The 72089-nt window shown below is 48.4% G+C and overlaps 1 protein-coding gene across 2 annotated transcripts; it reads right to left on the bottom strand.

Annotated features, from left to right (window-relative positions):
- Positions 1 to 15425: 15425 nt before the first annotated feature.
- Positions 15426 to 64881, bottom strand: DUT (deoxyuridine triphosphatase). 2 transcript variants are annotated; one of them, XM_075342751.1, is made up of 7 exons: positions 64773 to 64881; positions 64284 to 64392; positions 59063 to 59154; positions 56084 to 56128; positions 18052 to 18126; positions 15960 to 16030; positions 15426 to 15768 (listed from the first exon to the last, which is right to left on the bottom strand). In XM_075342751.1, exons 1-7 carry the CDS (start codon positions 64864 to 64866, stop codon positions 15712 to 15714), a joined length of 543 nt encoding a protein of 180 aa, XP_075198866.1. In that variant the 5' UTR covers positions 64867 to 64881; the 3' UTR covers positions 15426 to 15711. The 2 variants fall into 2 exon arrangements, with proteins under 2 accessions (XP_075198866.1, XP_075198865.1); XM_075342750.1 differs by lacking the exon at positions 64773 to 64881 and having other exon boundaries at positions 64284 to 64620.
- Positions 64882 to 72089: the final 7208 nt, after the last annotated feature.

Below are 72089 nucleotides of genomic sequence, written 5' to 3'. Positions count from 1 at the left end.
GGGCTTCCTCCTCATCTTGCGAGTCAGCTCTTGAGACAGAGCCGTGGGATGGGGAGGAAACCCTGCGCCTTCTCTTAGAAGGACGGGGTCTGGGATCAGATGATGAATCCTCCGTGAGCTCCGATGGACGGAGGTCAGAGGATATGAGTCCTCTGTCAAGAGTATTAGAGGCACCCTGTGAGGGGGGCTGATGCATATTCATCAAAGTCCTGGACAAAAGCCCCATGGACTCACCAAATGACTGGGATATGGACCTAGAAAAAGGACTCTACCCAGGCCGCGGGTTCAATCACAGGTGCAGCAGCAGCCTGAGAGACCACTGGGGGTGAGACTCCAGGCTGTGGCACCCCCAAGTTAGAGCAGACATCACAATGTGGATAGGTGCTCGGCTCAGGCAGCAGGAGCTTACATGCAGTGCATGCAGAATAAAGCTTTGGGGCCTTGCTCCTTGTGTGAGACATGCTGCTGGAGTGGGGGCTTTGCAGAGAATGAACCCCAGGGAGAATATACAGAGGTCCACAACCGGAGACCGGCTGTGGCTTACCAGACCGCTGAGCGCGGTGTTGTGTGCCCTCCAGATCCCGAAGCCCGGTCCCCCAGTCGCAGCACCTCAGCAGAGATGCAGAATGCAGGATGTCCCAGAGCAGAGTGAAGTCTGCCTGAGAAGAGGGCGTTCCTATAAAAGAGCGGGAACTGGAGGGCTATAGAGACCTGCAGGGAAGGAGGGACGCCCCAGCAGTGGGGAGTGTCCCTCCCCTGTGTAGAACGGCCGCCGGGAGGAGCCGAACCTGTCCCTCTGCATGAGTGACATGCGAGGGCAGGAAAATGAAACTAGGCCTCCGGCGAAGCCGGGGCCTAAATTTAAGCGGCGAGGCCGACAAGCAGGCACCATCGGCACAGTTCTCAGGCAAAGCTAGAGAACCCACCGGAAAAGAAGGGAATTTTGTTACTTACCGTAAATTCCTTTTCTTCTAGCTCCAATTGGGAGACCCAGACGATTGGGTGTATAGCTACTGCCTCCGGAGGCCACACAAAGTATTACACTAAAAAGTGTAAGGCCCCTCCCCTTCTGCGTATACACCCCCCGTGGGATCACGGGCTGCTTCAGTTTTAGTGCAAAAGCAAGAAGGAGGAAAGCCAATAACTGGTTAAACAAATTCAATCCGAAGGAACATCGGAGAACTGAAACCATTCAACATGAACAACATGTGTACCCGAACAACCAAAAAACCCGAAGGAACAGGGGCGGGTGCTGGGTCTCCCAATTGGAGCTAGAAGAAAAGGAATTTACGGTAAGTAACAAAATTCCCTTCTTCTTCGGCGCTCCATTGGGAGACCCAGACGATTGGGACGTCCAAAAGCAGTCCCTGGGTGGGTAAATTAATACCTCAAGTTTGGACTGTAAAAACAGCCCTTCCCTACATGGAGGCAACCGCCGCCTGCAGGACACTTCTACTTAGGCTGGCATCCGCCTAAGCGCAGGCATGCACCTGATAACGCTTGGTGAAGGCGTGCAGACTCGCCCAGGTAGCCGCCTGGCACACCTGCTGAGCCGTAGCCTGGTGCCGTAATGCCCAGGACGCACCCACGGCTCTGGTAGAATGGGCCTTCAGCCCTGATGGAACCGGAAGCCCAGCAGAACGGTAGGCTTCAAGAATTGGTTCCTTGATCCATCGAGCCAGGGTGGATTTGGAAGCCTGCGATCCTTTGCGCTTACCAGCGACAAGGACAAAGAGCGCATCCGAGCGGCGCAGGGGCGCCGTGCGGGAATGTAGATTCTGAGTGCTCTTCACCAGATCCAACAATGCAAATCCATTTCATATCGATGAAATGGATAAGAACAAAAGGAAGGTAAGGAGATATCCTGATTGTGATGAAAAGGGGATACCACCTTAGGGAGAAACTCCGGAATCGGGCGCAGCACTACCTTGTCTTGGTGAAGCACCAGGAAGGGAGCTTTGGATGACCGCGCTGCTAGCTCGGACACTCTCCGAAGAGACGTGACCGCTACCAGAAGGGCCACTTTCTGTGAAAGTGGAGAAAGTGAAACATCCCTCAGAGGCCCGCAGGGCGGCTTCTGGAGAGCAATTAGTACCCTGTTCAGATCCCATGGGTCTAACGGCCTCAGTACGGAGGGACAATGTGACAAACCCCCTGCAGGGACGTGCGTACCTGAGGAAGTCGTGCTAGGCGCTTCTGAAAGAATACAGACAGCGCTGGAACTTGTCCTTTAAGGGAACCGAGCAACAAACCTGTTTCCCAACCCGATTGCAGGAAGGAAGAAAAGTAGGCAATGCAAATGGCCAGGGAGACACTACCTGAGCAGAGCCCTAAGGTAAGAATATCTTCCACGTACAGTGGTAGATCTTGGCAGACGTCGGCTTCCTAGCCCGTCACATGGTGGCAATGACGTCATGAGATAATCCTGAAGACGCTAGGATCCAGGACTCAATGGCCACCCAGTCAGGTTCAGGGCCGTAGGATTCAGATAGAAAACGGCCCTTGGGACAGTAAGTTTGGCCGGTCTGGTAGTGCCCACGGCTGGCCGACTGTGATAATGCCACAGATCCGGGTACCACGACCTCCTCTGCCAGTCTGGGGCGACGAGGATGGCGCGGCGGCAATCGGAGCTGATCTTGCGTAGCACTCTGGGCAACAGTGCCAGAGGGGGAACACATAGGGTCGCTGGAACTGCGACCCATCCTGAACTAAGGCGCCTGCCGCCAGAGCTCGTTGATCGTAAGACCACACCATGAAACTCGTGACCTTGGTGTTGTGCCTAGACGCCATTAGGTCGACGTCCGGCCTCCCCCGAAGGCCCCAGATTTCCTGAAACCCGTCCGGGTGCAGAGACCATTCCCCTGCGTCCATACCCTGGCGACTGAGGAAGTCTGCTTCCCAGTTTTCTACGCCCGGGATGTGAACTGCGGATATGGTGGATGCTCTGTCTTCCACCCACATCAGAGTCCGCCGGACTTCTTGGGAGGCTTGCCAACTGCGTATTCTGCCTTGGTGGTTGATGTATGCTACCGCTGTGGAGTTGTCCGACTGAACTCGGATCTGTTTGCAGTCCAGCCGCTGCTGGAAGGCTTGCAGGGCAAGAGAACGTTGATCTGAAGGGTGGACTCCTGCTGAGTCCACGTACCCTGAGCCCTGTGGTGGAGAAAGACTATTCTCCACCCTGACAGACTCACGTCTGTCGTGACCACCGTCCAGGATGGGGGTAGGAAGGACCTTCCTTTTGACAATGAGGTGGGAAGAAGTCACCACTGAAGAGAGTCCTTGACCGTCTGAGAAAGGGAGACGTTACTGTCTAGGGACGTCGACTTCCCATCGCTTTGGCGGAGAATGTCCCATTGAAGTGGACGCAGATGAAACTGCGCGAAAGGGACTGCCTCCATTGCTGCTACCATCTTCGCTAGGAAGTGCATGAGGCGTCTTAAGGGGTGTGACTGGCCTTGAAGGAGAGACTGCACCCCCGTCTGTAGTGAACGCTGTTTGTCCAGCGGAAGCTTCACTATCGCTGAGAGAGTATAGAACTCTATGCCAAGATATGTCAGTGATTGGGTCGGTGTCAGATTTAACTTTGAAAAGTTGATGATCCACCCGAAACTCTGGAGAGTCTCCAGCGCAACGTTCAGGCTGCGTTGGCATGCCTCTTGAGAGGGTGCGTTGACAAGTAGATCGTCCAAGTAAGGGATCACAGAGTGACCCTGAGAGTGCAGGACTGCTACCACTGCAGCCATGACCTTGGTGAAAACCCGTGGGGCTGTCGCCAGACCTAAGGGCAGGTCTACGAACTGAAGATGCTCGTTTTCTATAACGAATCGCAGCAAACGCTGGTGCTCTGGAGCAATCGGCACGTGGAGATAAGCATTCTGACGTCTCTTGATGCTAGGAAATCTCCTTGAGACCTTGAGGCAATGACGGAGCGGAGGGATTCCATCCGGAACCGCCTGGTTTACACTGCTTTTTGAGCAGTTTTAGGTCTAGAACGGAACGGAAGAGCCGGCCTTTTTTGGCACCACAACCAGATTGGAGTAAAAACCGTGATCTTGTTCCTGAATAGGAACAGGGATTATCACTCCTTCTGCCTGCAGAAGAGCATCGGCTCGGTCGAGAGGTGGGGAAGTTCTGAAGAATCGAGCCGGAGGACGAGAAGAAAACTCTATCCTGTACACGTGAGACAAAATGTGTCTCACCCACCGGTCTTTGACCTGTGGCAGCTAAATGCCGCCAAGCGGAAGAGTCTGCCACCTACCGCGGATGCGGAGAGCGAGAAAGAGAGAGAGAGGGCTGAAAGTCATGAGGAGACCGCCTTGGTAGCGGTTCCTCCGGCTGCCTTCTTTGGTCGTGATTGAGCCCGCCAGGAGTCTGAGCCCCTCTGAGCCTTTTGAGTCCTTTTGGACTAGGAAAAATGGGACCAGCCCGAGCCTGGAAAGGACCGAAACGTCGACTGTCCTTCCTTGGGTTTTGTTTGATCTGGGCTGGTGTAAGGAAGAATCCTTACCCTTGGCCTGTTTAATGATTTCATCCAATCGCTCAGCCAACAGTCTGTCACCAGATAATGGCAAACTGGTTAAGCCCTTTTTGGAAGCAGGAGCTGCCTTCCATTCCCTTAACCCCAAGGGTCTGCGCAAAACCACGGAGTTGGCGTATGCCACCGGCGTACGGCTCGTAGAGTCCAGGACAGCATGAATAGCGTAAGTCGCAATGCATGCGAGGTTAAGGACGCCACCTGCGGCACAGATGTACGTGTGACAGTGTCTATCTGCGCAAGACCAGCTGAAATAGCTTGGAGTGCCCATACGGCTGCGAATGCCGGAGCAAACGACACGCCGATAGCTTCACAGACAGATTTCAACCAGAGGTCCATCTGTGTGTCAATGGCATCTTTAAGTGAAGTCCCATCTTCCACTGCAACTATGGAGGATGGCGCGGCGGAGAAAAACTTGTCTGGATAAGCGTAGCGTTTCTGGACTGCTCCTCTGAGTCAGAGAGGCCCAAAAAGTACTGAATTTACGCTTGGGATACCTGAAATGGAATTTCTCCTGCTGCAGCTGCCTCCTCCACTGGAGGGGCTGAGGGAGAAATATCCACCAGTGTATTAATGGGCGCTATGAGATCATTCACCATGGCGTCCCATTCCAGAATGAAAGCGGTCTCAGGATCAGAAACCTGACCAGCTACCTCATCATACAGAGAACCTCTCGCTGAGACCCTGACCAGCGTGAAGTCGAGGGTCTCTCCCAGCGAGCTCGCTTAGGCTGTCTGGGACTGTCGTCCGTGTCAGAGCCTTCAGTCTGGGATGTATGGGACCCCCCTTGGAGCACGGATTAGTTCCAACTGAGGGAGACCGGGGAGCCTTGATTCAACAATGCCCTTGGTCTGAGTCACCGCCTTGGACTGCAAAGTTGCTAGCATTTTGTTCATAGTCCAAGACATTTTATCAGCAAAAAAACTGCAAACTCTGTCCTCTGGACAGTTTCACAGGTGGCCCTCTCTGGGCCACCACTAGCAGAGACTCTACCCATTAGGGGTTAGTGGAACCTGCCGGTAAAAAGCCTCACGTGCGGTACAGACAGCATAGAAAGCCTGTGCCTTGGCCCCCTTGCTCTATGCTGACGACATGCTGTTGTCTCCTCAGAGCTATCTAGGGGTATATCGCCAAGAAGCGACCGTACAGCCACAAGTCTCAGCCGCGCCGCAGCCTCCAGCGCGGCAGTTTCCCACAGATAAACTCACTCAGCTAAGCTGCAGTGAGTATAGTCCAAGCGCGCAGCGCTGTTGTCCTCGGCGCACTAACACGCCCAGCAATGCTGGCGTGTGTCTGTGTATGGTCTTGCCAATATAAGCACAAGAATAAAGTACACAAAAGAACACTGTGGCAATAGTGGGGTCAGCACCAAGGTGCTGCTTACCGCCCGCATAAGCGGGTAAGTGGTCGCCAGAATCCCTTTGCTGGGTCTCCCAGAGCCTGTGTCCGTTCTCCAGCTTAGATTGCCTGCAGGAATGGCTGCCGGCATCCTGTGAAGAGGGGCGGGCCGTGGGCGTGCCCCAGACAAGAGCGGGAAACTGGCGTCCCCCTGTGCCCAGTGAGAGGGCTGGAGTATGTAAATAAGACTCCAGCCCTCGGCGCTGATCATTGTACAGCGTCTCGCCCCTTCCCTGACTGACAGGGTTGGGGGCGGGAACGAACGTAACTAGGCCGCAGAAGCCGGGGACTAGATTTATAAGCGCTGCCGTCGTAAAAGCGCGGCAGCGCGAAAGTCCCCGGCGCACCACAAGTCTCAGCCGCGCCGCAGCTCCAGCAGCGGCTGGCGCGGTAGTTCCCGACACAAACTCACTCAGCTAAGCTGCAGTGAGTAAAGCCCAAGCGCGCAGCGCTACTGTCCCCGGCGCACTAACACACCCAGCAACGCTGGAGTGTGTTTGTGCATAGACTGTACGGGGACACAGAGTACCTTAACGTTGCAGGGCCTGTCCCTGACGATACTCCGCTCCATTCCAGCAGGATCTCCGGGTCTGTGGATGGAGCCCGGCCTCAGAGCCTGGAGGCCGGTAAGATCCCACTTCACCCAGAGCCCCAAGGGGGATGGGGAAGGAAAACAGCATGTGGGCTCCAGCCTCCGTACCCGCAATGGGTACCTCAACCTTAACAAACACCCAACAAAAGTGGGGTGAGAAGGGAGCATGCTGGGGGCCCTAGTATGGGCCCTCTTTTCTTCCATCCGACATAGTCAGCAGCTGCTGCTGACTAAAACAGTGGAGCTATGCGTGGATGTCTGACCTCCTTCGCACAAAGCATAAAACTGAAGCAGCCCGTGATCCCACGGGGGGTGTATACGCAGAAGGGGAGGGGCCTTACACTTTTTAGTGTAATACTTTGTGTGGCCTCCGGAGGCAGTAGCTATACACCCAATCGTCTGGGTCTCCCAATGGAGCGCCGAAGAAATTAAAACTATCACATACAGCATACTCTCCCCTTACAATAAAGAACCGGGACCCCCCAACATAAACGTCTCAGGTACTTAGCTGCTGAGACGCAGGGCCATGTCCCTGGGGATGAGTGCTCCGGTCCAACAGAATCCTCAAGGGGCTGTGGATGGAGACCGGACTCCTGCCAGGCATGGAGACCGTGCTGGCTCCCACTTCAAGCCAGAGCCCAGAAGGGATGGTGAAGGAGCGTGGCATGTAAGGTTGCAGCCTTGTAAATCAACCTTAACAACACCGCCGACACAGTGGGGTGAGAAGGGACATGCCGGGAGTCCAGACATGGACCCGCTTTTCTTCAAACTCTTTCCAAAAGTCAAACAAAATCAGATGAGAATGCATGTGTGGATGTATGCCTCCTGACACAAAGCAATGAACTGGCTAGGACTGGCTACCAGAAGGTGTATAAGCTCAGAGGGAGGAGCTACACTTTTTAGTGTAGTACTTTGTGTGTCCTCCGGAGGCAGAAGCTAAACACCCATTGTCTGGGTCTCCCAAAGGAACGGTAAAGAAAAGAAGCATACATCCAATACGTTCCACCATTGGTAGCAGGAGCGCCGCAAGACTGGTAATTGCCTTTGGAACTTTTTTTTTTTACTAAAAAAAAAACACACACACACACACACACACACACACACACACACACACACACACACAGTGTGATTATACATGTATACACATACAGTCATATGAAAAAGTTTGGGCAGCCCTATTAATGTTAACCTTTTTTCTTTATAACAATTTGGGTTTTTGCAACAGCTATTTCAGTTTCATATATTCAACTGATGGATTGAGTAATATTTCTGAATTGAAATGAGGTTTATTGTATCAACAGAAAATGTGCAATCCGCATTTAAACAAAATTTGACCGGTTCAAAAGTATGGGCACCTCAACATAAAAGTGACATTAATATTTTGTAGATCCTCCTTTTGCAAAAATAACAGCCTCTAGCCGCTTCCTGTAGCTTTTAATGAGTTCCTGGATGAAGGTATATTTGACCATTCCTGTTTACAAAACAATTCCAGTTCAGTTAAGTTTGATGGTCGCCGAGCATGGACAGCACGCTTCAAATCATCCCACAGATTTTCAATGATATTCAGGTCTGGGGACTGGGCTGGCCATTCCAGAACATTGTAACTGTTCCTCTGCATGAATGCCTGAGTAGATTTGGAGCGATGTTTTGGATCATTGACTTGCTGAAATATCCATCCCCTGCGTAACTTCAACTTCGTCACTGATTCTTGCACATTATTGTCAAGAATCTGCTGATACTGAATTGAATCCATGCGACCCTCAACTTTAATAAGATTCCCAGTGCCGGCATTGGCCACACCGCCCCTAAGCATGATGAAACCTCGACCAAATTTTACTGTGGGTAGCAAGTGCTTTTCTTGGAATGCCGTGTTTTTTGCCTCCATGCATAACGCCTTTTTGTATGACCAAACAACTCAATCTTTGTTTCATCAGTCCACAGGACCTTCTTCCAAAATGTAACTGGCTTGTCCAAATGTGCTTTTGCATACCTCAGGCGACTGTTTGTGGCGTGCTTGCAGAAACGGCTTCTTTCGCATCACTCTCCCATACAGCTTCTCCTTGTGCAAAGTGCGCTGTATTGTTGACCGATGCACATTGACACCATCTGCAGCAAGATGATGCTGCAGGTCTTTGGAGGTCGTCTGTGGATTGTCCTTGACTGTTCTCACCATTCTTCTTCTCTGCCTTTCTGATATTTTTCTTGGCCTGCCACGTCTGGGCTTAACAAGAAATGTACCTGTGTTCCTCCATTTTCTTACTATGTTCCTCACAGTGGAAACTGACAGTTTAAATCTGAGACAATTTTTTGTATCCTGCCCCTGAACAACTATGTTGAATAATCTTTGTTTTCAGATCATTTGAGAGTTGTTTTGAGGAGCCCATGATGCCACTCTTCATAGGAAATTCAAATAGGAGAACAACTTGCAAGTGGCCACCTTAAATACCTTTTCTCATGATTGGATACACCTGCCTATGAAGTTCAAAGCTCAATGAGGTTACAAAAGTAGATTTTGGGTACTCACCGTAAAATCTCTTTCTCGGAGCCTTCATTGGGGGACACAGAAAACCATGGGTGTACGCTGCTGGCACTAGGAGGCTGACACTATGCAAATAAAGTTGGCTCCTCCCCAGTAGTATGCACCCACTGACCGGAGCTGAGGAGATCAGTTTGTGTAAAAGCAGTACGAGGAGAAGCTTGAAATCTAGAACAATCCGGATCCACTGAAGTCTTAGAAAAGGGCGGGTGCTGTGTCCCCCCAATGAAGGCTCCGAGAAAGATTTTACGGTGAGTACCCAAAATCTACTTTTCTCCATCGCTTCATTGGGGGACACAGGAAACCATGGGACGTCCTAAAGCAGTCCCCAAGGGTGGGGAGAGTAAGACCCGAAAACAGGGTAAGCAGAGACGAGATTCTGTGACCGGACCCTGGTCCTAGACACCGTAGGGAACCCCTACCCGGCCAGGAGCCGAAGTATAGGGGAAGAGAGTACTAGGGAGTACTAAGAACTAATGTAAAATGCGTGTGCGGGGGATTAGGATGATCAGGGAAAAACTGCATCCTCTGAGATCTGTACCTAAGAAAGCTAAGAATCTAAGGCGACTGACAGCAATAGGTCGGGCTAAAAGAAAAAAGCCCGACAGGCCATGGAACTACGTTTGAGAGTGGAAGAATGAGCAAAGAACTAGGGCACCTGGTAGAGGTAGGTGCCAGGTAAGCGGAGGCCAACGGAGCCTTGGCCCTTTACTGCCGCAGGATGACTAAGAGGGAAAACCAACTGCCTAAAAAGGTGCAGGGGAGTCGAGATACTCGAGAAGAGTGTAAGGGTACTCCGCCATAGGGGAACTTGACCTGTTGATTACACAGCCCCCGAGGGAAGTGATCCGACCCTAGTGGTTAAAACAGCCTGCAGGCGGGAAAATAATACGGTAGATAATTCCCCTGTGTATGGAAGGGGTCCAGAGAACTTGTGAAGTCCGGAGAAAAATTAGAAGGTTATGAGCCAAAGGAAATCAAATAACCAATTTCCACAATGACGTGACAGACAGGAGAAGGGAGTCCGGGCATCTACAATGGGGTGACTGGGAAAACTCGAACTCTGGAATCGGGTACTAGATGACCATTGCAGTGAACTACTGGAAGGAGAACCCCCTATGGGGGAGGGCTCCTGTGAATGAAAAAAAAAAAAAAGGCAGAAGACCTGGGATGTATGACCTGGAATAGGAGAAGGAAGAACCCTTTCAAGGGGGACTCAAGGAAGGGCTCGGACTATGTCACCGGCCTAAGCGCTAGCCGACCAGAGGAGTGACGCCTATCCCTGGAAGGTGGCAAGGAAAACGGAAGAGTGACGGAAGAATGAATAAAATATTATTATTATTATTATTATAATAATAAAACGCGTCATCACGTGACAACCAGAAGTGTCGACGAAGGGAAAGAAATGACCGAGAATATGCGAGTTTAAATGGTCTGGCAGGAACTCTGCTTGAAAAGTGCAGGAATGCACAAGCGTCTGAGACCAAGCGGTGGAGAGCGTTTGGTATGGCGGAGACTACGGAGAGATCTAGCATATCTCCAAGAGCCATCTAGAATGGCTACGAGAGAGGGAAAGGGAGGCAGACAGGGGAAATGAAGACCCCTCTTGGCCTGAAACTGAAGCAGGTCATGTCTAGGTGTTAGCGAAGATTGGCAGATCAGACGGGGACCACTCGCTGTAGTGTTGAGTGTTCGGGTGGAAACACCCAGTGGCCTGAGCATTAAGGGCTCCCTGAAGAATTCTGTTGTGGAAAGTGGACAGAAGACAATTTTTGAAACCTACAGCTTGTCCGGAAGAGTGAGCCCAATGACTGGGCCGTCAGGATACTAGAAGTCCCTTGGGGAAACTGGTCCTCCGTGGAATCGATACTGGTTAGACGATCCTGTGTCTGGTTCTTAACTTTATCTGTTGACTGTGAAGGGACTGAGGAAATCTGATCTCTATCTGAAAGAGAGAGAATGTAAGTAACGACCTATGGTTTTAAACATATACAGTACCTGGCCGGAACCCTAGTGGAGGGCGCAGCCAAGGCTGTTCTAGGCCAAATAAAAGGCGGATACCAAAAGTACTATGAACCACCCGAGGAAGGTGGCAGGAAGTAAAACGGACAACATACTGGTTAGCAGACAGAGCTGTACCTTGCTTACCTCATTTGAGAACCAAAATGACTGCTGCTTCAAGAAACGACGACGCCAACGTACGGTCAAGAGAGAAAAAGCCTTACCTCGTGGTTACCTTACATGAATGGTGCGAGGTAGGAGAAGGTCCCGGGCCACTGGGAAGCGACTAAATGAGAGCTGCTGCTGTGCTGTGTCATGGGGACCGTGTTTGCTGCAGGGAGTGAATCACACACCCCTCCAGTCAGATGGTCGCGTGTTACCTTACCTCGAGGTCACGCTAGACGTATGGATGCAGATCTCTGAGAAGTGAGTAAATAGCTGCTGCAGAAAGGGAAGACAATGAACTGGTCCAAAGGACCATGGCTTACCTCCTGTTCACCTGAATGAGTGGTTTGAAGTAGGAGAGAGCCCTGGGTCAATGGGAAGCAACTTAATGACAGTTGCTACCGTGCCGCATCATGGGGTCCATGCAGAACACAGTCCTCGCCTCAGTCGAAGATGAAGGAGATACATGACCCACTAGCTGAGGTAGTCTGTTCGACTCACTGGGTCATGAGCAGAGCAACACATACCTGTTACGGTATCCAGCTTCTGGTCTGGAGAAACGCTAGCCCATTGGATAGCGGGCAGGATCATCGATCTTGAATACTGGCACTGAATGTGACAGCTGCTGCCGTGCCGCGTCATGGGGCAGTGTTGGATGGAGCTCTCGCCTCGGTCGGAGTGGAGCGGAAAAGCTGAACAAAGCACTCAAGCCTGTTGCTGTATCCGGCTTCTGGTTCGGATAAGTGCTGGCCCATAGGATAGTGGGCAGGCTCATCAAATCACTGTCACGCTGTAGTATACAGGTGCATATAGAAATACTGGCACACAAGATAGAGGGCACATTCAAGAAACACTAGCACACCGGATGGTGGGTAGGAGCATAGAGACACACTGGATAGTGGATACTGGCACCCTGGAAGATGGACCAACATATAAAAGACACTGGCACACAAGCAAGTGGACAGGTCTGTGGAACTGTCAATCTGGATGGCGGACAGGATAGAAAAAATTTTTTCGCACGCAGAAACAGACAGCTGCGAGTAGAGACCTGACACCCTAAACAGTGGGTAGGTTCACACAACACTAACAGTGGTGTAAACAGGTGCATAAAGAAACACTGGCGCACTGAATAGTGAGCCGGCTTGAGAAAACATTGGTACACCAGAGTAAACAAATGCGCGTAGGAACGCCGGCCCACTGGATAGCGGGCAGGATCCCAAGGCACCTGGGTATTGGAGCAGACAGGCCTGACGCATACACTGGCACACTGGATAGTGGACAGGTACAGGGAAGCGCTGGCACGGAGGTGTAGGCCAGTGCGTAGAGACGCTGACACACTGGATAGTGGACAAGTAGGAGGAAAACGGTGACACACTGGTGTAAACTAGCACATAGAGAAAACATTGGCACACAGGTGTAGGCCAGTGCGCAGGGAAACGCAGGCACACTGGATAGTGGACAGGTACATGAAGACACTGGCACACAGGTGAAGACCACGGGCACACTGGTGTAGACCAGTGCAAGAGAAACACTGGCACACTGGGTAGTGGACAGGTACATGGGGACACTGGCACACTGTATAGTAGACAGGTACTTTGAGACACTGGCGCGCTGGTGTAGAGCAGTGCATAGAGAAAACACTGGTACACTGGATAGAGGACAGGTACGTGGAGACACTGGCACACTGGATAGTGGACAGGCTGAAGTTGAAAAAGTGGACAGGTCAAAAGAACACACCCTGTGGTAGATAGGTATATGACAGTAGATAGGAACATGAGGAACATTAACCCACAGATAGCGACCCTACGGTAGATAGGGGCATGATGAACACTGACACACTAGATAGTGGGTACAGGAGAGTAGGCAGGAGCACGAGACACACTGACAGTGGACAGGACCACAGAACACTGGAGTACTCCTAGAAATGGGCAGGTCGGGGACAGCACATTGGAGAAGGGTGACCTGCCAGAGGACCGGTGGCCCCTAGCATAGAGCGCGTGTAGCAGAGTGTTATCCCGCACTTGTAGAAGTGGGGGAGGGGGGGGGGCTGGCAAGCTGTAGTATGAGGTTGTTAATACTCCCGGGCTGAAGTAGTTCTATAGACATGTAATATGTGTTAGAGGGGAGACAGCTCACAGTAAGTGAGCGGCACTCCGGGATCAGGAGTAGATGCCTATGGTAGTAAATAGTGCTACCAATAAATAAGAGGAAAACCAGTTTAGAGGTATGCTTAAGGCTTTTTTTTTTTTTTTAAAAACATCAGACTTGCAGAGGCTGGGATCAAATAAGTGAGGCCCAGGAGAGGGGAGTGGTGCCCGGGCAGCCCGGAGCGGTGACTGCGGGGGAACTTGGCTGCAGGTAGTGCAGAGAATCCGTCTGCCTGCGAGGGCGCGCTGGGCCCTGAGTCGCACTGGCTGCCTGCGGGGGGCGCTGAAGCTGCGGCGGCAGCGTTACTTACCAAGCCGGGAGGCTGGAAGTGCGGGTAGAAATGACGTCCCCCGGGTGTCTCGGCGCCGGGAAGTGACGTCAGGCGCCAGGAAAGAGGGGGGTGGCGCTTGCACGAGGAGGCAGAAGGGCCGGATTGGGCGCTCGCGCGATAGACAGGGGGGAGGATGGGCCAGAGTTTGAAAAGCCCGCGCGGACAGAATTCCTGGCTGGGGGCGTGGCCTGGAAGGCGCGCAGACACTGAGAAGGCCGCAATGGAGCTGGGGGCTAAATTTTAAAGGTAGGCCGCCGGAGGGGACGCCGGTTAGTGGACGCCACGGCAGGGGGCCGATTGGGGGAGCGTAGGGAAGCCACGCTACAGGGGAAGCAAGCTACGGAGGGGCCTGCGGTGGATGGCTCTAAGGGAGATATAGGACCCCCTGACCCAAGTGGAGAAGGGGCTGTGGGGTTTATATAGACGGGATCCCTCCACCCATAACCCGGGACGGGGAAGAAGGAGGGGGGAAGTGCAGAGTACTTATCTTGAGGTCCCAGCTTGTCCTGAGGTGATCCTGGATTCATCCTGGAAGGCGAGCGAAGACATCTCGACGGTCGTCCCGGGCATAGTCGAAGGGAGACCGGAAGGGTACCTCTCCATCCCAGGTATGGTCTTCGTCCTCCTACCCCACAATCAGGCTCGGGAGCGAGAGAGTTTGGGGAGGGGGGCAGGACCCTCCGCCTTTATCAACAACGTCGCACTTTTCCTCACTGCGGATGCACCTCGAACACTCTTCTGTGTTGGAGAGGCCGGGTACACTGCCAGACAGACACGGAGGACAACAGTAGTGGCGGACGGACCCCACTCTGTGCGACCGGCCTCTATGTGGGAGAGCAGGGTGAGCGATTACACCCTGTCGCCCGATGAGCTGTGTCTGAAAAACAAAAGGGAAAACATTAATAAAACGCAACAATACAAACCTGAGCGGCTGAGAGCAGCCCCTGCGTGTCCAACCTCCTCAGACACTAAGCAAAAACTGATCTCCTCAGCTCCGGTCAGTGGGTGTATACTACTGGGGAGGAGCCAACTTTTTTTATTTGCATAGTGTCAGCCTCCTAGTGCCAGCAGCATACACCCATGGTTTCCTGTGTCCCCCAATGAAGCGATACTAAAACACTAAAATTGGTTTTCTCTAAGTCAGTAAAAAGTAGTTAGGCGTGTTCAAATCAAGAAATTGATAAGGGTGCCCATACTTTTGCACCGGCCAAATTTTGTTTAAATGCGGATTGCACATTTTCTGTTAGTGCAATAAACCTCATTTCAATTCAGAAATATTACTGAGTCCATCAGTTATTAGATATATGAAACTGAAATAGCTGTTGCAAAAACCCAAATTGTTATAAAGAAAAAAGGTTAACATTAATAGGGGTGCCCAAACTTTCTCATATGACTGTACAATATATATATATATATATCTATATATATCTATATATATCTATATATATATATATATATATATATATATCTATATATATATATATATATATATATATATAAGATTGATTTATTCTATATAGACATTTATAATATATCCAACTATCTATATTTTGCCTAAAATACAAAGGCAATGTGTGTTCTTTAACTCTATGCCTTTTAGATATTATTTAATCTTCTACTTGCTTAACTGTTTACAACAACATTAATTTTGACCAGGGGTATCCAAACCTTTGCATGCCACTGTATATCGCCTACAATAGATTGATAACACTTGTGATCAGTAGTTAAAATTCAATTTATTTCATCATTTTATCATAAAAACATTTGACCAGGAAACAACACAAACATTCAAGGGGACAAATAAAACCCGGACCCAATGTTTATACTTCTGGATCCAGAACATGACACATTTGGTATAGAATACTGGTTAATCACAAACCATACATTCTTTGATGTCTGATTTGGAAGAAAACTGCTCAAATTCAATCCCCTACATGGAGAAAAGGGGACGAACATCATAAAACAATGCACGCTCGTACAGTAACAGCACATTTCAACAAATCCTAGTTCTGACCAGTGGATCCAAAACCACCAGCACCTCGCTCTGTATCATCTAGGACCTGCAGAGGAAAAAAACAGACGTTAATAAACAAAAATAAATAAAACAGCAGTTATGTTGGAGCTCATTTCAGATTTCGTTAAACAATGTTCCGATCAGTAACAGCGATGAGGAAGATCTGACTGAGCCCTGACACAGCATTACAGTTTGATAATAAGGAGAAACCATGTATAACAAATACAAATTGCTCACCTTATGTTCCTCAAGATCAGGGTAGGCTATCCGCTCACATATCAACTGAGCCACTCGGTCACCTTTTTTAACTGAAGTATAAAGTTATACAAATTATGAACACTTTTTAGAATTATGGTAGTTATACATAGCTAAGAAAACAAAGCACATTTCACAAGTTAATTAAAAACGCAGCAAGACGCTCGTTTACAGGCCCACAAAATTATTATTTGCTGCATATTTGATGCTACATATTTACACTGTGAAAGGAACGCACGCAAGGAAAGAAAGGAAGGAACGCACGCAAGGTAAGAAAGGAAGGAACGCACGCAAGGAAAGAAAGGAAGGAACGCACGCAAGGAAAGAAAGGAAGGAACGCACGCAAGGAAACAAAGGAAGGAACGCAAGGAAAGTATGGAAGGAACGCACGCAAGGAAAGAAAGGAAGGAACGCACGCAAGGTAAGAAAGGAAGGAACGCAAGGAAAGTATGGAAGGAACGCACGCAAGGAAAGAAAGGAAGGAACGCACGCAAGGAAAGAAAGGAAGGAACGCACGCAAGGAAAGAAAGGAAGGAACGCACGCAAGGTAAGAAAGGAAGGAACGCAAACAAGGAAAGAAAGGAAGGAACGCACGCAAAGAAAGAAAGGAAGGAACGCACGCAAAGAAAGGAAGGAACGCACGCAAGGAAACAAAGGAAGGAACGCACGCAAGGAAACAAAGGAAGGAACGCACGCAAGGAAACAAAGGAAGGAACGCACGCAAGGAAACAAAGGAAGGAACGCACGCAAGGAAACAAAGGAAGGAACGCACGCAAGGAAACAAAGGAAGGAACGCACGCAAGGAAACAAAGGAAGGAACGCACGCAAGGAAAGAAAGGAAGGAACGCTCGCAAGGAAAGAAAGGAAGGAACGCACGCAAGGAAAGAAAGGAAGGAACGTACGCAAGGAAAGAAAGGAAGGAACGCACGCAAGGAAACAAAGGAAGGAACGCACGCAAGGAAACAAAGGAAGGAACGCAAGGAAAGTATGGATGGACCGCACGCAAGGAAAGGATGGATGGACGGACAGAAGTAGAGTATTATAGTTGCAGCAAACTATGTGATTTAAAAGACCTCTCATGCCCACTAAGCTTTAACACTGCAGAAAATTAACTTTTTTTTTTTCACTCAATGTATATGATGCAAAATGTGACAAATTTGATTAAATAAGGAATTGAGACTATGCAATCAGACGTTTCGACCCGCCTGGGTCTTAGTCAGGAGTCGCTGAATAGTGGGTGTCTGGAGGATGAAAGATGAGGTGAACTGTAGCACTAATGCATAGAAGGTGCCTTGAGGATTGTACACAGGGTTCACAGGCACAGTAGCGCTGTTGCTATTGACATAATGCTGCTGATTGCATAGTCGCAATTCCTTATTTAATAAAATTTGTCACATTTTGCATCATATACATCAAGTGCAGTGAATCCGTTTGGGATTTGATACTAGGGTCCTTGACCCAATTTTCACTTGCACCATCATCACTATAAGTCTAACTGCAGAGTAATTATATCTCCAAGTGCACGCACTGTACGCTGCAAGGATTCGCAGGTTTCTGAGTTGTGAATGGTGGTCACGTGCTGTATGCATGAGAACAGCCAGAACCTGACAAGTGTACAGAGCAAGGCAGCACCCACTAGACGGCTGTACCTACTAGTCGGACACGCCCACTTCACACCCACGAGTCGGGTTCTGGCCGGGAACATGCATAGCGCACAACTGTGGTCACGTGACCGCCGTACCCGGGTAAGAAAGAGACTAACACTGTGTGCTCCGGAAGCATTTCTAAGTCTCCAGTCACAGAGTCCCTGCAGACTTAATTTAGACAGGACAACCTCTTTAATAGTGTAATAAAACCTGGTGCAGATTTAACATTTTTCTTTGCGATATATTTTAATTGTAGGAAAAGCCATTTAAACGTTTTCATGATATTAAAAAATAAAAATCGCTATGTTTAATTAAGATTTAATGACTGCTCCCCAATGCAGAAATAGTCCGTCCTTCACCAAAAACCCTATTGAAAAAAGACAGACAGCGAGATACACCTTCACTTGTCTCAATACAATGGCACATACCTGCAAAGGGCTCTTTTCCAAAATTGAATAATACAACACCAACATTTCCTCTGTAGTCTTCATCAATAACACCCGCTAAAACAAACCAAAAAATGTGATAAAGCACTAAATAATAATATGTACATCCACATTTACAATGCAGCAACTTCAAATAGGGGGGGGGGGGGGAAACAAAAAAACATTTTTTAAAAGTAAGACAGTTATGTAGAAATTCCTTCACAGAACAGAGAAATATTCTGCATTGCGTAATGATGGAAAATACACTGCAGTCATCAGGGAAAAAATGCACATTGGTGCTGGCAGGTTAATGGGATGACCCTCAGATGCGAGCTCTGTGTCACGGCCTTGGCTCTAAAAGCTGCCTACGCCCTCCAGCTGTGGACCGAGTACAATGTTACATTGTGTTTGTATTTCTATAGGGTATTCAAAATGTTTGGAAATTAAGAATTGCAAAAAAATGAATAAAAATACATTTTTACTTACACTAGCCAGTAATGTAAAATTAGAGAGCCCATGACAGCGGGTCGGCCTCCTAGAACCTGTGGATGCAAAAGGCTGAGCCTCCCAACACTTGGTTTCCAAGAATGGTCGCCTATATATAGACACTTTTGTTTTTTTTTTTAAATATGCGACTCTTCAGTGGTAAGACCACTACCAACGTAAAGAGAGAAAAGAAGGGAGGGAATTAACTTGTGCTGTCATAGAGGCTCTGGAAAATCAAAATTACCGATGAAGTCATTTTTTTACCCTTCCCATGACAGCATAAGAGATCGCAGAGGAATCATCCCATAGGGTGGGACCAACTCTAGCAGAATTTTTATGCCCAAAAGAAAAGAAAATGTGTAATTTGTAATGTTTGGGAAATAAAAAAAAAAGTAGATGGAGAAGACCAAGTGTCTGCTATACAGTGCTGGCCAAAAGTATTGGCACCCCTGCAATTCTGTCAGATAATACTCAGTTTCTTCCTGAAAATTATTGCAATCACAGATTCTGTGGTATTATTATCTTCATTTAATTTGTCTTCAATGAAAAAAAAAAAAAATTTGTCAAAGCCAAATTGGATATAATTCCACACGAAACATAAAAAAAGGGATGGACAAAAGTATTGGCACGGTTTGAAAAATCATGTGATGCTTCTCTAATTTGTGTAATTAACGGCACCTGTAACTTACCTGTGGCACCTAACAGGTGTTGGAAATAACTAAATCACACTTGCAGACAGTTGACATGGATTGAAGTTGACTCAACCTCTGTCCTGTGTCCTTGTGTGTACCACATTGAGCATGGAGAAAAGAAAGAAGACCGAAGAACTGTCTGAGGAAGCATGAGCAATCTCAAGGCTACAAGTCCATCTCCAAAGACCTGAACGTTCCTGTGTCTACGGTGCGCAGTGTCATCAAGAAGTTTAAAGCCCATGGCACTGTGGCTAACCTCCCTAGATGTGGAAGGAAAAGAAAAATTGACGAGAGATTTCAACGCAAGATTGTGCGGATGGTGGATAAAGAACCTCGACTAACATCCAAACAAGTTCAAGCTACCCTGCAGTCCGAGGGTACAACAGTGTAAACCTGTACTATCCGTCGGCATCTGAATGGAAAGGGACTGTATGGTAGGATACCCAGGAAGACCCCACTTCTTACCCCGAGACATAAAATAGCCAGGCTGGAGTTTTCCAAAACTTACCTGAGAAAGCCTAAAACGTTGAAGAATGTTCTCTGGTCAGATGAGACAAAAGTAGAGCTTTTGGGAAAAGCCATCAACAGAGTTTACAGGAAAAAAAAAAAAAAAAAAAAAGAAGAGGCATTCAAAGAAGAAGGGAATTTTGTTTACTTACCGTAAATTCCTTTTCTTCTAGCTCCAATTGGGAGACCCAGACAATTGGGTGTATAGCTACTGCCTCCGGAGGCCGCACAAAGTACTACACTTAAAAGTGTAAGGCCCCTCCCCTTCTGGCTATACACCCCCCCGTGGGAGCACGGGTCCCTCAGTTTTAGTGCAAAAGCAAGAAGGAGGAAAGCCAATAACTGTTTCAAAAACAAATTCAATCCGATAAACAATATCGGAGAACGTAACTTATCAACATGAACAACATGTGCACCCGAAAAACAAATACCCTAAGAAAAAACAGGGCGGGTGCTGGGTCTCCCAATTGGAGCTAGAAGAAAAGGAATTTACGGTAAGTAAACAAAATTCCCTTCTTTTTCGCTCCTAATTGGGAGACCCAGACAATTGGGACGTCCAAAAGCAGTCCCTGGGTGGGTAAAAGAATACCTCGTGATCGGGCTGTCAGGCAGCCCTTTCTTACAGGTGGGCCACCGCCGCCTGCAGGACTTGTCTACCTAGGCTGGCATCCGCCGAAGCGTAGGTATGCACCTGATAATGCTTGGTAAAAGTGTGCAGACTCGACCAGGTAGCCGCCTGGCACACCTGCTGAGCCGTAGCCTGATGCCGTAATGCCCAGGACGCACCCACGGCTCTGGTAGAATGGGCCTTCAGTCCAGAAGGAGTCGGAAGCCCAGCAGAACGGTAGGCGTGAAGAATTGGTTCCTTGATCCACCGCGCAAGGGTGGATTTGGAAGCTTGCGACCCTTTACGCTGACCAGCGACCAGGATAAAGAGTGCATCCGAACGGCGCAGAGGCGCCGTGCGGGAAATGTAGATCCTGAGTGCTCTCACCAGGTCCAACAGATGCAAACCCTTTTCAAATTGGTGAACTGGATGCGGACACAAAGATGGTAAAGTGATATCCTGATTGAGATGAAAGGAAGATACCACCTTGGGAAGAAACTCTGGAATTGGACGCAGTACTACCTTGTCTTGGTGAAACACCAGGAAGGGAGATTTGCAAGATAACGCCGCCAGCTCTGACACTCTCCGAAGAGACGTGACCGCCACCAGAAAAGCCACTTTCTGTGAAAGCCGAGAAAAGGAAATCTCCTTCATAGGCTCGAAAGGTGGCTTCTGGAGAGCAATTAGAACCTTGTTCAGATCCCAGGGTTCCAATGGCAGCTTGTAAGGGGGAATGATATGACAAACCCCTTGCAGGAACGTGCGTACCTTAGGAAGTCGCGCCAGGCGCTTCTGAAAGAATACGGATAGCGCAGAGACTTGTCCTTTAAGGGAGCTAAGCGACAAACCTTTTTCCAACCCAGACTGCAGGAAGGAAAGAAAAATAGGCAATGCAAATGGCCAGGGAGAAACTCCCTGAGCAGAGCACCAAGATAAGAATATCTTCCACGTTCTGTGGTAGATCTTGGCGGAGGATGGTTTCCTAGCCTGTCTCATGGTGGCAACAACATCATGAGATAAACCTGAGGTCCCTAGGATCCAGGACTCAATGGCCACACAGTCAGGTTCAGGGCCGCAGAATTCAGATGGAAAAACGGCCCTTGAGACAGCAAGTCTGGACGGCCTGGTAGCGCCCACGGTTGTCCTACCGTGAGATGCCACAGATCCGGGTACCACGACCTCCTTGGCCAGTCTGGAGCGACGAGAATGGCGCAACGGCAGTCGGACCTGATTTTGCGGAGCACTCTGGGCAACAATGCCAGAGGTGGGAACACATAAGGTAGTCGGAACTGCGACCAATCCTGAACTAACGCGTCTGCCGCCAGAGCTCGGTGATCGTGAGACCGTGCCATGAAAACCGGGACCTTGTTGTTGTGCCGTGACGCCATCAGGTCGACGTCCGGCATCCCCCAGCGGCGACAGATCTCCTGAAACACGTCCGGGTGAAGGGACCATTCCCCTGCGTCCATGCCCTGGCGACTGAGAAAGTCTGCTTCCCAGTTTTCCACGCCTGGGATGTGAACTGCGGATATGGTGGATGCTGTGTTTTCCACCCACGTCAGAATCCGCCGGATTTCTTGAAAGGCTTGCCGACTGCGTGTTCCCCCTTGGTGGTTGATGTACGCCACCGCTGTGGAATTGTCCGACTGAATCCGGATCTGCTTGCCCTCCAGCCACTGTTGGAAGGCTCGCAGAGCAAGATAGACTGCTCTGATTTCCAGAACATTGATCTGAAGGGTGGACTCTCTCTGAGTCCACGTACCCTGAGCCCTGTGGTGAAGAAACACTGCTCCCCACCCTGATAGGCTCGCATCTGTCGTGACCACCGCCCAGGATGGGGGTAGGAACGACTTTCCTTTTGACAATGAGGTGGGAAGAAGCCACCATCGGAGAGAGTCCTTGGCTGCCTGAGAGAGGGAGACATCCCTGTCGAGGGACGTCGACTTCCTGTCCCATTGGCGGAGAATGTCCCATTGTAGAGGGCGCAGATGAAACTGCGCGAAAGGGACTGCTTCCATTGCTGCCACCATCTTCCCTAGGAAATGCATGAGGCGCCTCAAGGAGTGGGACTGGTTCTGCAGGAGAGATTGCACCCCTGTCTGCAGAGAGCACTGCTTGTCCAGTGGAAGCTTCACTATCGCTGAGAGAGTATGAAACTCCATGCCAAGATATGTTAGTGATTGGGTCGGGGTTAGATTTGACTTTGAAAAGTTGATAATCCACCCGAAACTCTGGAGAGTCTTCAGTGCCACGTCCAGACTGTGTTGGCATGCCTCTTGAGAGGGTGCCTTTATAAGTAGATCGTCCAAATACGGGATCACGGAGTGACCCTGCGAGTGCAGGACAGCTACTACTGCTGCCATGACCTTGGTGAAGACCCGAGGGGCTGTTGCCAGCCCGAAAGGTAACGCTACGAACTGCAGGTGTTCGCTTTCTATAACGAAGCGTAGAAAACGCTGATGCTCTGGCGCAATCGGCACGTGAAGATAAGCATCTTTGATGTCTATTGATGCTAAGAAATCTCCTTGAGACATTGAGGCTATGACGGAGCGTAGAGATTCCATCCGGAACCTCCTGGTTTTTACGTGTTTGTTGAGCAACTTTAGATCCAGGACGGGCCGAAAGGACCCGTCCTTCTTTGGCACCACAAACAGATTGGAGTAAAAACCGTGACCTTGTTCCTGAAGAGGAACGGAAGTCACCACTCCTTCCGCCTTTAGAGCGGCCACCGCCTGCAGCAGAGCATCGGCTCGGTCGGGCGGTGGGGAAGTTCTGAAGAAACGAGTTGGAGGACGAGAGCTGAACTCTATCCTGTACCCGTGAGACAGAATGTCCCTCACCCAACGGTCTTTGACCTGTGACAGCCAAATGTCACCAAAGCGGGAGAGCCTGCCACCGACCGAGGATGCGGAGAGAGGAGGCTGAAAGTCATGAGGAAGCCGTCTTGGTAACGGTTCTTCCTGCTGTCTTTTTTGGGCGTGACTGAGTCCGCCAAGAATCTGAGCCTCTCTGATCCTTTTGGACGAGGAGAATTGGGACCTGCCTGAGCCTCGAAAGGACCGAAAACCAGACTGACCCCTCCTTTGTTGGGGCTTGTTTTGTCTGTGTTGAGGTAAGGATGAGTCCTTACCCTTGGAGTGTTTAATGATTTCATCCAAACGCTCCCCAAACAATCGGTCACGAGAAAAAGGCAAACTGGTTAAGCACTTCTTGGAAGCAGAATCTGCCTTCCATTCTCTCAATCACAGGGCTCTGCGCAAAACCACGGAGTTGGCTGACGCCACCGCCGTACGGCTCGTAGAGTCCAGGACAGCATTAATCGCGTAAGACGCGAATGCAGACATTTGAGAGGTCAATGGTGCCACCTGCGGGGCAGATGTACGTGTGACAGAGTCGACTTGTATAAGCCCAGCTGAAATGGCTTGGAGTGCCCATACGGCTGCAAAAGCTGGCGCCAACGACGCTCCAATAGCTTCATAGATGGATTTCAGCCAGAGCTCCATCTGCCTGTCAGTGGCATCTTTAAGTGCCGCTCCATCTTCTACTGCAACTAAAGATCTGGCTGCAAGCCTGGAGATTGGAGGGTCCACCTTGGGACACTGGGTCCAACCCTTGACCACGTCAGGGGGAAAAGGATAGCGTGTATCTTTAAGCCGTTTAGAAAACCGCTTCTCAGGATAAGCGTGGTGTTTCTGGATTGCATCTCTAAAGTCAGAGTGGTCCAGAAAAGTGCTTAATTTACGCTTGGGATATCTGAAATGGAATTTCTCCTGCTGTGAAGCTGCCTCCTCCGCAGGAGGAGCTGGCGGGGAAATATCTAACATCCTATTGATGGACGCTATAAGATCATTCACTATGGCGTCACCATCCGGTGTATCCAGATTGAGAGCGGTCCCAGGATCAGAATCTTGATCAGTTACATCCGCCTCATCACCCATAGATTCGTCCCGCTGGGATCCTGACCAGTGAGACGAAGTTGAGGGCCCCTCATAACGAGCCCGCTTAGGTTGTCTGGGACTGTTGTCTGAGTCAGAATCGTCACCCTGGGGTGCATGTGACACCCCCGGAGCTTGGAAGTGTTCCAGCTGAGGGGGACCAGGGAGCAATGATGCCACAGTGTCCATGGTCTGAGTTACTGGTCTAGACTGCAATGTTTCAAGAATCCTTGACATGGTCATAGACAATCTGTCAGCAAAAGCTGCAAACTCCGTTCCTGTCACCTGGACAGCATTCACAGGTGGTACACTCTGGGTCACGTCCAGCAGAGGCCCCGGCTGTGCAAGTTGCACAGGGGCCGAGCACTGCACACAATGGGGGTCAGTGGAACCTGCCGGTAAAGCAGCCCCACATGCGGTACAGGCAGCATATAATGTCTGTGCCTTGGCACCCTTGCGTTTTGCGGACGACATGCTGTTGCCTCCTTGTAATCTAGGAGGGTATATAGCCGAGAATCACCAGCGACCGTACAGTACAAAGTATTTGCACACACAAAATACTCAGTATACAAACGGCACAAGTGGGGGTGAGCCCTTGAGGGCTGCTTACCGCCCGCTGAACAGCGGGTATGAGGCCGTAGAATCCCGTGTCTGGGTCTCCCCGTCTCCCCTCTGCAGCTCAGCGTGCAGGCAGGAATGGCTGCCGGCGTTCTGTGAAGAGGGGCGGACCGTGGGCGTGCCACAAACAAAGTGCGGGAAACTGCGTCCTACTGTGCCTGGTGTGAGGGCTGGAGTATGTAAAAAAGACTCCAGCCCTCAGCGCTGATGCTCTGTACAGCGTCCCGCCCTCCTCCTGACTGGCAGGTGCGGAGGCGGGAACGAACGAACCAGGCCGCAAAAGCCGGGGACTGTAGTAATAAGCGCGGCCGTGATATATGCACGGTCAGCGCGGATGTCCCCGGCGCACCACAAGTCCCAGCCGCGTCGCAGTCCCAGCGGCCGGCGCGACCGTTCTCCCTGAGTCTACCCACTCAGCTAAGCTGAAGTGAGGAAATGGCACAAGCGCAGCAGCGCTGTTGTCCCCGGCGCACTAACACACCCAGCAATGCTGCGGTGTGCGCGCGTATGCACGGGGACACAGAGTACCTTGACGGAGCAGGGCCATGTCCCTGACGATACTCAGCTCCATATCCAGCGGCTTCTCCAGGGGCTGCGGATGGAGCACGGTCTCCGTGCCTGGAGACCGGTAAAATCCCACTTCGCCCAGAGCCCTAATGGGGATGGGGAAGGAATCAGCATGTGGGCTCCAGCCTCCGTACCCGCAATGGGTACCTCAACCTTAACAAGCACCACCGACAGAAAGTGGGGTGAGAAGGGAGCATGCTGGGGGCCCTGTATGGGCCCTCTTTTCTTCCATCCGACATAGTCAGCAGCTGCTGCTGACTAAATAGTGGAGCTATGCGTGCGTGTCTGACCTCCTTCGCACAAAGCAAAAACTGAGGGACCCGTGCTCCCACGGGGGGGTGTATAGCCAGAAGGGGAGGGGCCTTACACTTTTAAGTGTAGTACTTTGTGCGGCCTCCGGAGGCAGTAGGTATACACCCAATTGTCTGGGTCTCCCAATTAGGAGCGAAAAAGAAAAGAACACTGTCCCTACAGTCAAACATGGCGGAGGTTCCCTAATGTTTTGGGGTTGCTTTGCTGCCTCTGGCACTGGACTGCTTGACCGCGTGCATAATTGTATATAGAAAGAAGGGAAAACGGGTTTAAGCCGCGCTAAAAAACCACTGATGCAGGATTAATAAAGAAGTTTCTTTTTTATCACAGCATTCCAACGCGTTTCAGAGACAAGGACCGTCTCCTTCCTCAGGGAAAAAAGAAATCATGCACAGGTCTACAGCCTAATGCTTTAAAGGAGGATACAAGCTGCCACGTTGACAGCCATGACGTCATCCACCCACTCGGTTGCAGGGCAATGACTCAGACACGTGGAGAACGTAAATGTTATTGTTAAGTTCAATACTTAAAATGGATCATAATATGTTCACACCAGCACCAATCACGTTGATGTGCCCACGTAGATCTTTATATATATTTATCAAATGTTCATGGATTTTTCGAGGAATTTTGCTCTTAAAGACTGATCTTTTTGAGTCACTGAATAACATCCCATCCCCATTTCCACCAAGTTCACCAGATGGATTTGGAGTAATGGTGTGGTGGTTAACCCCTTTGCATACTAGCATCTGCCCACAGGTTCGCATCTTTCCAATCTCTTTTTATCTCTTTTTATCCAAATTATGTCTACAACTCTATAAATTTTATATATGTCGATAATGAACCACAAAAAGATTTTTTTAACAATTTTTATTTGTATCTCATGTTGGTTGTTCGTGTTTCTACAATGTTTGATGTATCAAAATGTTATCTTTTTTTCTTTTTTTCCTTTGTACGTTCTCCACGTGTCTATGAGTCATTGCCCTGCAACCAAGTGGGTGGATGACGTCATGGCTGTCAACGTGGCAGCTTGTATCCTCCTTTAAAGCATTAGGCTGTAGACATGTGCATGATTTCTTTTTTCCCTGAGGAAGGAGACGGTCCTTGTCTCTGAAACGCGTTGGAATGCTGTAATAAAAAAGAAACTTCTTTATTAATCCTGCATCAGTGGTTTTTTAGCGCGGCTTAAACCCGTTTTCCCTTCTTTCTATATACAATTTTGCCTTTCACGGGGCCGATGCTTTAAACCACGCTGACACTCACATGCAATCTAAGGAGTTGTGACTGGCACAACCATATCAGGTGAGTGTACCTTTTCCTTTTTTATCATTCAAGTTATAATCGGGTAAGACCCTATTTGCGCCTTTTGTCTCCCCACCTCTAGCACCTATAAGTTGACCGCGTGCATGGCATTATGAAGTCTGAAGACTACCAACAAATTTTGCAGCATAATGTAGGGCCCAGTGTGAGAAAGCAGGGGCTTCCTCAGAGGTCATGGGTCTTCCAGCAGGACAATGACCCAAAACACACTTCAAAAAGCACTAAAACAATGGTTGGATAGAAAGCACTGGAGACTACTAAAGTGGCCAGCAATGAGTCCAGACCTGACACCCATAGAACACCTGTGGAGAGATCTCAAAATGGCAGTTTGGAGAAGGCACCCTTCAAATCTCAGGGACCTGGAGCAGTTTGCCAAAGAAGAATGGTCTAAAATTCCAGCAGAGCATTGTAAGAAACTCGTTGATGGTTACCGTAAGCGGTTGCTCGCAGTTATTTTGCCTAAAGGTTGTGCAACCAAGTATTAGGCTAAGGGTGCCAATACTTTTGTCTGGCCCATTTTTGGAGCTGTGTGTGAAATGATCAATGATTTGATTTTTGTTTTTCTCTTTTGTGTTTTTTTCATTGCAAGCAAAATAAATGAAGATAATAATACCAAAGAATTTGTGATTGCAATCATTTTCAAGAAGAAACTGAGCATTATCTGACAGAATTGCAGGGGTGCCAATACTTTTGGCCAGCACTGTACATATAGATTCCATAGAAATCACAGCCCAAGATGCGGACATGGCCCTAGTGGAACAGTGCCATAAGACCTAACTGGAACCAAAGTAGAAGACTCAAAAGGCCCATACAATCCCCTGCTTAATTTGTCTCTATATGTAGGTATGGTCCTTACTAGCCACCTTCCCCTCATTTGGTCCACCAAGCTGACCAAAAAAAAACAAAACAACAACTTGTTGAAATTTGTAACTTAGTTAACCCCTTCACTACCTTGCAATTCGGTTTTTCCCTCCTCTTCTTCCAAGAGCCATAACTACTATTTTTTGTCAAAGACATGAGGGCTTGTTTTTTTGTGGGACAAGTTGTACTTTTGAATGACCATTCATTCTGCCTTAGTATACTGGGAAAAAAAAATTCTAATTGTGGTAAAATAAAAAACAAAATGTGGAACTGCACTTTTCTGCCATTTTTATTTTGTTTAATAAATCCAAGTCCCCTGCCCCTGTCATATACTCTCCTTCCGGCAGCTACATCTATTAATGATACAGCTCTGGTACGGCAGCATCATCTTGTAACAGTAACTGATTGGCAGGAGTTGAAAAGTTACGTCACAAGTCTCACGAGGCTCTCATAACCTGGAAGGGATGGTTTCCAACAATTTAGGAGCGTGGAGATTACACTGCCAGAACTCTACTTAAAAACGTAAATCGCCATCCAAGAGCCAGGCAATTAATCTCAAGTTTTGTGAGATTTTTTATTTTTTTTTATTTTTACCTCCAGCTGACAAACGGGACCCTGAAATAGTAGGTCCAGAATTTGAGGAAGATGCTTGTAAGAGAAGAGCCGAAGAACATATATGCCTTCTTTACCTAGTCTGGAGCTATGAGAATAACAATGGCTCTGCCCTTATTTTCCTTAATACTCTGGGTATCAGATTGAAGGTATAACCAATGGAGAACTTCCATTGTTGACTGAAGGAATCAATGACTAGACTCCATGCACCTCATGTGCATGGAGTCTAGGGTTATACCTAGGAAGGTTTGACGTTTCAATGGAGCAGGAAAATTCTCACAAGGAATTCATAGTTCCCTGGTACGAGCATGGTCCTTGTGTGTGAAGATAAAACCCAAGATCTATAAAAGGGTGGGGTTGTTGTAAGAACTCATACACCTAAGGAAGGGGAAAAACCGTCCCTAAAATGTTTAGTGTGTCGAAATATATTGTCTCTTCTTCGGTCAGATTCTGTGTTATAGCGCCTGGTTTTCATCCGTCCTTTTTCTTCAATTTTCGGGCTTCTTTAGAGTTTGTCATATCAGTTCTATTTTCTCACAAAATCACTGCTCTGTTGGACAAGGAAGAATAAAAATCATCATCCAAGTACAGGATATAAAGGATACCCTCTTTCCTTATGAAGGCCTCTAATTTGGATACTATTTTTATGAAGATTTGAGGTGCCAGAGTTTGATGGGCAAACCTAGATATTGGAAATGGGACAATCATCCTTGAACAAACATTGAACAACGCTTAATATTTTCTGAGTCTCTCTGAATTGGTATGTTAGTAGGAGTCTAATGTCCAGTATCGCTAAGAAACAGTCCTGATTTAAAAGATCCATTATAATCCTTGTTGTCGCCATTTTGACATTTATTTAAACAAAGTTTAAAAATCTGTTTGGTTTCTTTACTAAGAGGAGAGCAAAATCCCGAACTTTCCTCCAGAGTGGAATAATGCAGCAATACACATTTTCAATAGAAAAAGAAATCTCTGGTTCTAGGGCAGTCTTTTTCCTTGAGCGACAGTAGAGAATTCACTTTTCTGGTGAAAAGAGAGGAACTCTAGTTTCAATCAGTTTTTCATTATCGCTAGGGTCCAGGGATTTGATGTAAACTTTTCCCATTTTCGATAGAACTGTTCTAGTCTCCTCCAGTCCCAGCCTGGCGTCAGTCAATATTTTTTCTTACTTGAGTCAGGGAATAAGTATCCAAAAGAGAAGAAGGGAATTTTGTTACTTACCGTAAATTCCTTTTCTTCTAGCTCTTATTGGGAGACCCAGACGATTGGGTGTATAGCACTGCCTCCGGAGGCCACACAAAGCAATTACACTAAAAAGTGTAAGGCCCCTCCCCTTCTGGCTATACACCCCCAGTGGGATCACTGGCTCACCAGTTTTAGTGCAAAAGCAAGAAGGAGGAAAGCCAATAACTGGTTTAAACAAATTCACTCAGAGTAACATCGGAGAACTGAAAACCGTTCAACATGAACAACATGTGTACCCGCAAACAAACCAAAAATCCCGAAGGACAACAGGGCGGGTGCTGGGTCTCCCAATAAGAGCTAGAAGAAAAGGAATTTACGGTAAGTAACAAAATTCCCTTCTTCTTCGGCGCTCTATTGGGAGACCCAGACGATTGGGACGTCCAAAAGCTGTCCCAGGGTGGGTAAAGAAATACCTCATGTTAGAGCTGCAAGACAGCCCTCCCCTACGGGGAGGCAACTGCCGCCTGCAGGACTCTTCTACCTAGGCTGGCGTCCGCCGAAGCATAGGTATGCACCTGATAATGTTTGGTGAAAGTGTGCAGACTCGACCAGGTAGCTGCCTGGCACACCTGTTGAGCCGTAGCCTGGTGTCGCAATGCCCAGGACGCACCCACGGCTCTGGTAGAATGGGCCTTTAGCCCTGATGGAACCTGAAGCCCCGCAGAACGGTAGGCTTCAAGAATTGGTTCTTTGATCCATCGAGCCAGGGTGGCCTTAGAAGCCTGTGACCCCTTGCGCTTACCAGCGACAAGGACAAAGAGTGCATCCGAACGGCGCAGGGGCGCTGTGCGGGAAATGTAGATTCTGAGTGCTCTCACCAGATCTAACAAATGTAAATCCTTCTCATACCGATGAACTGCATGAGGACAAAACGAAGGCAAAAAGATATCCTGATTAAGATGAAAAGAGGATACCACCTTCGGGAGAAACTCCTGAATGGGGCGCAGCACTACCTTGTCCTGGTGGAAGACCAGGAAGGGAGCCTTGGAAGACAACGCTGCTAGCTCAGACACTCTCCGAAGAGATGTGATCGCTACCAGAAAAGCCACTTTCTGTGATAGTCTAGAAAGTGAAACCTCCTTCAGAGGCTCGAAGGGCGGCTTCTGGAGGGCAACTAGTACCCTGTTCAGATCCCATGGATCTAACGGCCGCTTGTACGGGGGAACTATATGGCAAACCCCCTGCAGGAACGTGCGCACCTTAGGAAGTCGTGCTAGACGCTTCTGAAAAAAGACGGATAGCGCCGAGACTTGCCCTTTAAGGGAGCCGAGCGACAAACCTTTTTCTAACCCAGATTGGAGGAAAGAAAGAAGGGTAGGTAATGCAAATGGCCAGGGAGACACTCTCTGAGCAGAGCACCAGGATAAGAATATCCTCCACGTTCTGTGGTAGATCTTAGCAGACGTGGGCTTCCTAGCCTGTCTCATGGTGGCAACGACCCCTTGGGATAAGCCTGAAGACGCTAGGATCCAGGACTCAATGGCCACGCAGTCAGGTTGAGGGCCGCAGAATTCCGATGGAAAAACGGCCCTTGGGACAGTAAGTCTGGTCGGTCTGGTAGTGCCCACGGTTGGCCGACCGTGAGATGCCACAGATCCGGATACCACGCCCTCCTCGGCCAGTCTGGAGCGACGAGTATGACGCGGCTGCAGTCGGATCTGATCTTGCGTAGCACTCTGGGCAAGAGTGCCAGAGGTGGAAACACATAAGGGAGCCGGAACTGCGACCAATCTTGCACTAGGGCGTCTGCCGCCAGCGCTCTTTGATCGCGAGACCGTGCCATGAATGTTGGGACCTTGTTGTTGTGCCGGGACGCCATTAGATCGACGTCCGGCCTTCCCCATCGGCGACAGATTTCCTGAAACACGTCCGGGTGAAGGGACCATTCCCCTGCGTCCATGCCCTGGCGACTGAGGAAGTCTGCTTCCCAGTTTTCTACGCCGGGGATGTGAACTGCGGATATGGTGGAGGCCGTGGCTTCCACCCACATCATAATGCGCCGGACTTCCTGGAAGGCTTGCCGACTGCGAGTCCCTCCTTGGTGATTGATGTATGCCACCGCTGTGGAGTTGTCCGATTGAATTCGGATCTGCTTCCCTTCCAGCCACTGCTGGAAGGCTAGTAGGGCAAGAAACACTGCTCTGATTTCCAGAACATTGATCTGAAGGCTGGACTCCTGCTGAGTCCACGTACCCTGAGCCCTGTGGTGGAGAAACACTGCTCCCCACCCTGACAGACTCGCGTCTGTCGTGACCACCGCCCAGGACGGTGGTAGGAAGGATCTTCCCTGTGATAATGAGGTGGAAAGGAGCCACCACTGCAGAGAGTCCTTGGCCGTCTGGGAAAGGGAGACTTTCCTGTCCAGGGATGTCGACTTCCCGTCCCATTGGCGGAGAATGTCCCATTGAAGTGGACGCAGATGAAACTGCGCAAACGGAACCGCCTCTATTGCCGCCACCATCTTCCCGAGGAAGTGCATGAGGCGTCTTAAGGAGTGCGACTGACCTTGAAGGAGAGCCTGCACCCCTGTCTGTAGTGACCGCTGCTTGCTCAGCGGAAGCTTCACTATCGCTGAGAGAGTATGAAACTCCATGCCAAGATACGTTAGTGATTGGGTCGGTGACAGATTTGACTTTGGGAAGTTGATGATCCACCCGAACGCCTGGAGAGTCTCCAGTGCAAAATTCAGGCTGAGTTGGCATGCCTCCTGAGAGGGTGCCTTGACCAGTAGATCGTCCAAGTAAGGGATCACAGAGTGTCCGTGAGAGTGCAAGACTGCTACCACTGCTGCCATGATCTTGGTGAACACCCGGGGGGCTGTCGCCAGACCAAATGGCAGAGCCACGAACTGAAGATGTTCGTCTCCTATCACGAAGCGCAGAAAGCGTTGGTGCTCCGTAGCAATCGGCACGTGGAGATAAGCATCTTTGATGTCTATTGATGCTAGGAAATCTCCTTGGGACATTGAGGCAATGACTGAGCGGAGGGATTCCATCCGGAACCGCCTGGCGTTCACATGCTTGTTGAGCAGTTTTAGGTCCAGAACAGGACGGAAGGAGCCGTCCTTTTTTGGAACCACAAAGAGATTGGAGTAAAATCCTCGCCCCCGTTCCAGAGGGGGAACAGGGATCACGACTCCTTCTGCTCTTAGAGAGTCCACCGCCTGCAGCAGGGCATCTGCTCGGTTGGGGTGTGGGGAGGTTCTGAAGAACCGAAGTGGAGGCCGAGAACTGAACTCGATTCTGTACCCGCGAGACAAAATGTCTGTTACCCACCGGTCTTTGACCTGTGACAGCCAAATGTCGCAAAAGCGGGAGAGCCTGCCACCGACCGAGGATGCGGAGGGAGGAGGCCGAAAGTCATGAGGTAGCCGCCTTGGAAGCGGTTCCTCCATTTGCTTTCCTGGGGCGTGAGTGAGCCCGCCAGGAATCTGAGCTCCCTTGTCCTTTCTGAGTCCCTTTGGACGAGGAGAATTGGGGCTTGCCCGAGCCTCGAAAGGACCGAAACCTCGACTGCCACTTTTTCTGTTGAGGTTTACTTGCTCTGGGCTGTGGCAAGGAAGAGTCCTTACCCTTGGACTGTTTTATGATTTCAGCCAATGGCTCACCAAACAGTCTGTCCCTAGATAACGGCAAGCTGGTTAAGCATTTTTTGGAACCAGCATCTGCTTTCCAGTCCTTTAACCATAAGGCTCTGCGCAAAACCACAGAATTGGCGGCCGCCATAGAGGTACGGCTCGTAGATTCTAGGACAGCATTGATAGCATAGGTCGCAAACGCAGACATTTGCGAGGTTAGGGACGCCACCTGCGGCACTGCTGGATGCATGATAGCATCCACCTGTGCTAAACCAGCTGAAATAGCTTGTAGTGCCCACACGGCCGCGAATGCTGGAGCAAACGACGCGCCGATAGCTTCGTAGACAGATTTCAACCAAAGGTCCATCTGTCTGTCGTTGGCATCTTTAAGTGAAGCGCCATCCTCTACTGCGACTATGGATCTAGCCGCAAGCTTGGAAATTGGGGGATCCACCTTTGGGCACTGGGTCCAGCGTTTGGCCACTTCAGCGGGAAAAGGATAACGGGTATCCTTAGAACGCTTAGAGAAACGCTTGTCTGGATGAGCGTCGTGCTTCTGGATTGATTCTCTGAAGTCAGAGTGGTCCAAAAAAGCACTTAATTTACGCTTGGGATACAGGAAATGGAACTTCTCCTGCTGTGCAGCTGCCTCCTCTGCAGAAGGGGCTGGGGGAGAAATATCCAACAGCCTAATAATCGCCGATATAAGGTCATTAACCATGGCGTCACCATCAGGGGCATCCAGATTGAGAGGGGCCTCAGGATTAGAATCCTGATCACCGTCCTCAGTCTCATCACAGAGAGATTCTTCTCGCTGAGACCCTGAGCAGTGTGATGACGTCGAGGGTCTTTCCCAGCGAGCTCGCTTAGGCTGCCTGGGACTGTCATCTGAGTCAGAGACTTCAGCTTGTGATGCTTGAGACCCCCTTGAAGTACGGACTAGTTCCAACTGAGGGGGACCAGAGAGCATAGCCACAGCAGTGTCCATGGTCTGAGGAACTGGCCTGGCCTGCAAGGTCTCCAGGATTTTTGTCATAGCCTCAGACATTTTATCAGCAAACACTGCAAAGTCTGTCCCCGTCACCGGGGCAGGGTTCACAGGCGTCTCTGCCTGGGCTACCACCACCATAGGCTCTGGCTGACGAAGTGCCACTGGGACTGAACATTGCACACAATGTGGATCATTGGAGCCTGCCGGTAGATCAGCCCCACATGCAGTACAAACAGTGCACACAGCCCGTGCCTTGGCAGCCTTGCGTTTTGCGGATGACATGTTGCTGCCTCCTCAGAGCAGTACAGGGTGTCCAGCCAAGAAGCGACCTTACAGTGCAACTATATATATATATATGGTACCAAGAAAAAAGTACACTAATATATCACTGAGGCACTAGTGGGGCCAGCACTACTGTGCAGCTTACCGCCCGCTTAGGAGCGGTGTGTGGTCGCCAGAAATCCCTCTAGTCTGGGTCTCCCAGAGCCTGCTGCCTCTCCCCAGCCAGATCGCATTGTGTAATGGCTGCCGGCGTCCTTGTGGAGAGGGGGGGCGGGCCCTGGGCGTACACCGACGAAGAGCGGGAAGTCTGCTTCCCCTTGTGCCTAGTGAGAGGGCTGGAGCATGTAAATAAGGCTCCAGCCCTCGGCGCTGCCATTGAGCAGCGTCTCTCCCCTACCCTGATTGACAGGGTGGGGGCGGGAACGAAGCGGCGCTAGGCCGCAGAAGCCGGGGGCTAAAGTTAAAAGCGCCGCCGCCGTAAAAGCGCGGTCGGCGCAAAGCCCCCGGCGCACCACAAGTCGCAGCTGCGCCGCCGCTCCAGGAGCGGTCGGCGCAGTAGTTCCCAACGCACAACGTCACTCAGCAAAGCTGCAGTGACCTAACCCCCAGCGTACAGCGCCACTGTCCCCGGCGCACTACAACGCTCAGCAAGCCCTGAGAGTGTCCGTGCCTGCCGGGGACACAGAGTACCTGAAAGTTGCAGGGCCTTGTCCCTGAACGGCACTCCCGCTCCCAATCCAGCAGGTTCTATGGGTCTGTGGATGGAGCCCGGCCCCAGGGCTTGGGGGCCGGCAAGATCCCACTTCCACAGAGCCCTCCAGGGGATGTGGAAGGAAAACAGCATGTGGGCTCCAGCCTCTGTACCAGCAATAGGTACCTCAACCGTACAAGCACCAACCGCGGGTGAGAAGGGAGCATGCTGGGGGCCCTATATGGGCCCTCTTTTCTTCCATCCGACATAGTCAGCAGCTACTGCTGACTACAAACAGTGGAGCTATGCGTGGATGTCTGACCTCCTTCGCACAAAGCCGAAAACTGGTGAGCCAGTGATCCCACTGGGGGTGTATAGCCAGAAGGGGAGGGGCCTTACACTTTTTAGTGTAATTGCTTTGTGTGGCCTCCGGAGGCAGTGCTATACACCCAATCGTCTGGGTCTCCCAATAGAGCGCCGAAGAAAACCCTTGTTGTTGCCCGTTGAAAAGGTCTACAAAAAGGACCTACTGAGTCTCTTTAAGGCCTCTTTCACACCTCAGTGAAAAACAAATTTTTTACTGACGTGATAAAGATGCGCATGTCCCTCCATGTACTGTGATCACACGTGTGATCTGTGATAATACACAGAAATCAGGCACTTATACTCAACTGTCCACACCGCTGCTGTGGTGCTGACGTTTCACGCGATGCTGTGTCCGGCCGCCGCTGTCTCACCGCTGCAGCTACTTCCGGGTCGGCTGTGCAGTGAATATGCATGAGCATAATTAGCCGGTCTGGAAGCGGAGACAGGTGCGGTTGAAGACCGCGTCGCTGCAGATGGGAGAGTTTAAAAAGCTTATTTTAAAATGTACGTGTTTTTCTGGTACTTGTTCCACAGATCACACTACTGCGTGGTCCATGGGACATCAGTGAGGCAGAAAAAAACCCGGACATGTCTCCGTGCAGAGCACAGACATGCGTATATGCCGCACAGACACACGTCAGTGACAAATCACTGATTTGTGCGCAGACCCATTGATTTGAATGGGTCTGCATACGTCAGTGATTCTGGTACGTGTAAAAACTGCAACATACATACCAGAATCATTGACATGTGAAGGGGGCCTAGGGAGAAGGAAGGAATACCTCTTAAAAGTTGCCTAGGCCAAATTCTCATCCAGGAAGTAAACAAATACATATTCTATCTTACAGGGAATTAAACATTCCCAAACTTTTGAGGAATCACCCAATTTGTTTTTTTTTTAACAAAAAAAAAAAAAAAACGCTCCAAAAAGGGCCCAGTTAATAAGGGAGGTAGAAGAGGCAGCTAGTCTAACTATGACTGCCGAGAAACCTGCTACCTTTTGAATAATAAGTAAGCTAAAGTCAGTTCTCTGAGGGCCTTGCCCGTAAAGCCAAGCGGCAAGCTGCTCCAGCAATAAGATGAAACCTTGCTGTTAAACTCTTGTGCCTTCTTATCCATGGGTTCTCTAAGTAAACTTAAGTCAAACAGAAAAGATGTCTTCATTGAAATTATGGAAATAGAAACATCAATCTTTGGTTCCCTCTTATAGCAGAGTCTCTGTTTAAACATTTGGATAAAGCAGATACTCTTATTTTTTGGTTTCTAATCTGCCAATGTCTGGTACAGACCTAGATTCTTTAGGATCTTCGTTGATAGTGAACCCGATAATCTTCAGCAGGTGTTCTGTATCTTAAGGCAAATAATGGCTTTACCGTACTTTTCCCCCCATCAGAAGATGAGCCTGACCTATCCTAGTCAACTTCTCCCCTTTCAAAGTCCTCATCAGAAGTAAAAAAAAAAAACAACAAAACTTGGAGTATAGGTCCTTCCAAGAGAATGTACTGGGAGTGACACGCCCTGGACTAGTCAGGTCGTCCCAGGTCGTCCCATGCACACACACTCCCTCCCTAAAAAGGTGACAGCAGCCAAACCTCAAAACCATGTCACCACCCTCCAGGTTTGATGTCCACACCAGGGGGGGCGGAGCCAGGTGGTTGGCTTCGCCCACCGAGGAGTTCACAGGCCTGGAGGCAGGAAAAAAAAAGACAGAAGTTCTAGTCTAGAGTGGATGAGTTTTTACAGTGAAGGAGTGAGGTCGAGTTCAAGGGCAGACCTGTGACCAGGCCTGCCATAGTCTACTCAGGTGTCTGGGTCGGCACCCAGGCACCTCTGGCAAGGAGGCAGACGGTGGTGGCCGCCTGCAGGAGCTGGGATTACAGCCGGTGGAACCGTAGGGACCGGGGTTGGGCGGTGGCCCGCCGGTACCGAACCAGGGAACAGATTGGAAACCGGAGCACCAGGAGGGGTACTCAGACCCAGTACGAAGCCCCGAACCGACAGGGCCGAGTCAAATCAACTGATTGAGGACCGGACTTAAAGGACCTTTCCCGCACAAGACCCGACTGAAGACAACAGCCCAACCATTAGGGTAAAGCCACCGACAAGGCATAGAGACCCAAAAGCCCAGTGTCTGCGGGCAAACAGGGCTCTTCCGACACACAGCAAGCTGGGGAGCGGACTACCGTTGCTTAGGCATAGGAGTCAAACATTCACACAAAGAGGTGCAGGAGAAAGGCGGAAACCACCAACCTGTTAAGGGAGAAGCTGCAGCCGGCTGCGGGCCCAGTTTATCATCCCGTTTGGTTTACCAGAGACTCCAGTGTATTGTGTCATAGTGAATACACCAGTGCCTTTGGGCCATGCACGCACCTGTCCCCACGCCTCAGCACCTCCCTCAGGCCCCCGGGACCATCAGTCCCCTATCCATGGAGGGTCAACACCAAGCTGCGCAACACCGTCCCCGGGAGGCATAGTTAACGGCAGCGATGGTGTCCATCCATTCACCACAACCCATGGGTGGCGTCACGAACTTACATCCCTTACAAACCACCGCGGCCCCGGCCGTGGAACTCCCCACTGAAGGCCCTGCGTGTAGCGCCAACCCCCTTGCAGAGCAACGTGACCCCCGGGTCCGTGAGGAGCTCGAGCCACCCACCGTACAAACACGGATGCGAGTGGCTCGGCGGCAGCAGCCGAGCCCGCGGGGCGGTACAAGAGCACTCCATTTCTTTGAAGACTTCAACTTTTCTTTTTTTTGGGGGGTAATGCATATTTCTCCCTTAATTATCAGCCTAACAGATTTGAACATGGACGGGGTCTCCGCAGATATGGTCTGACCAATAATTTTGAGAAAGTTTAGTGTAAGAGGCACCCAATTTAGATTTACAAACCAGACACTAATTAACCTTGGTCTTAGTTTAGGGTTTCCTCAGTCTGTCTCCTGAAACGCATGAATATAAAACATTAGAAGTAGAAATAAAGTTTGTCTTGCAGCCATTCTTCCATAAATACCATCCCTTGGCACCGTAGTGGATGGGATAGCTGGATCATGGATCACTTCGCTTGGACTTCCCATTCTATCAGCCAAGGAGACCATGGCAAGAAAGTCTCCTCCCACCACCAGATCCATTTTATAAATAGAACTGAGGCGATCTTGGGTTAGCTGCCTACCTCCTTTTGTCCAGTGTGCAGCCACTGGAGGAACCCTGTCTGCTCCCATTTAAACTTCCACGTGTCTCTGCTATTTCAGGGCTTGCCCTGTAACAGCATGCAGGTTCAACCTCCCGGTGTTTAGCTCCCTAGTGGCGTGTGCTTTGGTTGGAATGTTCCCCACTCTGCTCCTTCAATCCCAGCCCTATGAGTTAGTCACATATATTACCCTATTTTTTTTTCCACACACACACACACGCCACTAAGCCCAACATTAGACTTCTGTTCTTTTCGAACATCAAGGAGAAACAATCATCTCTAATCCAGAAAGCTGTATGGAAGCCAAGTCTGGTTGAATGTCAAAATGGAGGGAGAGATGTGACAAATATCCTTGTTGGATCGTGTGTTATCTAATAAATATATAAAAGATTAGTCTTCTGGGGGAGGGGTGGGATCACTTGGACAGGCACAGCTCCTAGATCATCAATATCAGGTAACTGGTTGCAGCCTACACCACTGCGTCAGAGAGAAAGAACAGTTTTCTGCTGCTGTCAGAACAGTGAAGGCTCGTTTATGCCAGAAGACTGGAGGGGAACATGGGGCTGAGAGCAGAAAGTGCCATAGAAGAGGCAAGTTGTTTTTTTGTTTTTGTTTATTTTTGGTTAAGTCTTGCTAATGGACAATCCCTTTAAACCTAATGGTCAGTGTAAAAAAAAAAGCAAGTTTTATTTTACTTAATATATAGTGGTATGGAAAATTGGAAAAAAAAAAGAAAAAACAACAGTATCAGTGTAAAAAGCAAAAACAAAAACTGAAACAAACTTTATTTAAACAATAGATTTTCTAATGACATTCCTTTTAAAGGGCATCTGTCATCGCTTTGACCGTTTTAAACTGTAAATATGGACATACGGGTAATAGGATGCTGAAAAGTCTTACCTGTATATATTATATATATATATATATATATATATATATATATATATATATATATATATATATATATATATATATATATATATATATATATATATATATATATATATATATAATGTAAATAATCAACAGAAGCCTTGTTGTAGAAATAACATCTTATTGCATTATGCTAATGAGTTATTCCAGGCTACTAAGCATTTACTACCCGGAAGATAGCTCTGCGTCCGCTCTTTAATAATAATAACAATAAAAAAATAAAATAATATGTTTTATTTACATAGCACCAACATATTCCACAGCGCTTTACAATTCAGATGGGACTTGTACAGACAATACGAGACAAAACAAAATAACAAAATTCAGATTCCAAGATGAGTGAGGGCCCTGCTCGTAAGCTTACAATCTATGAGTAAATAAGGGGAGGCACAATCCGACTCACTTTTTCCGAAGTTAAATTCCGCGCCTGTGCAGTAATTCTCGGTAAGTCCTCAGCATGTTGACATCCGCTCTCCCACCCTCCGCAGGTCATGGGCCTCATTGATTGTACTGCATATGCGCTGGGACGTCACTACTTCCAGTTTAGCAATCCCCAGCAGCGCGCTGTGAAAAGATGTCGTCCCGACTTCCTTCCTCCTTGTATTGTATGTTCTCCTTGTATGCCTGCACAACTGCATTGGTAAGCGCTAAAAATTGGAATGTATGCTATAGTGTGTATGATTATATTATATATATTCTGTGTGTGCTCTGCCGATACTTGGCGTGAGAACGGTCGCTGGCTGTGAACAGAGTTGTATTCAGGACGTCACTTTCTGAAGCCGCTCACACACTATTGTGTGACCCATTGCTGTGACCTGGGGTAATCTTATGAGGACATCGCAGTTCACTGCCGAGATTCTCACAGTAGTGTGCCAATGGTAAACATTCATTAGCTGGGACAGCGAATCTTGGAATGTTGTGGAACCTCCTTTTAGTGTATTATGGCAGACCTTGATTAGGCATTTTACAGTCAAATAAGTTGGTGACTTGAGGGGTGTCTTTATTTAATTTTCTCTTTTTATATCTTTTCAGGTTTGCTTTTCTGGAACATTGTGGGACCTCACTATGGATTACGACAGGCCTTTTTTAAAATAAATAAAAAAAAATAAATTGAACAAGGGCTGTAGTCAGGGTATATATGTGTTCAAATTTTTTTTTTTCTACTTTCAACTACTGGATTAGTAATGAGAGTGTCTGGTAGACGCCCACCCATTACTAACACCAGGGCTTGATGCTAACTGGCAATTCACAGCAGACATCAACTTCATTTATTACCCTATTTGCCACATCATCAGGAAGAGCCGAGTACAGCATCAAAGAAGGGAATTTTGTTTACTTACCGTAAATTCCTTTTCTTCTAGCTCCTATTGGGAGACCCAGACAATTGGGTGTATAGCTTCTGCCTCCGGAAGCCACACAAAGTATTACACTTTAAAAAGTATAACCCCTCCCCTCTGCCTATACACCCTCCCGTGCATCACGGGCCCATCAGTTTTGGTGCCAAAGCAGGAAGGAGGAAACTTATAAATTGGTCTAAGGTAAATTCAATCCGAAGGATGTCGGAGAACTGAACCATGAACCAAAAGAACAATTCAACATGAACAACATGTGTACACAAAACAACAACAGCCCGAAGGGAACAGGGGCGGGTGCTGGGTCTCCCAATAGGAGCTAGAAGAAAAGGAATTTACGGTAAGTAAACAAAATTCCCTTCTTTGTCGCTCCATTGGGAGACCCAGACAATTGGGACGTCCAAAAGCAGTCCCTGGGTGGGTAAAAGAATACCTCGATAAAAAGAGCCGTAAAACGGCCCCTTCCTACAGGTGGGCAACCGCCGCCTGAAGGACTCGCCTACCTAGGCTGGCATCTGCCGAAGCATAGGTATGCACCTGATAGTGTTTCGTGAAAGTGTGCAGACTCGACCAGGTAGCCGCCTGACACACCTGCTGAGCCGTAGCCTGGTGCCGCAATGCCCAGGACGCCCCCACGGCTCTGGTAGAATGGGCTTTCAGCCCTGAAGGGACCGGAAGCCCAGAAAAACGGTAGGCTTCAAGAATCGGTTCCTTGATCCACCGAGCCAAGGTTGACTTGGAAGCCTGCGACCCTTTACGCTGGCCAGCGACAAGGACAAAGAGCGCATCAGAACGGCGCAGGGGCGCCGTACGAGAAATGTAGAGTGAGTGCTCTCACCAGATCTAACAAGTGCAAATCCTTTTCACATTGGTGAACTGGATTAGGACAAAAAGAAGGTAAGGAGATATCCTGATTGAGATGAAAAGCGGATACCACCTTAGGGAGAAATTCCGGGACCGGACGCAGAACCACCTTATCCTGGTGAAAAACCAGGAAGGGGGCTTTGCATGACAGCGCAGCTAGCTCAGACACTCTCCGAAGTGATGTGACTGCCACTAGGAAGACCACCTTCTGCGAAAGGCGTGAAAGAGAAACCTCCCTCATCGGCTCGAAAGGTGATTTCTGACGAGCCGTTAGCACCCTGTTAAGATCCCAGGGTTCTAGCGGACGCTTGTAAGGAGGGACTATGTGGCAAACCCCCTGCAGGAACGTGCGTACCTGCGGAAGCCTGGCTAGACGCTTTTGAAAAAACACGGAAAGCGCCGAGACTTGTCCCTTGAGAGAGCCGAGAGACAAACCCTTTTCCATTCCGGATTGAAGGAAGGACAGAAAAGTGGGCAAGGCAAACGGCCAGGGAGTAAAACCCTGATCAGAGCACCAAGATAAGAAGATCCTCCACGTCCTGTGGTAGATCTTGGCGGATGTCGGTTACCTGGCCTGTCTCATAGTGGCAATGACCTCTTGAGATAACACTGAAGACGCTAGGATCCAGGACTCAATGGCCACACAGTCAGGTTGAGGGCCGCAGAATTCAGATGGAAAAATGGCCCTTGAGACAGCAAGTCTGGTCGGTCTGGTAGTGCCCACGGTTGACCCACCGTGAGATGCCACAGATCCGGGTACCACGACCTCCTCGGCCAGTCTGGGGCGATGAGGATGGCGCGGCGGCAGTCGGACCTGATCTTGCGTAACACTCTGGGCAGCAGTGCCAGAGGAGGAAATACATAAGGCAGTCGAAACTGCGACCAATCCTGAACTAATGCGTCTGCCGCCAGCGCTCTGATCTGGAGACCGTGCCATGAATGCCGGGACCTTGTTGTTGTGCCGGGACGCCATTAAATCGACGTCCGGCGTTCCCCAGCGGCAACAGATCTCTTGAAATCACGTCCGGGTGAAGAGACCATTCCCCTGCGTCCATGCCCTGGTGACTGAGAAAGTCTGCTTCCCAGTTTTCTACGCCCGGGATGTGAACTGCGGAGATGGTGGAGCCTGTGGCTTCCACCCACAGCAGAATCCGCCGAACTTCTTGGAAGGCTTGACGACTGCGTGTGCCGCCTTGGTGGTTGATGTACGCCACCGCCGTGGCATTGTCCGACTGAATTCGGATATGCCTGCCTTCCAGCCACGGCTGGAACGCCTTTAGGGCTAGATACACTGCCCTTATCTCCAGAACATTGATCTGAAGGGAGGACTCTGGCTGAGTCCAGGTACCCTGAGCCCTGTGGTGGAGGAAGACTGCTCCCCACCCTGACAGACTCGCGTCCGTCGTGACCACAGCCCAGGATGGGGGCAGGAAGGATTTTCCTTTCGACAGAGAAGTGGAAAGAAGCCACCACTGAAGAGAGGCTTTGGCTGCCCGAGAGAGGGAGACGTTCCTGTCGAGGGACGTCGACCTCCTGTCCCATTTGCGGAGAATGTCCCATTGGAGTGGACGCAGATGGAACTGCGCAAATGGAACTGCCTCCATTGCTGCCACCATCTTCCCTAGGAAGTGCATGAGGCGCCTCAAGGGGTGTGACTGGGCTCGAAGGAGAGATTGCACCCCTGTCTGTAGTGAGCGCTGTTTGTCCAGCGGGAGCTTCACTATCGCTGAGAGAGTATGAAACTCCATCCCGAGGTAAGTTAGTGATTGGGTCGGTGTCAATTTTGACTTTGGGAAATTGATGATCCACCCGAACCTCTGGAGAGTCTCCAGAGCAGTGTTCAGGCTGTGTTGGCATGCCACCCGGGAGGGTGCCCTGACTAGAAGATTGTCTAAGTAAGGGATCACCGAGTGTCCCTGAGAGTGTAGGACTGCCACCACTGTTGCCATGACCTTGGTGAAGACCCGTGGGGCTGTCGCTAGGCCGAAAGGCAGTGCCACGAACTGAAGGTGTTCGTCTCCGATGGCGAAACGCAGGAAGCGCTGATGCTCTGGTGCAATCGGCACGTGGAGATAAGCATCCCTGATGTCGATTGATGCTAGGAAGTCTCCTTGGGACATCGAGGCGATGACAGAGCGGAGAGATTCCATCCGGAATCGTCTGGCTTTCACGTGTCTGTTGAGCAGTTTGAGGTCCAGAACGGGACGGAATGATCCGTCCTTTTTTGGCACCACAAACAAGTTGGAGTAAAAACCGCGACCCCATTCTTGGAGGGGAACAGGGATCACCACTCCTGCCTCAGAGTGCTCACCGCCTGAAAAAGAGCATCGGCTCGCTCGGGGGGCGGAGATGTTCTGAAGAAACGAGTCGGAGGACGAGAGCTGAGTTCTATCCTGTAACCGTGAGACAGAATGTCTCTCACCCATCGGTCTTGGACATGTGGCAACCAGGCGTCGCAAAAGCGGGAGAGCCTGCCACCGACCGAGGATGCGGTTTCGGGAGGCCGAAAGTCATGAGGAGGCCGCTTTGGGGGCGGTTCCTCCGGCGGTCTTTTTAGGACGTGACTTAGACCGCCATGAATCAGAGTTCCTCTGGCCCTTCTGTGGCCTGTTGGCCGTGGAGAATTGAGACCTGCCTGAGGGCCGAAAGGACCGAAACCTCGATTGTATCTTCCGTTGCTGAGGTCTGTTTGGTTTGGACTGGGGTAAGGACGAGTCCTTTCCCTTGGATTGTTTAATGATTTCATCCAATTGCTCGCCAAACAGACGGTCGCCAGAAAATGGCAAACCGGTTAAGAACTTCTTGGAAGCAGAGTCTGCCTTCCATTCGCGTAGCCACATGGCCCTGCGGACTGCCACTGAATTGGCGGATGCTCGCAGAGTCCACGACGGCGTTCATGGCGTAGGACGAAAAAGCCGACGCCTGAGAGGTTAAAGACACAACCTGCGGAGTAGAGGCACGTGTGACTGCATTAATCTCAGACAGACAAGCTGAGATAGCTTGGAGTGCCCATACGGCTGCGAATGCCGGAGCAAAAGACGCGCCTATGGCTTCATAGATGGATTTCATCAGGAGCTCTATTTGCCTGTCAGTGGCATCCTTGAGCGACGCACCATCTGCCACTGCTACTATGGATCTAGCCGCCAGTCTAGAGACTGGGGGATCCACCTTGGGAGACTGAGCCCAACCCTTAAAGGAGTTATCCGACATACACTCCAAAACAAATTGTAAGCTAATCTGTGCTGTATTGTCATATAAATCACCCCTACATTGTTATTTTCTGTTTTCTAACTTTTGTTTCTCTTGAATTCACACTTTATTCCCTGCAGCTCTTGTTTACATTTAGCTCCAACAAACATGACAATTTCCTGTATTCTTGGTTGACAAACCTCAGTCAGAGCTGTCACCTCCCAGCCTCAGTGTACAGGAACGCCCCCTGCCCGGCCTCAGTGTACAGGAACGCCCCCTGCCCGGCCTCAGTGTACAGGAACGCCCCCTGCCCGGCCTCAGTGTACAGGAACGCCCCCTGCCCGGCCTCAGTGTACAGGAACGCCCCCTGCCCTCCCTCTGCACATTCAATGGCTGTCAGTATTCTGCCCAGCACCTGACCTCTCAGCATGTGACAGAGCAGAGATCCAGCTTCTCTCATCTGTGACACAGCAATCAGCTCCCATCCACAATGGTAACAGAAAGATGTTCCTCACCCCTTATAGATAAATGAATACTGTGTAAGGCTGACTATATATAGCACCCAATGTGAGTCTATAGTAGATATATACGCCATGTATGTATGGTACATGTGTGTGTGTGTGCGTGGTTTGTGTCATATAGTTATGTGTATACACATATATATATATATATATTATATATATACACACACACAGATTCTCCAGGCTTATCCCTCTATGTGTCACTATATGAATTGACAAATTGGGCTCAGAATGTGGAGTGTGCAGCTTGCAAACGAGTGGTCACATGACCATTCATTCTGACTGTCGACAACTGTGTCTGCTGCATGTGATGTGAGGATTCACATATCTACACTGTGTAGCAGCAAGCAAGATATAGTGCCATAATAATAATAATAATCATCATCTACAATAAAATATAGTTACTGCAGATTTTTGTGAAAAATCTCGACCACTATTTTTTCCTTGGGCTACATGGTATTTTGGTCATGCTGTCATACATCACAGCATGCCTATGTCACTACTAGCATGATGCAGGTCTGTGAGGTGGCTTTCATTTCCGCACTGGTAATAGCCACCCGTCCCTCACAGCATCACTCTTTCAATGGCATCAACATTGTTTCTGTCTGTCTCGTTCACCGTCTGTCTCGTTCACCGTCTGTCTCGTTCACCGTCTGTCTCGTTCACCGTCTGTCTCGTTCACCGTCTGTCTCGTTCACCGTCTGTCTCGTTCACCGTCTGTCTCTGTCTGTCTCTAGCTTTCCGTCTCTTTTCTTTCCCTGTCTGTCTCTCTCTATCCGTCTCCCCACTGACATCTTATTACCTCTTATACTAACACTGTCCTTTGATACTATAGTAACCAATCACAGCTGAGATTAATAAACTGTAGTTCCAGGCTCCATTCACTTTAATGGAGTCATGTTTTTTGGAGAGTGACTGTAAAGCGCAGGGTTAAATTTTCATGTGAAACCGTAGTCTACTACGTTCCCTGGGTCACATGGGTCATCTGTGCAAAAAAACGTTATTGTAAATGAGAGCTTATTCCTTTAGCGGACATACACACACACATGGTGGATGCAGCGGTGGCCGCGGGTAACCTCAGTGACAGCTCAGCTGATCGCGATACTCACCTCATTTGCTGTGTGGAGCTGACAGGAGCGGCGGCTGAGTAGCGCGATCAGCTGGACTGTCACTGAGGTTACCCGCGGCCACCGCTGCATCCAGGTAACCTCAGTGACAGCTCAGCCGATCGCGCGGCTGTCTTCATTAGCTGCGTGGAGGTGACCGGAGCGGCTGTGTATTATGCAGCTCCTGTCACCTGCATGCAGCAGAGCTGGATGCGACGCTGGAGGAACGTGGATTACGCCGGACATGGAGGGCTTTGTTGTGGGTAATAAATTGGTAATGAGGGAATTTGTTAGTGTTTTTTATTTCTAATAAAGGATTTTTCGGGTGTGTGTGTTTAACTGTAATTTACAGATTAATCATGGAAGGTATCTCGGTCAGACGCCTGACATGATTAATCTAGGACTTATTGGCAGCTATGGGCTGCCAATAAGTCCTTATTACCCCGATTTGCCAATGCAACAGGGCAAATCGGGAAGAGCCGGGTACAGTCCCAGAACTGTCGCATCTAATGTATGCGGCAATTCTGAGCGGCGCTGGCTGATATTGTTAGGCTGGGGGGCTCCCCATAACGTGGGGCTACCCATCCTGAGAATACCAGCCTTCAGCCTTATGGCTTTATCTGGCTGGTATTAAAATAGGGGGGACCTCACGCCGGATTTTTTAATTATTTATTTATTTATTTTACTGCACAGTATAGACACGCCCACCGGCTGCTGTGATTGGGTGCAGTGAGACACCTGTCACTCAGCGTGGGGGCGTGTCTCACTGCAACCAATCATAGGCGCCTGTGGGCGGGGAAAAGCTGGGAATACGAGATTGTTTAATGAGTGGCCGGCTTTTTCAAAAAAGGAAAAGCCGCTGGAGCAGTGTGAATGCCGTGCAGAGCCGGGGATCGGGGATCGTTGAGTATGAGAGAGGGGGGGAAACTTCAGTCACTCGGGGGATTAGCGGTCACCGGTGAATCCTTCACAGGTGACCGCTAATCATGACGCTACACAGACAGAGCCGCGTGGTCGCTGTAAAGTCCCCTTTACACACTGAGACTTTGCTGCACAGCGGGAAACAAAAGGAACAAAGAATGGTCCTGAACGATTTCTAGCGATCACAACTTCACAGCAGAGGCCAGGTCGCTGATGTGTTTCACACACTGCAATGTCGCTGGGGAGGTCGCTGTAACGTCACAAAACCGGTGACGTTACAGCGATGTCGCAGTGTGTAAAGCCACCTTTAGTGCCTTTCATGTGGCACTAAGGGGTGCTTAGCCTTGTATTTAGCCAATAAATAAAGAATTAATAAAAAAAAAAAAAAAACGACGTGAGGTCCCCCTTATCTTTTGTAGCCAGCTAGGGTAAAGCAGACGGCTGCAGCCTGCAGACCACAGCTGGCAGCTTCACCTTGGCTGGTAATCCAAAACAGAGGGCACCCCACGCTGTTATTTAAAATTAAATAAATAATTAAAAACAAAAAACGTGGGGTCCCCCCCAAATTGGATCACCAGCAAAGGTAAAGCGGACAGCTGTGGTCTGTTATTCTCAGACTAGGGAGGTCCACCGTTATTGGACACTCCCCAGCCTAAAAATAGCAGGCTACAGCTGCCCCAGAAGTGGCGCATCCATTGGACGTGCCAATCCTGGCGCTTTGCCCCAGCTCATCCCGCGCCCTGGTGCGTTGGCAAACGGGTAATATATGGGGTTGATGCCAGATGTGTAATGTCACCTGACATCAAGCCCTGGGGTTGGTGAGGTCAGGCGTCTATCAGATACCCGACATCACCAACCCTGTCAGTAAGAAATAAAAAATAGACAACCAAAAAATTTTTATTTGAAAAAACACTCCCCACATTCCCTCTTTCAACAATTTATTGACAAGAACAATCAAATCCGGGTCCGGCGTAATCCAATAAGGGTGTCGCACGGCGATCCATACCATTAGTCAATGAGACTCCCAGTCAATGAAGAACAAAATGTTCCCCATTGGCTGGGAGAGCCGTGCAGTGACCTGAGCTAACATCAATAGGTCAGCCCAGGTCACTGCAGGGGATGCCGAGCGCTGCCGTCAGGAGGTTAGATGAGTTCATTACCTGCAGTAACGATCTCCTGCTCTCCTGACGTCAGCGCTGTCACTGACTTCTATGCCCGCCGCATTCTACGCAGTATCGCGAGAGCCCGTGACGTCACTGCTAGTGACAGTCTCGGGCCGCCCGCGAGACGGGCAGAGAAGGCAGTGACCGCGGTGACGTCAGGAGGCAGGAGATCGTTACTGCAGGTAATTATGTCATCTAATCTAACCTGCAGCTACATGTGCAGAGGGCAGGGAGCCGCGCACACTGGGCGCTGGCTCCCTGCTCTCCCAGCTACAGTACACATCGGGTTAATTAACCCGATGTGTACTGCAGCTACATGTGCACAGAGCAGGAGCCGGCGCTGGCAGCGAGAGCGGCGGAGGCTGGTAACTAAGGTAAATATCGGGTAACCACCTTGGTTACCCGATGTTTACCTTGGTTACAGCTTTCCGCAGCTGCCAGTGCCGGCTCCTGCTGGCTTCATTTCGTCGCTCTCTCGCTGTCACACACAGCGATCTGTGCGTCACAGCGGGAGAGCGTCAGTGTCCCGCTCCCTGCCAGCCCCCGCGGCGTGAGAAGCTGCAGATACTGCGGGCAGACACTGACATTGCAGTGCGGGCAGCTGCGGGGGCTGGCAGGGAGCGGGACACAGACTGCACGGGCAGTGAAGCAGCGCTCGTCATCCCCGTGGATGCACGCACTGCAGGCTGAGAATGAGAGGCAGCTTATACTGCAGAGGGGGGCAAACACTGACAGGGGGGGGGGGGCGGGGGTGGGTGAAATGGGGGGGGGGGGGGGGGAACAGTTCCCAGGGCATCAGGCAGTCCACATAATAAAGCGCTGGGGACACAGCGCTGGCAGTGTATCGGACAACAAGTGTTCCTTGCCTTATTGAACTGGACACTGACTCGGCTGCAATTCAGGGCGCACGTAGCTGGGCACAGGAGGCGGAGGAGGGAGACTACGGCGTGTGTGGGAGGTTGTGGGTGGAGTACGGGGTGCGGGGGAATGTGTGGGAGGGGGCAAGGAACGGGGGCGTTTACTCCAAACACTGTACAGCCCAGCAGGGAGGCGACATGCTGTCCCAGATTTGCATGTCAACATGGCCCTGCCCATGTAGACGTGCAAAGGCCGGAAGCAGCAAAATCGCGGCAGGAGGGGTCACATGACCGCTCTGAGCCGGGGGAGAGGGGCTGACAGCGGGGCAGGTAAGTTGTCTCCATCTACTTACCTGCCCCAATATAGCCCAATAGTGTAATAATGAAAAAAAGTCAAAAGAAGCCGGATAACCCCTTTAACTACGTCAGTGGGGAAGGGGTAGCGTGTGTCATTAAGGCGCTTAGTAAAGCGCTTGTCCGGAAAAGCTCGGTGTTTCTGGACTGTATCTCTGAAGTTGGAGTGGTCAAAAAACGCACTCCGTGTACGTTTGGGAAACCTAAATTGGAATTTCTCCTGCTGAGAAGCTGCCTCCTCAATCGGAGGAGCTGGAGGAGAAAATTCTAACACCTGATTGATGGACGCTATAAAGGTCATTTACTATGGCGTCCCCTTCAGGTGTATCAAGATTGAGAGCGACGTCAGGATCAGAGCCCTGATCTGCCACATCCGCTTCATCCTCCAGAGAGTCCTCATGCCGAGACCCTGAGCAGTGTGATGAAGTCGAGGGAAGCTCCCAGCGAGCCCGCTTAGCCGGTCTGGGACTGCGGTCCGTGTCGGAGTCCTCACCGTGGGACCTAGGAGTCCCCCCAGGAGCACTTTGCTGCGCCGACCGAGGGGGGCCTGGGGGCAATGATTCAACAGTGCCCGGGGCCTGTGTTACCGGTCTGGACTGCAAAGCTTCAAGTATTTTAGCAGACCATCTATCCATAGACTGAGCCATGGATTGAGAAAGTGACTCAGAAAGTTTCTCAGCCAACACTGCAAACTCTGTCCCTGCCACCTGGACAGTGTTAGCCGGTGGTTCTACCTGGGCCGAGGGTCCCACCAGTGGCTGAGGCTCCGGCTGAGTGAGTGTCACAGGGGCTGAGCATTGCACACAATGAGGGTAGGTGGAACCTGCAGGTAACATAGCCGCACAAGAGGTACAGGTTGCAAAATAAGCCTGTGCCTTGGCACCCTTGCTTTTTGCAGACGACATGCTGTTGTCTCCTCTTAGAGCAATCAGTGAGGGTATATAGCCAAAAGCAAATAGTGCGGCCGAACAGAGTAAATGTATACAATATAAGGATATAAATATACACTTCGGCACCCAGGGGGGCCAGCACCTAGTAACAGGTGCGGCTTACCGACCGCTCTCAGCGGTTGTGTGTCCACCAGATTCCCTGCCTGGGCCTCCCAGAGCTGTGGAGCTCGGTCTGAAGATCTCCACCGGTAAAAGTGCTGGTAGCAATGGCTGCCAGCGTTCTGAGAGGAGGAGGGAGCCGTGGGCGTGCCTCAGAAAGTGCGGGAATCTGGTGCCTCGCAATGCTCAGTGAGGGGGTAGGAGGATACCCAAGTATGCTCCAGCCCTCACTGCTGACGTCTAGTCAAGCGTCCCGCCCTTACCCCTGACTGGCAGGCCCGGGGGCGGGAGTATGCGGTACTAGGCCGCAAAAGCCGGGGACTAAAGTTATTAACGCGGCCGGCAAACAAGCGCGGTCGGCGCGGTAGTCCCGGCGACACAAAACACCCAGCAGCTGCTGCAGCGTCCGTTACACAGGCGCTCTATGCGCCGTCCCCAAGGGGACACAGAGTACCTCAGAGTAGCAGGGCCTGTCCCTGATGATACCCGGTCTCCTGTCCGTCAGATTCCCCCAGGGGCTGCGGAGGGAGCCCGGTCCCAGTGTATGGTGACCGGTTAGGATCCCACTTCACCCAGAGCCCCTAAGGGATGGGGAAGGAAAACAGCATGTGGGCTCCAGCCTCTGTACCCGCAATGGGTACCTCAACCTTAACAGCACCGCCGACCAGAGTGGGGTGAGAAGGGAGCATGCCGGGAGCCCTGTTAGGGGCCCTCTTTTCTTCCATCCGATAAAGTCAGCAGCTGCTGCTGACTAAAATGTGGAGCTTGCGTGAATGTGTCTGCCTCCTTCAACACAAAGCAAAAAACTGATGGGCCCGTGATGCACGGGAGGGTGTATAGGCAGAGGGGAGGGGGTTACACTTTTTAAAGTGTAATACTTTGTGTGGCCTCCGGAGGCAGAAGCTATACACCCAATTGTCTGGGTCTCCCAATGGAGCGACAAAGAAATTGACACATCTAATGGATGTGACACTTCTGGGGCAGCTGCAGGCTGCTATTTTTAGGCTGGGAAGTGCCAAATAACCATGCTTCATCCTTGGGTGCAATTTCCAGATACCTGAAGGTAACTCGTTCATCTGTACAAACAATTATACGCAAGTACAAACAAGATGGGAATGTCCTGCCATCTTACCGCTCAGGACGGAGACGGGCTCTGTGTACCAGTTATGAATGTGCATTGGTCAGACATATGCACATCAACCCAAGAACAAAAGCAAAAGACCTTGTGAAGACACTGGCGGAAGCTGGTGAGATTGTCTCATCATCCACAGTGACACAAGTATTATATGAACACTCTGCCAGGAAAAAGCCATTAATCCAATAGAAACACAAAAGAGCCAGATTAATCTTTACAAATTCACACAGGAACAAAATCCTTAAATTTTTGGAGACATGTCCTGTGGGCTGACAAAATTAAAATTGGCCATAATGACCATCGTTACCACTGGAGGAAAGAATGAAGCTTTGAAATCTAAGAACACCATTAAAACTGTAAAATACAGGTCTGGCAGCATCATGTTGTGGGGTTGTTTAGCTACAGGAGGAACTGGTGCATTTCACAGAATAGACTGCATCATGAGGAAAAAAGATTATGTGGCAATACTGAAGCAACATCTCAAGACATCAGCCAGGAACTTAAAAGATTGGAGGGAAATGGGTCTTCCCAATGGACAATGACCCGAAGCATACTGCCAAACTGGTTAGAAAAGTGGCTTAAGAATAACAAAGTCAATGTTTTGGAGTGGCCATCAAAATCTCAATCCTATTGAAAATTTATGGGCAAAGCTGAAAAGGCAGGTGCGAGCAAGGCGACCTACAAACATGGCTCAGTTATACCATTTCTGTCAGGAGGAATGGGCCCAAATTCCTGCCAACTATTGTGAGACCCTTGTAGAAGGTTATCCAAAACGTTTGACCCAAGTCATACAGTTTAAGGGCAATGGTAGCAAATACTAATGAAATGCATGGAAACATTTGACTTTGCAGAAATAAAATTGTCTTAAAACATTCTCGCTCTCATTCTTATTTCATGTCAGATGGTGAGAAAAACATGCATGTGTGTCTTTATAGATAGTCATAAACCGAAATAGACATCAAGGTAAACAACTTGTTCATAAATCAAAGAGCCCAAATTGCCTAAAAAACCATTTTATTCACATATATGCCACAAACAAAGTACACATATTAAAATTAATTAGTGATGAGAAGAAAGGTGGGAATCAATCTCCCCTAATCCTCACCCTTCCTGTCATACAGGGGTCGGCGTCCTAAAGTTTATTGACGACCCCGTTCCTCGTCGACTTGAGTCCTATACTGACCCTCCACTCACTCTAAGAGAAATACCATGTGTCTCAATTCAAAGTGGGTAAGGTGAAACACCCAAGATCAGAACCACAGAAATAGTATGTGACATCAAGTAATAAAGGTACTAAATTCTGTCAGTAGATGTCATGGAGTATCTATGGGAAAGGGTGTAACTCAGTCGACTGTCAATCAGAAAAACATAAAAACGTTTGCTGCATTCTGTCCAGGATACACCCTACGCGTTTCGCCCTCTTATTAAATCAGTAGGGCTCATCAGGGGTATAACAGCATAGATCCTTGACAAACAGCTACAACCATCAATATTAAGATGATACCAGGGAACTCATCTTGTCAAGATTGTTAAAAAGTTCCTCCACCAGGATCAGGACCAAGACATCAATTGTATCTGAACATTAATAGCGTACATATCCACACGCCTGAAGGCCTATCCAAATGTCCAAAAATCACACACGTGTGCATCTAATATAGATGAGCATATATACGGACTCAGGCTCATTCACATGTGTATCTCACACAGATGATAAGCTTCAGCACGTTTGAAGACTTAACCACCAGTCTAGGCTCATTCATGCGTGTATAGATGAAATCCATCCACAGGAGACAATACCCCTTAAAGAGATGAATACGTAGCCCCACAATAGGAATACCACTATGGTGAATCCTGATCCAGTGTGGCCAGTTAATGGTGGGACAAACACCTCTGAATCAGAGTATCCGGATAACGATGTGTATCCAGTGTGGGTGTCTGCTAGGTAATTTGGTCTCTTTATAGATAGTGTATGGCAACTTCTGGTTTCAACTGTATGAGGGAGTCTGAGTCGTGGAGTCAGAATCAGGGAAACGGATTCTGACTGAGTCGGGGGTTTGGATTTCAGACTCCACAGCCCCAATACACACACACAAATATATACACACACATGCAAGGCCCCACCCCCCCCTTTTTTTTTTTTAAAGAAAAAAACAAAAAAAAAACAGCCAAGGGACAGCAGGCAACTGGGAGCCGGTATCAGGGTGGGAAGGGCCATGGTTATTAGGCCCTTCACGGCCTAAAAATAGCAGCCCGCAGCTGCCTCAGAAGTGGCATATCCATTAGATGTGCTAACTCTAGGGCTGTACTCCGCTTTTCCCATTGCACTGGTGCAGTGGCAAAGGAGGTAATAAATTGTGTTTAGATCAGCTATGAATTTCCAGCTAGCATCAACCCCTGGTATTAGTGGTGGAGGGTATCTAGCTGAAAGAAAAAACCCAATATATTTATTTGAACAAAATAACCGCTACTACAGCCCTCGTTCACCCATTTATTTTTTTAAAAAATAAGGGCTGCCGTAATCTATAGTGAGGTCCCACGACGTTCCGTAAAAGCGAACCTGAAAAGACATAAAAAGAGAAAAATTAATAGAGACACCCTCCAGCCCCTCCAGTCACCAATTTAACTGCAAAATCCCTAATCAAGGTCTGCCATAATACAATAAAAAGAGGTCCCACGATATTTCAAGACTCACTGTCCCAGCTAATGAAGAACAGAATGTTCACCATTGGCAGGGACAGCAGCCACTACAGCCTCACACACTGTGCTGTGTGAGAACCTCCGCAGTGAACTGAGATGACCTCATGAGTTCATAGCAATGGGTCACACAATGTGTGAGCAGCTTCGAAAAGTAAACGTCCTGAGTTCAACTCTGTTCACTGCCAGTGGCTGTTCTCACGCCAAATATCTCGAGAGCACGCAACATAAAACACACAGATTTTTACAGCTTACCATTGCCAACATGCAGGAAGGACGTCGGGAGGACACCTTTTCAGAGCGCGTCACTGGGAATCGCTAAACTGGAAGTAGCAGTGACTCCCCGATGCATGTACAATCAATGAGGCCCATGACCTAGGGAGGGCGGAAGTCTAAGTCGAGGACTTACTGCGCAGGATTTAATATCGTGGAAAAAAAAAAAACCGTCACAGCCGTACTGTGGCGCTAATAGGAGAGATTGATACTAATGAAGAGTGGAGGCAGAGCCATCTTTCAGGCAGCAAATGCCCAGTAACCTGAAAGAGTTCATTAGCTTAACGTGAGACAAGATTATATTTCTGCAACAAGGCTTCTGCTATAAGACATACAGGTAAGACTATTTTCAGGATCCTATTACCTGTATGCCCATAGTAACAGTTTAAAATGGTCAAAGAGGTGACAGATTCCCTTGAAAGCCTTTATTTTTCCTATGGGAGCCTGCACCCACAGGAAAAATAGAGGCTCCGTTTACCCATAGTTAGCAATTAGTATAAGAGGGATCTATATAAATCACATGTAACGGACATATTTCTGGAGTAACAGGGGTCAAGGGAAACTGTTCTAAAAATTACGGTGGACATAAGCCTGTGCCACTCTGCTTTCTATGTAGGCAGTCACACAGTTCTATCACCAGATGCATTAGTAGGCTGTATGTGTCCCCCAGGGCAGCAGGTTGAGCACCCCTGCTCTAAAACTACAACAATGGGAACAGTAATGTATTATAGTTATCTACTTCTACATGTGAAATAGCCAGAAGTACCTCCAACATCAATGAAGTGTTTAGCTGCCAAACCAGATCGTGGAGCTAAAAAAATAAAAAAAAAAAAAAAAAAAAAAAAAAAGAGGAAAAGGTAAATGAACATATTGGCACAAGTAACACTTATCACACACAGCCCCTCGGTCATTACATTTTTTCTCTTCTTGTAATATTATTCCATATTAGAATATCCACTGTACCATTGATTTCCGCTGATATTCTAATTGGGGACAGTCTATGTGCTAACCATAGAGAACTTCTGTAAGGGAGCAGCCCTTCTACACGAAGATGTCCAGAGCACCAATGCAAGAGCTTCAGGAATGGACAGCTCACTGGTAGCCCAATATATCCAGCCCTGACCGTCCGGATGAAGAGCCAGTCAGTGGCTTTAATGTAATGGAAGTGCTGAGCTCCTGGATGAGCTTGTGTACAGCAGCGTACGGACTTGGGGACAGATTCATCATTACGGTTTCTCCAGGTCTACTAGATTAATTTTCTTTTTTTGGTGGTTTTAGTATTTGTCCATTCTCTCTATACTCTGCTCCACTTAAAGGGAACCAAACATCAGCATTTTCCTATATAAGGTGCAGCCAGTGCAGTACTGACACCATTAGGCACAGGCTGTACATACCATTAGTGGGCAGCTCGGATGTTTAGGCTGTGAAATCCATGTTTATAAAGTTTGAAAATTCATGCACTTTGTGATTGACGTGTGCACCTCGCTGCTAATGTCCGGGCGGGTTATGCACGTGTATCCCCCCACACACACACACACACACACACACACACCTGTTCCTCCCTCCCTCTGGCCGTATGTAAATCTTCAGTTACACGTCGTCTGATTTAGCGCCTGCGCATAGCGCTCATCTCTGGCGCCATGTTTCCGATTCTGATGCCCACAGTATTATGGTGCATGAGAGGGCGGCGCATGCGCCCTCGCTTCTTCAGATCTGGTGTGACCGCGGGAGCGCGCGCGGTCACAACAGGACTGGAAAACTGCTGATCATACAGATTAGCTGCAGCAGACGATATCGTAGCAGACGTCTACTGCAGCTAATCGGGGTAAGATCAGCTGTGCTCCAGTCCTGTTGTGACCACTCGCGCTCCAGCGGTCACAACAGATCTGAAGAAGCGAGGGCGCATGCACCCCCCTCTCATGCACCATAATACTGTGGGCTTCAGAAACATGGCGCCGGAGATGAGAGCTATGCGCAGGCGCTAACTCCGACGCCGTGTAACTGAAGATTAGAAATGTACATACGGCCAGAGGTAGGGAGGGAGGAACAGGCGGCGGGGATACACGTACATAACCCGCCCGGACATTAGCAGCGAGGTGCACACGTCAATCAAAAAGTGCATGAATTTTCAAACTTTATAAACATGGATTTCACAGCCTAAACATCCGAGCTGCCCACTAATGGTATGTACAGCCTGTGCCTGATAGAGCCAGTATTGCACTGGCTGCACCTTATATAGGAAAATGCTGATGTTTGGTTCCCTTTAACGTCTTTATCCAGATCCATGAAACCATCCAACTTTTATCAAATGTCGCTTTTTTTTTTTTTCCTTTTCCTTTTTTGTTTCGCATCTCATTCCAGTGACTGCCTGGAGTAAGGTCCCTGGAGGGGTTTTCAATTTGCAGAATTTTACACCAAAGTGCAACTTTTCAGATTTGTGACTTATGGTAATGAAAGGTTGCAAAAACTGGTTAAAAAGACAAAGTGCTTTTTAGATTTTGAGCCAAATTCATGAACCACATGTATCACTTTGAAAATTTGGCACAAAATAAATATATAAAATATCTATCTGCAAATAGCACAAAACTAGTGATGGGAGGACCATCGAAACCTCCAGCTGTGACCACAAATTACCTGTGTGACGTCATTGCTCATCGCGCCGTTCATTCTCTGCCTGAAGCTCACAGCAGGCGGTCATATTCTATGGCCGAGCGCGGTCACTTCAGATGTAGCAGAGCCAGAATCATCATGGGACCTCGTGTGTTTGGTTTGTATTTCTTTCTTTCCACTTACAGATTAGGAATGGGAGGAGAGGGGTCTCAGACTCCTCCCATTATTAATCTAGGGTTTAGTGGCCGCTCTGAGTTATTAACCCCTTATTACTCCGACTGCCACCGCACCAGAGAAAAATGGGATGAGCCTGGTAAAGTGCCGAGATTGTTGCATCTAATGGCTGGGGGGCTTTACATAGGCATCCTAACAATACCAGCTCCCAGCTGTCGGCTTTATCATGGCTGAAATTGGGGGTGGGGGGGGGGGGGGGGTTGAACGCACACTTATTTTTTTAGATTTAAATAAAAAAAAAAGTTCATGCAGTTACTCTTGCTTTGATACACAGCCAAGATAAGGAAATGGCTGGGAACCATATGCTTTCTTTCTTGGGTATCAATATGGGAAGACCCTACGCCAATTTTTATAGCAAAAGATGCACACACAGCGTCTCTGACAGAGTATCTGACTGCAGCCACAGAGGGTTGAGGCGCATCTGAATGCAATTAATCAGATGCAGGAACTGCTGGTGGGCAATCGATATGTATGAAGGAAAATAGGCGGCCCTGGAAGTAGCATTAGAGAGTACCATGTGGAGACTCGGTAAGTATAGTATATTGGGAGCGTCTGCTCCAATCCCCCTATCCTTTCTATTACTACATTAAAACGCCGGATCCCCATAGACTTAAATGGGAACTGGCGTCCAGACAAATATTCAGTATCAATTCCAGGCCCAAAGTGTTTTATTTTTTTAAATCTGGTTGGACTGGCTGTGAATTCGCCCATCACTACATTTTTCCATTGAGGGAGAGGAGTGCCTGTTTTTTAACAGGCGGCATTTACTGGGTGTGGAGGGAGCGCAGCTCCTGAGTCCCCTCCCCCACACTCTGTGATCAATGCTAAAGTCACAAGTCAATTGGTGTAAAATGGTTCAGTGACTAAGAAAAAAACAAAACACAACTGCCCATGAACTTACCAACTCGTCCATAGCATCCACTGGGAACACAGATCTGGATGTCCGTTTTCACTATAGCTTTACCTTGTGCATCAATTACGTAATCATAGGCACTAAGGCATGGAAGAAAAAAAAAAAGTTATCAATAAAGATGCAATCTATCATGTGGAACATCTAGCACTGCATTCTGCCTTTCACACAAAATTATAAAAAGTGTTTCTTTGAGAGAAAAAAAAATGCCCTGAAGACCCCAATCAGTAGTCAGTCTAATACTAGGGGCACACATTGTGGGCGGAGGATGAGCACAAAGCTGTGCAGAATCCATGTGTGCACACAGCATGGCTCCACCACAGCGGCCAATCTGACCCTAAACCAGTAATTAACCATTCGCCAAACTCGTTATTACAACACACACCCTGTAACCGCAGGGAGGTAAAACTACTCCACTCTGCTACATCTGTGCACACAACGCTCTATCCACTCCCCAAGCCAACACACAGCCTAAGGCTATGTGCGCACGTTGCGTCGTGTCCCTACAGAAATTTCTACAGGGATTTGACAGTGCATGTGCGCTTCAAATCTCTGCAGAAACAATGCGTAATGAATGCAGTGTTTCTGCAGAAAAAAAAAGCTGATTTCATGTGGTCTGGATGCAGCCTCTCCCATAGAGCAGGAGCTGCATCCAAACCGCACAGAATAAGTGACATGTTGCTTTTTAGAACGCAGCGATTTGGAACAAAATTTTGGTATCCAAATCACTGCACTCTCAAACGCAACGTGCACATGGATTATGCACATTCATAGATTGTGCAGGGGACACAGGACACATGCGTTTACGCTGCAGTGCAATACGCAGCATAAATGCATGAAATTCAGCAACGTGCGCACACAGCCTTAGGCTGCTTTCACACATCCGGTTTTTGCTCTGCGGCACAATACGGCGCTCTACAGAAAAACCGCAACCGTTTTTTTTTTGCATAGACTTACGTTAGTGCCGTATTGTGCCACATGGGCTTGCGTTCGGTCCGGTTTTTGCCGGATGGAACGTTGCCTGCAACATTTTTTGCTCTGGCAAAAAAAACGCATCGCACCGCATCCGGCCGCTGCGGCGCATTTTTCAATGCATGCCTATGGACTCCAGATGCGGCGCAATGCGGAAAAAAACGCATCCGGCGGCCGCATGCAGTTTCTTCTACAGCGCATGCTCAGTGGCGTGCCGCAACCGGAAAAAAATGGACGGGCCGCATGTAAAAACTTATGCAAAGGATGCAGTGTTTTCGCCGCATCCGTTGCATAGGTTTCACAGCCAGATTGAGCCGCAGTGCTCAAACCGGATGTGTGAAAGTAGCCTTAGGCTGAGACCGCACTTTGCGTTCACCTACTTGCAGTTCAGAACGCACGTTTTTGGCTTAATTGATTTGACCAAAGTTGCCTTTTTCAGAACTTTAGTGCTGAAAACGCATGCGTATTTACCGCTTTTTTGATGCATTTTCAGCGCTTTTTGCATGCTTTTTCACCTGCGTTTTGAACAACAAGACACTGCTAAATAAAGTTTAAACAGTCAAACAATGAAAAAAAGGATCATATCTATATTAATGGGAAAAATAATGAAAATAGATACATTTCATTAAATTATAGCGGAAATATACATTTTATTGCTAAAATAGCAATAAATGCATATTTTTCTTAAATTTAATTGTCGGATGTGTGTGTGTGTGTGTGTGTGTGTGTAAAGGGACATATCAAATCATTATTTTGATGTCCAAAAAGCATGCGTTTTTGGTAGTCCAAAAACGCATGTTTTCTGCAATGAAAAAGCAGGTAAAACGCAGGAATTTGAAGGAATCTTGGTTTTTGCCATTTCTCATTGACTTCAATGTTACCAAAACACACCCAAAATGGCAAAAACAATTGACATGCTGCTTCTTTGAACACATGGTTTTTGCAACAAAATATGCAAATTAAACACAGCGTTTAGAAACGCAAAGTGCGGTCTGAAAATCCCCATTTTCCATAGACTTTGCTGTAAAATCAAAACGCATGCCTTTTGGCATGAAAAAGGTGCTTCTCAAAACGGACCTAAAAAGCAGCTGAAACGCAGGTGGAAACGCAAAGTGCGGTCTTAGCCTTAGGCTACTTTCACATTGCATTTTTCCCTACGTTCACAGGTCCCGTTGGGGCATCCGTCCGGACCGCCCCTCCCCCACTCTGCAAAGCGTGCTCCGGACACAAGCGCCCGACAGGGCCATTCACTGTTATGGAGCGCACTGCGTTAGCGTGTGCTCTGTTTTGTGCCATTTTTTGCACATATACGTTTCTGCAGACGGACACCTGAACGTAGAGGAGTACGTTCGGATATCCGTCTGCAGAAACGTATATGTGCAAAAAATGGCACAAAACAGAGCACACGCTAACGCAGTGCGCTCCATAACAGTGAATGGCCCTGTCGGGCGCATGCGTCCGGAGCACGCTTTGCAGAGTGGGGGAGGGGCGGTCCGGACGGATGCCCCAACGGGACCTGTGAACGTAGGGAAAAATGCAATGTGAAAGGGGCCTTACACTCAGTGTACAAGGTTCCCCACCCCTTAAAACACACATCTCAATCAAGAAGAGTCCCATGCTCACATACTCCAGGTATATAATGGAGAGATTTGCAAAGCAGAAACTGGGTAGATTTATTCTTTGTGCTTTGACCGGCGGAAGCTGCAGCAGACTGCCCTATACTCTATATTTTGGGGGGCACAGTTCACCAATTTTGCTCCATTTTTAGCTTTGCCCCTCTCTCTAAGCCCCTGGTGACGGGGTACATGCCAAGTCTTAGCCCAGATGAAGCAGAGTTGTGGTGCACAGTAAATATTCATCAGTGGGAATATACAAGCATGGGCCACTGATTTCACACTACATTTACAAACCTAGTGATGCCCCTCATCAAAATCAAGTTACTCCAGCCTGGCCCAAATGGGCTCTGGGCATCAAAAGTGGCATCAAAATGGGCAGAAACCTAATTTTCACAGATATGAATAAGTAACAGGTGGTTTTAAAGGGAACCTGTCACCAGTTTTATGGCGTATAAGCTGTGACCACCACCACCAGGCTCTTATATACAGCATTCTAACATGCGGTGTAGAAAATAAAAAACACTTTATAATACTCACCTAAACGGTGGCTGCTGTGGAGTTGGGTCATATGGGTGTCTCCATTCAACGGCGCCTCCTCTTTCAGCCATCTTCGTCCTCCTCCTCGTTAGAATGCTGTATATAAAAGAGCCCACTGGTGGTGGCCGCAGCTTATAGGCCCCAAATCTTGTGACAGGTTCCCTTTAAGGCTACATGCGCACGCTCCAGGTTTTTTTTGCACACAAACTGCACCTTGTCAGAGAGCCTGGAAAAATATAAAATATATGTTTTTCGCAGCGTTTTTTGGGTGCGCTTTTGGGCTCAAAACTGCATGACTTTGCTTCCCCAGCAAAGTCTATGACTTCATTTTTGCTGTCTGCACACACCTTTTTTTTAGCTGCGTTTTTTGAGCAAAAAAAAAAAAAAAATGGTAATGTCAATGCTTTCCTGCGTTTTTCACCCATGCAATTTATTGGAAAAACGCAGCAAGACACAATGATCAAAAACACAGCAAAACTCACCAAAACGCGGTAACAAAGCATGCGTTTTTACCACCGCCTTTTTTTGCCGCCAAAAACGCAGCGTTTTGAGAAGTGCAAAAACGTCAGAGTGTGCACATAGCCTAAAGGGTTAAATGGCTTTGGGCCATAAAATCACACCAGGTTGGAGTGATGTGACTTTGATGCTGGGCATCACTAGGTATGCAATAGTGTGAGATCAGTAGCCCAAAGCCATTTAACCCCTTCAATAACATACCTCAGTGCCCACTTTGATGCCTATTTTTGTGCCAGTCTTGTAATTTTTGTAGGCGTTTTTAAAGGGAACCTGTCAGCAGAAATTTTGCTCTAAACATAAAAGATTCCCCTCTGCAGCTCCTGGGCTGCATTCTAGCAAGGCTCCTGTTATTCTGCCGCCTTTTAGACCAAAATAAATACTTTATAAAGTGGTACCTTTTCCTATGCAAATCTTGTTATTTGTACACGGGGGCGGGCTGTCTGGTGTCCATTATTCTGCCTCCTGCTGCTTTACGCCATCTCCCATCGCTCAATTTCATACTTCAGGATACCGGCCAGTGCTCCCGAGGTCTTGCGCATGCGCCGTGCCACTCTAGCGGGACTGTGCACAGTGTGACCACTGGTGACGTGTGCGCAGGCAAGAGATTATGGGCGGCAATGTGATTGTCATCAGCAAGTACCTGCCCATAATCTCATGCCCGCGCTTTCCCCTCTGCCTCCACCGTTCTGCGCAAGCGCTGGCTAGATGAATCCATGTCACCACTTACCAAGTGCTGGCCAGATGTAAGTGGTGACATGGATTCATCTGTCCAGTGCAGAACGGTGGATGCAGAGGGGAAAGCGCGGGCACGAGGCTATGGGCGGGTACTTGCTGATGACAATCACAGCGCCGCCCATAATCTCTTGCCTGCGCAATCACGTCACCAACGGTCACACTGTGCACAGTGCTCAGTCCCGCTAGAGTGGCACGGCGCATGCTTGAGACCTCGGGCGCACTGGGCGGTGTCCTGAAGTATGAAATTGAGCGATGGGAGATGGCGTAAAGCAGCAGGAGGCAGAATAATGGACACCAGACAGCCCGCCCCCGTGTACAAACAACAAGATTTGCATAGGAAAAGGTACCACTTTACAAAGTATTTATTTTGGTCTAAAAGGGGGCACAATAACAATAGGAACCTTTCCAGAATGCAGCCCAGGAGCTGCAGAGGGGGAATCTTTTATGTTTAGAGCAAAATTTCTGCTGACAGGTTCCCTTTAAATGTATTCACAACAGGGCACATGACTGTCTGCCATGTGTATAAATAAATAAATAAATATATATAATATATACATACACACATACATACTTGGGATGTTTTATTTTTGTTGAGAAACCTGTAAAAAGCAGAAGATAAATAATGGCCGAATAAGAAACCAGCTTAGGCATTGTAGATTTCGTGCAGTTTTCACAATGAGGCATTGCACTACAGGAGTGGACTCCCCACGTCACCATGTGCTAAACCGTCTCACAATGGATGATGAAGCAATCTCCAGTCTGCAGCGCCACGTGGCCGAGCACTGCACATTCTGCAGCTCTCCCCCATACGTTACACAGCCGCACGTGTCTCCTACCTGTACAGATCATAGCCCGCGGCCCGGGCAGAGCCTCTGGTTGGAGTAGTTGCGTGTTCTGATAACTTGGCATAGCGCAGCACAGCCGTGGAGTGGTCACTGACATCTTCTTTGGGCCGTTTGGCGGGAGAAGAGGGCACAGGAGTGAGCGGCATGGTGGTAAAAAGACCGTGAAGAACACAATCCCGCCAAAATTATGTAACCCCTCCTCTGTGCGTGCAGCCCCGTCATCATCACTCCCCCCGAGCGCAGACTCCACCACTAACGCTGCAGTCTAAGTACACGGGCTGATATGGAGCACGAGCTGCTGTTCTGCAAGCAGCTGTGGAACTACATCTCCCAGCATAACAACGACCATGCTGCGGTTATCACCAGCGACCACCGGTACAGAGGCATGCTGGGACTGGTAGTTTTCGTGGCTCAGGTTCTAGTGTTACATAGCGGCCCTGTGTATGGAGCAGACACGTGTATCCAGCTCTGCACAGTCACCTTGTTTGCTGTATACCCGACAAGGATGGCGGAACAGGCAGCAGGGAGCCCGGCGCCCACAGCACAGCCGCCAGCCCAGTGCGGCCGCAGACATGATGCGCTGGAGACACGTGACCGGTACACTGCGCCTGTGCGCTGCTCAGGACACGCCGGAGTATGGAGCCGGATCTAAAGCCGTCCACAGCCAGCAGTGGGATACACCTGTACTGTGGATTTTAAAATGGGGGTGTCCAACACTGACGAACCCCATGAAAATAAAACCTCACTCCCAGTGCAGGGGCATACATAGAAATTATGGGGCACCATAGCAAAAGTCTGCCCCCCCCATGTGAATCAGCAGGTGTTCATATATCTAGGCATGTATGTATAGAGGCCAAACACTGAGGAAGGAGAGTGCCCTGAAATAGAAGCTCCATAATACATTGTGCCATAGCAGATTGTGTCATGTATAGTGATGGGTGGACCCGGCCTGTAAATGTCTGTATCCGCCCAATTACAAAGGTACCCGGGTGCCAGGCCAGGGATTCCGGGTCTTGATCTGGCACTGGAGAAGTTAAAAATAAAACAAAGGAAAGCGCTTCATACTTATGGATACTCCGGCGCAGCTGTAACTGCTCCCTCCAGGGCCCCTCATTATTGCTCATCCATATGCACTGCTTTCCCCGCCCACCGGCAGTCCTGGCGTCTTGATTGGTTGCAGTAAGACATGCCCCCAGCCTGTGTGACAGCGTTGGACTACAACCAATCACAGGCGCTGTCTGGGGATCAGTATCATGATATAAAAATAAAATAGTTGTCATAGGGTCTCCCTGTATTATGATACCCAGCACAGATAAAGCCCACGGTTACAGGCTGAAGTCCCCAGCCGTGCGCCTATCTTGGCTGTGTATCAAAATAAGAGGAACCGCATGCAACTTTGTTTTTTGTTATATAAATAATTTTATAAAACGGAGTGCGGTTCCCCGAATTATGTTACCTAGCCATGATAAAGCCCGACAGCTGGGGGCTGGTATTCTCAGGCTGGGGAGACACATGGTTATTGGGCCGTTATTGGACACCGTTTTTTTTAAATTATTTAAACAATTAGAAAAAAAAAATCTGCATACGGTTTCTCCGATTTTAATACATAGCCAAAATAAGTGCACGCTTGGGGGCTGTAGCCTGTAGCCGTGGGCTTTATCTGTGCTGGTATCATAATTTGGGGGGACCCTACGCCAAATGTTTTATTTATTTTTATACCATGATAGATGCACTCAGTGGGGGGGCGCGTCTGACTGCAACCAATCACAGATGCCGTGGGCGGATAAAGCAGTGCATATTCATTGAGCCTAATGCGCGGCACCGGAAGTGAATGCGCGGCACCGGAAGTGAATGCGCGGCCTAGGGGAATGTACAGCCGTGCCGGAGCCTCGATAAGTATAGCGTGCTTGCTCCCATCCCCCTATCACTTCTACCACCAATTTTAATCTCCGGATTCTGGTCCCCATAGACATATGGGGACCGGAATCCAGCCCTGAACCAGATTTTAGAAACCAAATCACCAGATTCAGACGGTCCCAGTTATCTGCGAGTCCGCTCATCACTAGCCATGCGTCATTACACATCAAGCCATAATACATCGTGCCACAAAACATTGTGCCATGTGCCATAATACACAGTGCCGTAATAGACTGCGCCATAAGCCATAAAACATTGTGCCGTTCCCCCAGACAAAGTGGATAGCTGGCTGCCTATTATTATAAGGATGTGTGCGCACGCTGAGTTTTTGACGCAGAAATTTTCTGCACCAAAATCTGTACTTTGTGGCAGAAAAATGCACTAAAAAATGCATGTATTTTTTGGTGCGTTTTTGTGTCGTGTTTTTTTTGTGTGAAATCAATCGCTGGAAGCCCTAAAAAACGCACCAACAATTCACATGCTGCAAGTTTTTTATACACCCAAGACGGCAAGGAAAAAAGAAGCAACATGTGCACAGCACTTCAGAAATCTCATACACTTTCCTGGCATAAGGATAGACATGCGGATTTGTCACAAAACTGCACCAAAAAATGCACACCCTTACTATGATGTATTTCTAAAGGGAACCTGTTTCCCAATGTAGTGGCCTAACTAAAGTCTGAGCCCCGATGTAAAGTGGTCAGATGTATGGGCCATTGTAGCATTTAAATCCTATAAAGACATGAGTTGCCCCCCTCGTCCTTCATTATGTAGTAATGCCCCCCGTCCTGATATGTACAGTAGCGACCACATTTTTTTGCCATTTTTTAAACTATGATTTCTTGTGTTATTGTTGTGATGCCATTTTCCTGGTCATGAATTGACAGTGCATGAAGTTGTCGTCATGTGAGAGCTTCATTTTAACCAAAATGCTTTTGACTATAGTTATGGTCATTTAATTAAAGACTGACAAAAGTTTTGCATATACTATTTATTGATCACAACATAGAGAGTAATTCATTGTGTACAATGCCAGAACTTAGTATTTTGTAGCATAACCTCTTGCTTTAATTACTGCACTACACCGAGGAGGCATTGAAGCCAATAGGGTATTCAAGGCATCTTGAGGGATCTTGTTCCCTTCCATTTGGAAATTTGCAAACAATTCTTCTTTATTGCTGTGGGTGCGGGCCCAACTAGTCACCCTAACTCATCCCAAAGGTGATCTATAAGGTATAAATCACGTGATTCGGTTGACCATTGCAAAAGGCGAACATTTTTCATTGCTAACCAATTTTTGACTAAATTGAAAGGGTGCTAAGGATTACTGTCTTGCTGGAGTTTCCAGCCCCTGCCTACTTTGGTTTTACCATGTGGCAGCATTACATTCTCCAGTATATCCATGGTAGCATTCATATCTCCATCAATTATATGCAGAGGGCCAATGGCAGATGCAGAAAAACAGCCCCAAACCATGACATTGCCCCCACCATCTTTCACTGCAGGTGTTTGCTACCTTACATCATTACGTTTCCAATTGGGCAGTGTGTATAGTGCTTGCCATCATTATCAAACAGATTGAATGTGGATTCATCCGACCACAACACCTTAGACCAATCTGCCTCTTTCCATTGGCTGTGTTCTTTGGCAAACTCAAGTCGGACCTTCCGGTTCCTTGCAGAGATGAAAGGCTTCTTGACTGGAGCTCTTGCATTCAAGCCTACTGTTCTCTTAGGCGTTGCACCACAGTTTGGCGACTCTTTGACCCCATATTCTTCATCCATTTCCTGTGAAATCTGTACACCACTTTTATGGACATCAGATACAGACATTTTCTAAATAATGTGACCAAGTGTGGAGGAAGTTTTCTGTGGTCGTCCACTTCTAGGTTTGTCAGCTGTGCCATAACCTTCTTTTTCTTTCTTTGTTATACATGGAAATTGACTCTGAGAACAGTTGAACTCCATATCTACATCTTTTTGGCTTTTGCCTAACTTCACTCAGAATAATAAGCTTCCTGCCATCTGGTGATAAATTTGTCTTTGTCTTTGCCATATTTTATTCAAAAAGCGCACTCCCAAAACAAATTAGCAAAATTAGACTACCCATGGCAAAATATACAAAGTATTTGGCCCAGCAAATGTGGATAGCTAACACATAAAGGGATAAAGCAATGTCAAATTCAGTTTTCATCCTTATATCTACAACTATTTGCTAACAGTTTACTAAAACCACCAGGAAAATGGATCACATCAACCAGACTGAAGTTATCACACTTTAAAAAAAAGCTAAAATTTTGGTTGCTACTGTATGTCTCCACCCTGATATATGATATGTCCAGATCATGATCCCATCGTGGTATATGTTCCCATACTGATATATGTTCCCATCCTGTTATATGTCCACATCATGGCCCCATCCTGGTACACTTGTGGTCAAAATTGTTGGTACCCCTCGTTTAATGAAAGAAAATCCCACAATGGTCACAGAAATAGTTTGAATCTGACAATATTAATAATAAATGAACAAATGAAAGTCAGACATTTCTTTTCAGCTTCCACAGAATTTAAAAAAATAAAACTCATGAAATAGGCCTGGACAGAAATTATGGTACCTCTGAAAATAATGTGACAAAAGAGACGTGTTAAATCAAGGTGTGTCCACTAATTAGCATCACAGGTGTCTACAATCTTCTACTCAGTCAGTGGGTTTGTACATAGGGCTACAGATACTCACTGTGCTGTTTGGTGACATGGTGTGTACCACACTCAACATGGACCAGAGGAAGCAAAGGAAAGCGTTGTCTCAGGAGTTTAGAAAGAAAAGTATAGACAAGCATGTTAAATGTAAAGGTTATAAAACCATCTCCAAGCAGCTTGATGTTACTGTGACTACAGTTGCACATATTATTCAGAAATTTAAGATCCATGGGACTGTAGCCAACCTCCCTGGATGTGGCAGCAGGAGGAAAATTGATGACAAATCAAAGAGACAGATAATACGAATGGTAATAAAAGAGCCGAGATAAACTTCTAAAGAGATTAAAGGTGAACTTTAAGCTCAAGGAACATCAGTGTCAGATCACATCATCCATTATTGTTTGAGCCAAAGTGGACTTCATGGGAGACGACCAAGAACACCATTGTTGAAAAAAAACAATAAGAAAGCCAGACTGGAATTTGCCAAACTACATATTGACAAGCCTCAAAGCTTCTGTGAGAATGTTCTATGGACAGCTGAGACACAAATGGAACTTTTTGGCAAGGCACATCAGGTCTATGTTCACAGATGGAAAAATGTACCAAATCAAGAAAAGAACACTGTCCCTACTGTGAAACATGTAGGAGGCTCTGTTATGTTCTGGGGCTGCTTTGCTGCATCTGGCACAGGGTGTCTTGAATGTGTGCAGGGTACAATGAAATCTCAAGATTATCAAGGGATTCTAGAGGAAAATTTGCTGCCCAGTGTCAGAAAGCTTGGTCTCAGTCGCAGGTCATGGGTCTTGCAACATGATAATGACCCAAAACACACAGCTAAAAACACCCAAGAATGGCTAAGAGGAAAACGTTGCACTATTATGAAGTGGCCTTCTATGAGCCCTGACCTAAATCTTATTGAGCATCTTTGGAAAGAGCTGAAACATGCCGTCTGGAAAAGACAACCTTCAAACACGAGACAACTGGAGCAGTTTGTTCTTGAGGAGTGGCCAAAATATCTGTCGAGAGGAGCAGAAGTCTCATTGACAGTTACAGGAATCGTTTGATTGCAGTGATTGCCTCAAAAGGTTGTGCAACCAAATATTAAGTTAAGGAGGAGGGTGCCATCATTTCTGTCCAGGCCTATTTCCTGAGTTTTATTTTTTTTTTAAATTCTGTGGAAGCACGGTTGAAAAGCAATGTCTGACTGTCATTTGTCCATTTTCATAGATTTTTAATTTCTTATTACTTTTGTCAGATTCAAGTTATTTCTGTGACCATTGTGGGTTTTTCTTTCATTAAACGAGGGGTACCAACAATTTTGACCACGTGTGTATATATGTCCCCATCCTGGTATATGTTCCCATCCTGATATATGTTCCCATTCTGGTATATGTCCACATTATGGCCCCATCCTGGCATATGTCCCTATCCTGGTCCAAACCAGGTATATGTTACCATGCTGGCCCCATCCTGCTAATATGTCCTTATCCTAGTATATGATCCCATTCTGGCAAATGTCCCTATCCTGGCCACATCCTGGTATATATGTCCTCATCCGGGTATATGTCCACATCCTAGGCCCATCCTGCTATATGTCCACATCCTGGTATATGTCCACAACTTTGCTCCATCCTGGTATATGTCCACATCCTGGCCCAAACCAGATATGTGTCCCCATCCTAGTATATGTCCCCATCTGGTATATGGCCCCATCCTGGCATATGTCTCCATCCTGGTATATGTCACTATCCTGGCCACTGCAAATATTTAAAAAAAACTGACCCGCACATCCTACAAGTGTGTATAGGTGCCAGCTGAAAAAAACTAGCAAATAAAAAATGGATACAGCCGCACACTAAATGCCATCAATGTATAAGGGAACTCTGGTACTGCACTACTGCTATATGAAAAAATGAGATTTTTAGTTTATTGCATTACTGCTATATGAAAAAATGAGATTTTTAGTTTAAACTAAAAATCTCATTTTTTCATATAGCAGTAATGCAGTACCAGAGTTTCCTTATACATTGATGGCATTTAGTGTGCAGCTGTAACCATTTTGTATTTGCTAGGTTTTTTCAGCTGGCACCTATACACACTTGTAGGATGTGCGGGGCAGTTTTTTTAAATATTTGCAGTGAGTTTTTTTTCCGACTGAGCACTCCGCCCTATAAACCAGGCTGTGTTCATAATCCTTATACCAGGAGTCCTAGCTGCCCACACATGGAGGTTAGTCCAGATAGTGGCATTTCAAGTTAGATTTTTAGTCTAGCTGCCCAGACACAGATGTTTTTAACCTAGATAGTGGCATTTTAGTTAGGGACCCGGAATATTGAGATTTACCTTGCCGTTGGTTTCCGGGCTTACATGCATTGGCCAATTCATAAACTAAAAATCTCATTTTTTCATATAGCAGTAATGCAGTACCAGAGTTCCCTTATACATTAATGGCATTTAGTGTGCGGCTGTATCCATTTTGTATGTACTATCCTGGCCACATCCTGATATATATGTCCCCATCCTGGTATATGTCCCCATCCTGTGCCCATTCTGGTATATGTCACCATCCTAGGCCCAGCCTGGTATATGTCCATATCCTGGCCCCATCCTGGTATATGTCCACATCTTGGCTCCATCCTGTTATATATCCCCATCCTAGCCCCATCCTTTTACATATGATCCCCATCACCCCACACACAATTAAAAAATAAATAATTATACTCACCTTACCTCCTTTTCTCCGGTTTGCGATGTGCTCCTCTGATGCTGGTAACTGACTTCAGCATGTAAGCGGTGCAGCTATGACGTCACTGCCATGCACGCAAGCACTGGGGTTGGCGGGCCCTCACAGCTCATGACCCCATAGCAGCCATGTGGCGTGTCGTCACTGACAGTACGCCACTGCTCACCTCCCAGGCCGCTGCCATTCCAGCTATGTCGTTGTCCATGTGTCCTCCAGGAATGCTCAGCCTATCAGTGGCTCTGTGGCCTATGTGAACAGGGCAACTTATCAATGGCTTTGTGACCTATGTGAAAGTTGCAGCCTATCAATGGCTATGATACCTTCGTGAACACTGCAGCCATTTGACCTACACGACCTCTGGAGCCTATCAGTGGCTATGTGAATTCTGTGAATATTGCAGTCGATCAGTGGCAATGTGACCTCCGTGAACGCTGCAGC

Source organism: Anomaloglossus baeobatrachus, chromosome 4 (genome assembly GCF_048569485.1).
Source record: "Anomaloglossus baeobatrachus isolate aAnoBae1 chromosome 4, aAnoBae1.hap1, whole genome shotgun sequence".
Taxonomy (NCBI): Eukaryota; Metazoa; Chordata; class Amphibia; order Anura; family Aromobatidae; genus Anomaloglossus; species Anomaloglossus baeobatrachus.
Note: the sequence above shows the minus strand (reverse complement) of the source record. Positions and strands in the feature narration are given on the sequence as shown.

Bases quoted from the DNA above. Each gene is read 5' to 3' on its own strand.
- DUT (XM_075342751.1), bottom strand. From the start codon at position 64,866: ATGTCTGCGGCCGCACTGGGCTGGCGGCTGTGCTGTGGGCGCCGGGCT. The intron at 64,393-64,772 runs GTGACTGTGCAG...AACGGCCCAAAG, and splicing joins TCGGGTATACAGCAAACAAG to AAGATGTCAGTGACCACTCC. The intron at 56,129-59,062 runs GTAAGTTCATGG...TTATTTTTTTAG, and splicing joins TGGATGCTATGGACGAGTTG to CTCCACGATCTGGTTTGGCA.